We start from the raw sequence: 72,089 nt of genomic DNA on the forward strand, positions 1-72,089 counted from the left end.
GATCCAAGAACTGAACATATAGCACCTCCGTGTTCAGCACACGTTCAGCTCGATGACGTCCCTCGAACTCTTGATCCAGTAGAGGGTCGAGGGAGAGTTCCGTCAGCACGAAGGCGTGGCAAGGGTGTTGATGATGTGATCCGCGCAGGGCTTCGCCTAAGAATTACCACGCTATAACCGAAGTGGTAAACTGTGGAGGAGGGCACCGCACACGGCAAAGAGAATAACTGATGTGCTTTGGGGTGCCGACCAACCCCGTATATAAAGGAGGAGAGGGGGAGGCCGGTCGGCCCTGTAGGGCGCGCCAAGAGAGAGGAGTCCTACTAGGACTCCAAGTCCTAGTAGGATTCCCTTTGGTGGAAGGGGGAAGCAGAAAGGGAGAGGGAAAGGAGGGTCGTGCCCCCTCCCCTAGTCCTATTTGGACTCCCCATGGGGGGAGCACCACCCCCTTGTGGTCTGTCCTCTCTCTCCCCTATGGCCCATGATGGCCCATTGCTTCCCCGCGGGTTCCGGTAACCCTTCTGGCACTCTGTTTTTACCTGATACCTCTCGGAACTCTTCCGGTGTCTGAATAACATCGTCCAATATATCTTTACCTACTAATAAAGCGGCTATCGCTTCTGCCCGTCCGTCATTAAAACTGCCCCTAAAGTTGCAAGTAATTACCCACCAATGCCACCGGTAAGTGAGAAGAACGTTTTTTTTTCCGCGCTCGCCCATAGCTCAATAAGGGGAGATCCCCTCATATACAACGACCAGGCGAGCAGCGCACTGGTTGGTTCCGTGACCTACCATGCCAGAGGTCGTGGGTTCGATTCCCACAACCACCCTTTTCCTTTAAAAAATCAATTACTTTTTGAAATTTTCATATCTTTGAAACCCTAACTTTAAATCTGACATGCCATATATGAAAATTCATCAGAAAAATATGTAGATTTCAAATATGCTATTATCATTAATTTTTGAAATTACGTTCAGGGTGCAAACTTAAATAATACCTTCTTTGTATGATGAGATATTTTAGAAATGCCTATTACATATGTCCTTATAGATTGGTTGTTTTTGTGGAGCTATCCTATATGTTTGCAACCAAATTAAGTCTTGAACTGAATTATGATTGCACACACACACACACACACACATTCGCGTCGCGTCACATATATATGCGCTGGGTATATTCACTCCATCCGAAAAAACTTGTCCTTCAAAGAGATATACCTAGCACTAATTTGGTGTTAGATACATCCATTTGAGGGACAAACTTGGGACATGTTATTTTGGACGAAGGGAGTATATGAAAACACTTATGCACATGTTATCATTAAATACTAAAATGTACTTTGCTATTTCATTCTAATGCAATATTTTTTTTGCGTCACCGAGAAACAACAACAAATGCGTAAACATATATTGGCAACTAGGTAGATATTTGCGTTGTATAATGAATTCTAAACACCTTCAGTTCACTTCAAAAATCATCACACCTTTATGTTTTTGCACAACACCACTTATCATGTTGCTTGTTTTTCTAGAAAAGTTATCATGTTGCTTGTTGCGTGGCATCATGAAAGATTTCAAGGATTTGCTGATGTCGTTAAGTGTATGTATGAGGCGTGAATTTTTTTTTCTCCCGTTGCAACGCACGGGCACTTTTCCTAGTCATTATTTATGTATCGACCATTTCGAGACTCCTTGTCATATCCGTGATCTCATCCGGGTCTCCGAACAAACTTCGGTCATCAAAAACGCATAACTCATAATACAAATTGTCATCGAACGTTAAGCGTGCGAACCCTACGGGTTCGAAAACTATGTAGACATGATCGAGACACATCTCCGATCAATAACCAATAGTGGAAGCTGGATGCTCATATTGGATCCTACTTATTCTACGAAGATCTTTATTGGTCAAACCGCACAACAACATATGTTGTTCCCTTTGTCATCGGTATGTTACTTGCCCGAGATTCGATCATCGGTATCATCATACCTAGTTCAATCTTGTTACCGGCAAGTCTCTTTAATCGTTCCATAATGCTTCATCCCGCAACTAAATCATTACATTGCTTGCAAGGCTTATAGTGATGAGCATTACCGAGAGGGCCCAGAGATACCTCTCCGATACACGGAGTGACAAATCCAAATCTTGATCTATGCCAACCCAACAGACACCTTCAGAGACACCTGTAGAGCATCTTTATAATCACCCAACTATGTTGTGACGTTTGATAGCACACAAGGTGTTCCTCCGGTATTCGGGAGTTGCATAATCTCATAGTCAGAGGAACATGTATAAGTCATGAAGAAAGCAGTAGCAATAAAACTGTAACGATCATAATGCTAAGCTAACAGATGGGTCTTGTCCACCACATCATTCTCTAATGATGTGATCCCGTTCATCAAATGACAACACATGTCTATGGTCAGGAAACATAACCATCTTTGATTAACAAGCTAGTCAAGTAGAGGCATACTAGGGACACTTTGTTTTGTCTATGTATTCACACATGTACTAATTTTCCAGTTAATACAATCCTAGCATGAATAATAAAAATTTATCATGATATAAGGAAATATAAATAACAACTTTATTATTGCCTCTAGGGCATATTTCCTTCACCTCTCGTTGGAGCGGTAGTACCGCTCGTGTGCGGGCTAAGCACATAATGGTTGGAATTTTCCCCACCTATAAAAGGGGGTCTTCTTCCCCATTGAACTATCTCTTAAGCCCGTGTTCTTCCCCCATTGTTGACCTTGTTCGAGCTAGCTATCTCTCAATCCCTCCATGGGATTCTTGCTAGTTTTGGGGGGGGGGGGGAAGAGAGAGAAGATCTAGATCTACGTTTCCACCAATCACTTTCTCCTCTATGTGAGAGGAACCCCTTGGATCTAGATCTTGGAGTTCTTCGTGTTCTCTTCTTTGTTATTCCTCTCATTTCCCTCCCTAGCATTAGTTGCTTTGGTGGGATTTGGGAGAGAAGGGCTTGGGCACTCTGTGTGCCCTTGCCATTGCATTTGGTGCATTGGTTTGAGTTCTCCACGGTGGTACATGGAAGTTACAAGTTGAGAAGCTTATTACTCTTGGGTGCTTGGTACCCTTGATCTTGTTCCTCTTGGGTGCTTGGGTTCCCTAGACAGTTGCTGGTGTTCGGAGCTCAATCATTGTGGTGTAAAGCTCCGGGCAAGCATCGGGGTCCCCAATTAGGTTCTGGAGATCGCCCCGAGCAATTTGACGGGTACCGGTGACCACCCCCAACGGTTGCCAAAATGTACGGGTTTAATGACCGCCCCCAAGGGTTGCCATTTGTATGGGTTCGGTGACCGCCCTTAAGGGTCCCTTGGTGGAATCCCGACATCTTGCATTGCGCGAGGGTGTGAGGAGATTATGGTGGCCCTAGTGGCTTCTTGGGGGCATTGTGCCTCCACACCGCTCCAAACGGAGATTAGCATCCGCAAGGGTGTGAACTTCGGTATACATCGTCGTCTTCGCGTGCCTCGTTTATCTCTTACCCGAGCCCTTTACTTATGCACTGTACTTTGTGATAGCCATAGTGTTTCATGTTATATACCTTGCTATCAGTTAGTTATTTATCTTGCTTAGCATAGGTTGTTTGTGCACATAGGTGAGCCTAGTTGTTTTAGGTTTTGTGCTTCACAAATTAAACGCTAGTCTTATTCCGCATTTGTTCGAGCCTAAACCGTAATTATTTTAAAGCACCTATTCACCCCCCCCCCTCTAGGCGACATCCACAATCTTTTAAAGATCCTCACCAAGATTAGACAGGCAGCTTACCGACTGGAGTTACCGCGCGGAAGTTTGGTTCACCTGGTCTTCCATGTCTCTCAATTGAAGGAGCACATCCCTTACCACACTCCAGTTTTCAATACATTGCCAACACCAGTGGATTTGTCTGGTCCAGACATGCAACCGAAGGAGATCATTGATCGTCGCTTGGTCAAGAAAGGGAATGTCGCTCATTAGCAGGTATTGGTCAAGTGGACAAAGTTTCCTACAACGGAGGCTACATGGGAAGACTACCAAGTACTCCGCAACCGATACTCGACTGCACCAGCATGGGGATAAGCTGGCTCTCCAGGGGAGGGTACTGTCAGTACTAGCGCACTCACAGCAGTCAGGAAGCAGATGACAAGGAAGATCAGCACCAAGAAGAAAGCATAGGAAATGAGCGGGTGATTCAAATCACGTGTTGGGCTACAAGGGTTGCATGTGTAAGAGTGTCCATGGATCGGCCCGGTCATGTAAGTGAGCCATGTGTTTATAAGCAACAGTCGGCCTCTGTAGCAAGGCATCGATGAAATGAAATTATTCTGAACCTCTCATTCTCTCGTATCCTCTTTGTATCGTCTTCTACCTTCCGACAGCGGTGGGCCCAGTTCAATTCAAGGGTATTCAAATGAATGCCCATTATTTTTGCCAAGAAACCATGTATATATAGTGTAAACCTTGTGTATGTATGGGAAAAAAAGATACGAGAAAATAGGCTAGCTAAGGATTTCAACCCAAAAACAAAGGCAAGCCCACACCCCAACATAGCCCAAGCGGCCCAAACCGCTACAGCATGCAGGGCCTGCACGCACGAGCCACAAATCCATCGATAGCATAGCGCTTCATTAAAAAACATATCGCACAAGAAACCGACGCCTTCCATCCCCAATTATGTTCGCGCTTGTAACACCCCAAAAATTTAACCATGTTTTGTTTATTAAAATTTTGCCAGGAAATTAAAATTTTATTTTCTGGGTTTATCTTTTGATTTCAGAAAAAAAATCTTTGATATTGTGGAGTTTTCACCCCAGGTAAAAACTTTTCAAAGGTTGTTGGGCTTATATACCCTCTCTAGAAACATTGCTTTTATCAATGGAGTTATTTATATGATTATCTTCCCTGAGCTTTATTTATTTTTAAAAAATGATTTTTTATAAGCTTTAGAGCCTCTTTTGCACTGCAACCCTTTGATAAATTTATTTAAAAATTTCACCAAAATTTGGGGATGACAAGTGATGTTCCTAAATCACTTTTGTGCAAAAATATCCTTTAGTCATTTGGAGATTTTGAGCTCTACACTAAAATTTCCAATCTGGTCAAGATGGCACTTTTTGCACTACAACTTGTTTAAATATTCTTTAAAAAATCCCACCAAAATTTGGGGAGGTCAGTAGGAGTGTATTATTAAACTTTGTACAAAAATCCACTGATGTTCTTTGAAAAAATTGAGCAAAACATCCTCTTTTGCTCTCTGGTCCAGTTTGGCTTTTTTCTACAGCAACTCTAATCGTTGTTGCTCTAATGCCCATGATCCTTCTCCTGCTTATCAACCACCCTGCAAAACCCTTAAGTCCAGGAGAATGGACCTATTGGAGTAAGTTTGGTGCATGAAACTATGCCTTTTACTTTCTATCCAGAAATGGTTTTCCCAAAAACTTCCACTAGCAAGTTTCTGTTTTTGCCAAACTAACCTTACCACACTCTTTTTCATCTAAAGAGACTATGATCCGGAGAGTTTGGCACCCCAAGAAATGCCTAGGTGACCTTGGCATTTTGTCAAACACTTTATGTGCATGGTCAGATTTGACATAGCTTTTAGTTTGCACACTGGACCTGCTTGCTTTGCCTAACCACCATGTCCACTAAACTCCTGTCTACCACTAACCTAAGCCTGATTACTACTAGCAGCATTCGAGCTCTCTAACATGCCCTAGCATTTGGCCAAACACCTCGCGTGCGTGCTCTGGGCGTGCCCAGAGCGCACGTTATGCACGCGCGCGCGCAACCGAGCCGCCGCGTTCACTCGCCCTGCGCCCCTGGCCGTTGCTCGCCCGCAGAGCCATGCCCGTTCTCATCCACTCGCCAGAACCATCCAAGCCCCCCCTGGCGCCCTATAGCACCGCCGTCAGGTCGACCGTGGCAGCGAGCGGGCGGCCGCCGCAGTCTCTGCCATGGACGACACCGCCCGAGCCACCCCAGCGCGCTAGCTCGCCCCTGGAGCAGCTCGAGCTCATCCACTCACCCTGCCAGACCCCGCCAGCCATCGCCACGCGCCCCCTGGCTACAGAACGGCGGTTCGTCGTTCCTATCCACGGCCGCCGTTGGAACCGACTCCGGCCGCCTATATAAGAGGCCCCGAGTTCGTCCAGTCCCTCAGGCGACCTCAAGCCACCCCACCTAGCACCCCCATAGCAGGCAATCAACCAGGGAAGGTCTTCTTTCTCGTCTCCGGCCAGTCCAGCCGCCGCCGCCCTCCGGTCCATTCAGTCGCAACCAGAGCCCCCCCCCCATCCATCTAGCACCACCATCCTCCTCCCCTCGACCGTGCGGAGCCGCCCGAACCCTCAGCCGCGTCGAGGAACCACCGTATCCCAAAGCCCCAAACCTCCCGAAGCTGTCGTCCACCGCGGAGCTCACCGCCGGCGACTCCCTTCGCCCCCACCACCCTAGCTACCACCGGGAGGACCACCCCGAACTGGCGAATCCATCCCTGCCCTATGGAGCTCGCGAGGAGCCGCCAATCGCCCGCGACGATCGCCGGAGCCCCGCCTCTGTTCGGCCAGAGGAGGAAGGAGGCGGGGGTGACTGGTCAAACCTGACCAGTGGGCCCCCTGGACCCACTGCCAGTGACCCAGCACCGGTCCACGCTGGACTAAGTGAAGGCGTAAACACCAGAGTACGTCTTCGACGTGGTCTATTCCGAAACGTGTTTCTTTTTTTGTATTATTTTTAAAAACAGAATTTTACCAAACTTTGACTGGCCATATCTTTTAAAATATAACTCCAAATGAGTTGATTCTTTTTCCTACCTCTCTCAAATTTTGTCTAGTTTACTTTCAGATTTATTTGAAAAAAATTTAGACATCTTTTTTGTACTATTTTGAAACTATGTATTAATTCAAATTTTTAAATAGGATTTTTGGAGAGAGAAGAAAACTTTCAAAAGTTTTGGGAATGCACCCTCCACAACTTAAAGGCAAGCATTCTGAATCCTGGCATAATATTTTTGTGCATTGTTTGACACGATTATAACACCACCTTAATACGGAGAACTCGTTATTTTATGTGGTGATACGATCATTTGCATGAATGCATATTGGAGATTTCCTTGCTGTTGGAAATCGTCATGCTTGTGACAGTAATCGTCCTTGTATGCTTTTCATGCCTGCCGGAAGGAAGCCGGGAAAGTCTTTGTCTTGGGTAGACCTGAGCTTGTCCCTAGTTCCTCGTCGAGATGAGTGTGTCTGGTATGGCATGATGGGGTATGATGAGTGGTGATTCTGTCTGTTGGATGGAATATATTTATTATGCTAATCATGCAGGGAATACTTAAACCTCCCGAGTCGACCATAGATCGAGTGTTGTTCCAGTAACCCCCATACTTGTTTCATACTACCACTAGTCCCTGCAGCAGGTAGGGTACGGTTCAGTAAGTTGTCAACCCCTTTCTTGGCACACACCGTACAGAGAGGCCATGATGGAAGATACCGGATGCATCCGGTAGGCAGGCCACCTGGTCCGGGGGCATGGGTGTTTCCGGTTGGGACCAAGAGGGGGGCACCCCTTAGAGCGCGCGATATAAATTTGATCCCATGCTAATCGAGGTTGTAGCCTCCCCACTTAGAGTTTTGCTTGACAGGTGTCGTGGGTGATTCCAGACACCGGTAAGCTAAGCTGGTGTGTGTGAGTCAGGTGTATTTTCAATTAAAAGACCGTAGAGGAATTAGTCCCGATGGACTAAAGGAATCCGTTACTCGTGGGTAAAGAGTACACCCTCTGCAGAGATTATATCTATTCGAATAGTCGTGTCCGTGGTTAAAGACTACAGTCTGGGATGGGTCAAGTGTCGGTCTTCGAAGGAGAAACTGCTAAACCAGAACATGGATCATGACGTGTGACTTATGATGATTGTGATTATTATTATTATTATTATTATGAACTAACCGCTTTATATTATTTGAAGTATTGAGTATCCCTGGGATGGTTCTACCTCCTGGATATTCACTGTGATTGTTTTCTTATAAGCCCTTTATGTGGTGTCGCTGAGACGCCCGACTGTGGCCTGCTTGTTAATTATTTACTTTATAAGCCCTTTATGTGGTGTCGCACAGACGCCCGACTGTGGCAGGTTTGTTATTTATTTACCTTATAAGCCCTTTATGTGGTGTCGCTCAGACGCCCGACTGAGGCATGCTTGTTATTTACTATCCTTTCGAGGCGTCGCTCCAGACACCCGATCGGTGCATTTTACTTCTACTCTGTTATTGCAAATTCATGTTGTATATAAAGAACCTGCTTGCATGCCTCAGGGATTTTATTTTATGACTAACGTTGTGATCATAGAATATTTCAGAGCATGATTATCGTTTGCGATATTATACCTATGTTCATAATGTTTGCGAGTACATTCAAAGTACTCATTGGCTTGTCCCTGGCTATTGTCTTGGCCAGATTTCTTGCTTGGAGAGGAGCGTTGCAATGTCAGCCCCAGAACCCACGCAATGGTGACAACAGCCTCACGAAGATAGGAGTTAACCTGGTCAGTTGTTCCTGTGGGAAATGGAGTCCCATAGACGCTGATGAACCACAAACCGCTTCCACCATCAACCACTAGAAACCAATTGTTGTACTCACAGGCCAGAATGGTCTTGTACTACATATTTTGTATTTTGCTTGGAAATGTCTGTATCAAGTTGGTGCCTCATCAGCTAACAGTAATCCTGGGGCTGGTGAGCACAAGGACCATTCTCTGGGAAATCAATACCCGGAAAACCGGTCGTGACAGCGCTCGAAGCGGCAGGGCATGGCGGCTGGCCTGATCGCCATCGCCTGATCGCACGCGTGCATGGCAGCATAGGCACGCTGGCGGCGCGACCCAGGCATCCGACGATAGTCATCCATTGGCTCTTGTTGTCTCGATCCATCTTTAATCCATCTCAGCAGTCAACAGCAGTGGGCATTGCCACATCTAAGGCTCGCTCGATCTGGTAGATAATTTGATGTGTTCGTGTATCTTGATACATTTTTATCCTCTGATGTCAAAATTGGGCTTTGCTCTCTTGTGTCGAATCTTACCTTAGTTATGTTAAATTTATGTATGGTTGCAGGCACTATTGGTTACAGGTGTCGATGCATCACCTTTGTTTTCCATTGCCCAGTAGGTCGGCTGTGCGAGCCACGTCCAACCCCAACTGTAATATATGCATACAACTGTAAGTTAATTTGGCTAGTTGGCTTACTTTTCAAGTGTATTTGAATTTGTAATTTCTTTGCACTGAATTATAAATTGTTTAGGCATGATAATTTGAATTTTCCACATGAATTATGATGATATATTTGGTTATACGTGGCAAAAACAAGGCTTTAAGCTTTTGAAAAAATCCCTATGAAATTTTAAATACACACTCTTCAAATCCTGGGCCCACCCCAGCCTTCTGAGCACCTCTTCCTCTACCTCTGACCTAGATTCGTCCTCCTCCGCTAGACTCCGATCACCGGAGAGATACGTCCAGATCTAGGGTGTGACACGTGTGTCCAAGGACCTTGGCGCGGTGTCTCCCTCCGGCGCGCTAATACATCTCCAACGTATCTATAATTTTTTATTGTTCCATGCTATTATATTATCTGTTTTGGATGTTTAATAGGAATTTATATGGTATTTTATATTATTTTTGGGACTAACCTATTAACCGAAGGCCCAGTGCCAATTTCTGTTTTCTTTTTTTTTTTTGCCTATTTTAGAGTTTTGCAGGAATATCAAATGGAGTCCAAACGGAATGAAACCTTCGCGATTATCTTTCTTGGACCGAAAGCAAACCAGAATACTTGGAGATGAAGTTGGAGACGCAACGAGGAAGCCACGAGGCAGGAGGGCGCGCCCCCACCCTCATGGGCCCCTCGTGGCTCCCCTGACCTAGTTCCTTCGCCTATATATACTCTTATACCCTAAAAACAACCAGGAGAGCCATGAAACCACCTTTTCACCACCGCAACATTCTGTACCCGTGAGATACCATCTAGGGGCCTTTTCTGGCGTCCTCTCGGAAGGGGACTCGATCACGGAGGGCTTCTACATCAACACCATTACCTCTCCGATGAAGCGTGAGTAGTTTACCACAGACCTTCAGGTCCATAGTTATTAGCTAGATGGATTCTTCTCTCTCTTTGATTCTCAATACCATGTTCTCCTCGATGTTCTTTGAGATCTGTTCGATGTAATACTCTTTTGCGGTGTGTCTGTCGAGATCAGATGAATTATGGATTTATGATCAAGATTATCTATGAATATTATTTGGTTCTTCTCTAAATTCCTATATGCATGATTTGATATCTTTGCAAGTCTTTTTGAATTATTGGTTTAGTTTTGCCTACTAGATTGATCTTTCTTATAATGGGAGAAGTGCTTAGCTTTGGGTTCAATCTTGTGGTGTCCTTTCCTAGTGATAGTAGGGGCAGCAAGGCATGTATTGTATTGTTGCCATCGAGAATAACAAGATGGGGTTTTCATCATATTGCTTGAGTTAATTCCTCTACATCATGTCATCTTATTAATGCGTTACTCCGTTCTTTATGAATTTAATACTCTAGATGCATGTTGGATAGCGGTCGATGTGTGGAGTAATAGTAGTAGGTGCAGGCAGGAGTCGAGTCTACTTGACATGGACGTGATGCCTATGTTCATGATCATTGCCTTAGATGTCATCATAACTATGCGCTTTTCTATCAATTGATCGGCAGTAATTTGTTCACTCAACGTAATATTTACTATCTCGAGAGAAGCCACTAGTGAAACCTATGGCCCCCGGGTCTCTTTTCCATTATACTGAATCTTGTTTACATCTTGCTAGTTTTTGATCTACTATTCTGCAATCTTTACTTTCCATCTATAAACCAAAAATACCAAAAATATTTACTTTACCGTTTATCTATCTCTATCAGATCTCACTTTTTCGAGTGACCGTGAAGGGATTGACAACCCCTTTATCGTGTTGGGTGCAAGTTGTTGATTGTTTGTGCGGGTATTCAGTGACTTGTGCGTCATCTCCTACTGCATTGATACCTTGGTTCTCAAAACTGAGGGAAATACGTATGCTACTTTGCTGCATCACCCTTTTATCTTCAAGGGAAAACCAACGCAAGCTCAAGAGGTAGCAAGAACGATTTCTGGCGCCGTTGCCAGGGAGATCTATGTCAAGTCAAGCCATACCAAGTACCCATCATAAACCCTTCTCCCTTGCATTACATTATTCATCATTCGCCTCTTGTTTTCCTCTCCCCCACTTCTAAAACGATTTTCGAAAACCTTTGCCTTTTCTTCGCCCCTCTTCCGTTCATCTCTTTTTGGTTGCTTCTTGTGTGCTTGTGTGTTGGATTGATTGCTTTGTCACGATGGCTCAGGATAATACTAAATTGTGTGACTTCTCCAACACCAACAATAATGATTTTATTAGCACTCCGATTGCTCCTACTACCAATGCTGAATCTTGTGAAATTAATGCCGCTTTGTTGAATCTAAGATTAATTTTCTGGCCTTCCTAGTGAAGATGCCGCATCCCATCTAAACAATTTCGTTGATTTGTGCGATGTGCAAAAGAAGAAATATGTGGATAATGATATTGGTAAATTGAAGCTATTTTCGTTTTCGCTTAGAGATCGTGCTAAAACTTGGTTCTCATCTTTGCCTAAAAATAGTATTGATTCATGGAGTAAGTGTAAAGATGGTTTTATCTCTAAGTATTTTCCTCCCGCTAAGATCATCTCCCTTAGAAACGATATTATGAATTTTAAGCAACTTGATCATGATCATGTTGCACAATCTTGGGAGAGGATGAAATTGATGATACGTAATTGCCCTACACATGGTTTGAATTTGTGGATGATTATACAAAAAATTTAAGCCGGATTGAATTTTGCTTCTAGAAATCTTTTAGATTCGGCCACGGGAGGCACTTTTATGGAAATCACTTTAGGAGAGGCTACTAAGCTCCTAGACAATATTATGGTTAATTATTCTCAATGGCACACCGAAAGATCCACTAGTAAAAAAGTTCATACGATTGAAGAGATTAATGTTTTGAGTGGAAAGATGGATGAACTTATGAAATTATTTGCTAATAAAAGTGTTTCTTCTGATCCTAATGATATGCCTTTGTCCACTTTGATTGAGAATAATAATGAATCTATGGATGTGAATTTTGTGGGTAGGAACAATTTTGGTAACAACGTGTATAGAGGCAATTTTAATCCTAGGCCGTTTCCTAGTAATTCCTCTAATAAGTATGGTAATTCCTACAACAACTCTTATGGAAATTTTAATAAGATGCCCTTTGATTTTCACAATATTGTTAAAGAATTTATGAGTTTGCAAAAGAATTTCAATGCTTTGATTGAAGAAAATTTGCTTAAGATTGATGAGTTGGCTAGGAACGTGGATAGAATTTCTCTTGATGTTGATTCTTTGAAACTTAGATCTATTCCACCTAAGCATGATATCAATGAGTCTCTCAAGGCCATGAGAATTTCCATTGATGAGTGCAAAGAAAGAACCGCTAAGATGCGTGCTAAAAAAGATTGGTTTGTAAAAGTGTGTTCTTCTAGTTTTCATGATAATAATGATGAAGATATAAAAGTGATTGATGTGACTCCTATTAAATCTTTGTTTTCCAATATGAACCTTGATAAAGATGGGACTGGATACGAGTCAACTTTAGTTAAAAGGTGTCCCAATGATTCATAATTTTTAGATCTAGATGCAAAAATTGATAAAAGTGGGATTGAAGAGGTCAAGACTTTAAGTAGCAATGAACCCAATATTTTGGATTTCAAGGAATTTAATTATGATAATTGTTATTTAATAGATTGTATTTCCTTGTTACAATCTGTGTTAAATTCTCCTCATGCTTACAATCAAAACAAAGCTTTTACTAAACATATCGTTGATGCTATGATGCAATCTTTTGAAGAAAAGCTTGAACTAGAAGTTTCTATCCCTAGAAAACTTTATGATGAGTGGGAACCTACTATTAAGATTAAGATTAAATATTATGAATGCTATGCTTTGTGTGATTTGGGTGCTAGTGTTTCCATGATTCCAAAAACTTTGTGTGACGTGCTAGGTTTCCGTGAATTTGATGATTGCTCTTTAAATTTGCATCTCGCGGATTCCACCATTAAGAAACCGATGGGAAGGATTAATGATGTTCTTATCATTGCAAATAGGAATTATGTGCCCATAGATTTCATTTTTCTTGATATAGATTGCAATCCTACATGTCCTATTATTCTTGGTAGACCATTCCTTAGAACGATTGGTGCGATTATTGATATGAAAGAAGGAAACATTAGATTCCAATTTCCGTTAAGAAAAGGCATGGAACACTTTCCTAGGAAGAATATTAAATTGCCATATGAATCTATTATGAGAACCACTTATGGATTGCATACCAAAGATGGCAATACCTAGATCTATTCGTGTTTTTATGCCTAGCTAGGGGTGTTAAACGATAGCGCTTGTTGGGAGGCAACCCAATTTTATTTTTGTCCTTTGCTTTTTGCTCCTGTTTAGTAATAAATAATTCATATAGCATCTGGTTAGATGTGGTTTTAAGTTTTAATTAGTGTTTGTGCCAAGTAGAACCTTTGGGAAGACTTGGGTGAAAGTTAATGTGATCTTGCTGTAAAAAACATATACTTTGCGCTCACGAGAATAATTTTCTTTTTTAACAGAAGAGTGCTTTTAAGTTGATTCTTTTTGAAGAAGATTAATAGACAAATTCCTCACGTTCACCAATTTATTTCAGAATTTGTGGAGTTACATCAGTATTCGAGAGTTATAGATTACTACAGATTGTTCTGTTTTTGACAGATTCTGTTTTTCGCGTGTTATTTGCTTATTTTGATGAATCTATGAGTAGTATCGGGGGGTATGAACCATGTAGAAGTCGGAATACATTAGATATTACACCAATATAAATAAATAATGATTTCACAACAGTACCTTAAAGTGGTGATTTATTTTTTTATACTAACGGAGCTCATGAGATTTTTTGTTGAAGTTTTGTGTTGTGAAGTTTTCAAGTTTTGGGTAAGGATTTTATGGACTATGGAATAAGGACTGGCAAGAGCCTAAGCTTGGGGATTCCCAAGGCACACCAAGTTAAAATTCAAGGACAACCAAAAGCCTACGCTTGGGGATGCCCCGGAAGGCATCCCCTCTTTCATCTTCGTCTATCGGTAACTTTACTTGAGGCTATATTTTTATTCACCACATGATATGTGTTTTTCTTGGAGCGTCTTGTATGATTTGAGTCTTTGATTTTTAGTTTACCACAATCAGCCTTGATGTACACACCTTTTGGGAGATACACGCATGAATCATGATTTATTACAATACTCTATGTGCTTCACTTATATCTTTTGAGCTAGACAATATTGCTCTAGTGATTCACTTATATCTTTTTAGAGCACAGCGGTGGTTCTATTTTATAGAAATTATTGAACTCTCATGCTTCACTTATATTATTTTGGGAGTCTTTTATAACATCATGGTAATTTGCTTTGGTTATAAAATTAGTCCTAATATGATGGGAATCCAAGATGGATATAATAAAAACTTTCATATAAAGTGCATTGAATACTATGAGAAGTTTGATTCTTTATGATTGTTTTGAGATATGAAGATGGTGATATTAGAGTCATGCTAGTAGAGTAATTATGAATTTGAGAGATATTTGTGTTAAAGTTTGTGATTCCCGTAGCATGCACATATGGTGAACTGTTATGTGATGAATTTGGAGCATGATTTATTTATTGATTGTCTTCCTTATGAGTGGAGGTTGGGATCGCGCGATGGTTAACTCCTACCAACCCTTCCCCTAGGAGCATGCGTATAGTACTTTGTTTTGATGACTTGTATACTTTTGCAATAAGTATGTGAGTTCTTTATGACTAATGTTGAGTCCATGGATTATACGCACTCTCTCCCTTCCACCATTGCTAGCCTCTCTTGTGCTGGGCAACTTTCGCCGGTACCATAACACCCACCATTACCTTCCTCAAAACACCTACCATATCTACCTATTATGGCATTTCCATAGCCATTTCGAGATATATTGCCATGCAACTCTCCACCATTCCATTTATTATGACACGCTTCATCATTGTCATATTGCTTAGCATGATCATGTAGTTGACATTGTATTTGTGGCAAAGCCACCATTCATAAATTTTTCATACATGTCACTCTTAAATCATTGCACATCCCGGTACACCGCCGGAGGCATTCACATAGATCCATATTTTGTTATAAGTATTGAGTTGTAATTCTTGAGTTGTAAGTAAATAAAAGTGTGATGATCTTCATTATTATAGCATTGTCCCATGTGAGGAAAGGATGATGGAGACTATGGTTCCCCCACAAGTTGGATGAGACTCCGGACGAAAAATAATAATAATAATAAAACAGGCCATAAAAAAGAGAAGGCCCAAATAAAAAACTGAGAGAAAAAGAGAGAAGGGGCAATGTTACTATCCTTTTTCCACACTTGTGCTTCAAAGTAGCACCATGATCTTCATGATAGAGAGTCTCCTATGTTGTCACTTTCATATACTAGTGGTAATTTTCATTATAGAACTTGGCTTGTATATTCCAATGACGGGCTTCCTCAAAGTGCCCTAGGTCCTCGTGAGCAAGCAAGTTGGATGCACACCCACTTAGTTTCTTTTTGAGCTTTCATACACTTATAGCTCTAGTGCATCCGTTGCATGGCAATCCCTACTCACTTGCATTGATATCTATTGATGGGCATCTCCATGGCCCGTTGATACGCCTAGTTGATGTGAGACTATCTTCTCCTTTTTGTCTTCTCCACAACCACCATTCTATTGCACCTATAGTGCTATGTCCATGGCTCACGCTCATGTATTACGTGAAGATTGAAAAAGTTTGAAAATACTAAAGTATGAAACAATTTCTTGGTTGAACGGGGTTGTGCATGATTTAAATATTTTGTGTGATGAAGATAGAGCATAGCCAGACTATATGATTTTGTAGGGATAGCTTTCTTTGGCCATGTTATTTTGAGAAGACATGATTGCTTTGTTAGTATTACTTTTGTCTTGAATCTTTCGGATCTGAACATTCATGCCACAATAAAGAAAATTACATGGATAAATATGTTAGGTAGCATTCCACATCAAAAATTCTGTTTTTATCATTTACCTACTCGAGGACGAGCAGGAATTTAGCTTGGGGATGCTTGATACGTCTCCAACGTATCTATAATTTTTGATTGTTCCATGCTATTATATTATCTGTTTTGGATGTTTAATAGGCATTTATATGTTATTTTGTATTTTTTTGGGACTAACCTATTAATCGAGGGCCCAACGCCAGTTTATGTTTTTTTGCCTATTTTAGAGTTTTGCAGAAAAGGAATACCAAACGGAGTCCAAACGGATGAAACCTATTCGATGATCTTTCTTGGACCGAAAGCAAACCAGAAGACTTGGAGATGAAGTCGGAGACGCACCGAGGAAGCCACGAGGCAGGAGGGCGCGCCCCACCCTCGTGGGCCCCTCGTGGCTCCCCTGACCTAGTTCCTTCGCCTATATATATACTCTTATACCCTAAAAGCATCCAGGAGAGCCACGAAACCACTTTTCCATCAATGCAACCTTCTGTACCCATGAGATCCCATCTAGGGGCCTTTTCTGGCATCCTGCCGGAGGGGGACTTGATCATGGAGGGCTACTACATCAACACCATTACCTCTCTGATGAAGCATGAGTAGTTTACCACAGACCTTCGAGTCCATAGTTATTAGCTAGATGGATTATTCTCTCTCTCTCTGATTCTCAGTACCATGTTCTCCTCGATGTTCTTGGAGATCTTTTCGATGTAATACTCTTTTGCATTGTGTTTGCCGAGATCTGATGAATTGTGGATTTATGATCAAGATTATCTATGAATATTATTTGGTTCTTCTCTGAATTCTTATCTGCTTGATTTGATATCTTTGCAAGTGTCTTCGAATTATCGGTTTAGTTTGGCCTACTAGATTGATCTTTCTTGCAATGGGAGAAGTGCTTAGCTTTGTGTTTAATCTTGCGGTGTCCTTTCCCAGTGATAGTAGGGGCAGCAAGGCACATATTGTATTGTTGACATCTAGGATAACAAGATGGGGTTTTCATCATATTGCTTGAGTTAATTCCTCTACATCATGTCATCTTGCTTAATGCGTTACTCCGTTCTTTATGAACTTAATACTCTAGATGCATGCTGGATAGCGGTTGATGTGTGGAGTAATAGTAGTAGATGCAGGCAGGAGTCGGTCTACTTGACACGGACGTGATGCCTATGTTCATGATCATTGCCTTAGAAGTCATCATAATTATGCACTTTTCTATCAATTGCTTGGCAGTAATTTATTCACCCACCGTAATATTTGCTATCTTGAGAGAAGCCACTAGTGAAACCTATGGCCCCCGGGTCTCTTTTCCATTATATTGAATCTCGTTTACATCTTGCTAGTTTCCGATCTACTATTTTGCAATCTTTTCTTTCCAATCTATAAACCAAAAATACCAAAAATATTTACTTTGTCGTTTATCTATCTCTATCAGATCTCGGTTTTGCAAGTGACTGTGAAGGGATTGACAACCCCTTTATCGTGTTGGGTGCAAGTTGTTGATTGTTTGTGCAGGTATTCGATGACTTGTGCTTCGTCTCCTATTGGATTGATACCTTGGTTCTCAAAACTGAGAGAAATACTTACGCTATTTTGCTGCATCACCATTTTCTCTTCAAGGGAAAACCAATGCAAGCTCAAGAGGTAGCACGCGCGTACTGACGCGTTTGGCCCGACGCGATGTTATGGCATCTGTAGCTGACGAGCGGTGACGCCCACCCTACAGCAGTGGCAGCATGCAGCCAGCCATGGCGCTTGGGCCAGCCGTCCTCCCCGGCGTCCCCTGGCACAGCCATTCCAGCCTCCAACGCGAGGCGCGGTGCATGGCGGCGAATCATGCCGCGACCTCAGCCGTGCGACCATGGACACTGCCCGGCCTTGACCTCTCGGCGCACGGCATCCTCCCTGTCACGGCTCGCGATGGTGCCTGCTGCAGCTCGTCGCAACTGAAGCGGAGCGCCTGCGGCCATGGTGCCACTACCACCTATGGAGGATTTGGCGGCGGGCTTCAGGCGCGCGTGACGAGGCCCTGGACAAAGCGGCGGCGACGGTTACGGGGTACTTTTTCCCCATTGGAACCGCACAAGAGAGAGAACCTTATCTCTTTGCCATTTTTGCATTTAGATCCCTGAAGTTGCAGGAATTAGCAAATCAAGCCAAATCAATGGTTCAATCCAATATTTGCACAACCTTCAGTTTCAAATATTTCGCAAATATGTTCTGTTAACCGTGCTATTTACTAGAATTAATTTGTTTTAGACCCTTTTTAGTATTTGTTCCTTCAAAATTGTAACCTCTGTTGAGTAATGTGTACTCCAGAATGAGATTGTGATGTAAATAATTTCCATGTTCATGACATGTTTAAATTATTTACCTTCACTATTTGCAATTGTGATTTTTAATCTCTTGCAAAGTATATTTAGTACCTTTATAGTATTATTTATCTGATGAGTACGATGTATTCTGGAATCTTTCTAAGATGTATGTTTTCTGTATGTTCGCCACATGTCGAGATTAATACGTCTCACTAATGAAAAAAGGGCTAGCCACAACTTTCGTTGATGGCTCGCAATATTCCATCCACGCCAGCACTATTTTTCAAATAGTGCTGGCGTGCGCATAATTAGCATGCCAGATTTACATGTTTAGTGTTGGCGTAGATTTTTATAGAGACGCCACAAATCTTTTGGCCCATATGTACTAAACATTTGGAATATTATGGTGGTGTAAGTTCTGTATGTAGGCCATAGTTAATTTCTTAGTATTGTCGTTTGTTTTCTATGCACGCTAGAATCTGTTTTTCAGGGTTTTAAGTATTTCATGAGTATACTAGTCGACCTTCAAAAAAATTGATTATACTAGTCACATTTTTAGTGTTTTATCAAAATATGTACTCATCATTATTATTTTTACTGTTTTTATCAATTTAGGACTTTTATTTCTTTACTACCAGTTTAAATTTTGAGTCTATTATTTTGTTAGGTCTTTGATTAATCTTAGTCCTTTTTCATTTGGCCTATGATTAGTTATGGCATTGCTCTTTTATCCAACGCCAACAATAACCTATCTGAGTCAACTTAGTAAAAGACCTAAGTCCCCGCTCTCTCTCATTTCACACCCCTCCCGGCCTGGTCGTATACACAACTCCTCCCTCTGGACCAAAGCTGCCGCCACCGCCCTTCGCCGACATCAAGGTTAGATCCACTACTCCTCCATTCGCGGACACGCCACACGGCCGGGATCCATTGGGATTTGCTTTGTGTCATGTAGATTCCAAAGTTCGTTGCAAGGATTGCTTTGTGTAGAAATTGTAGTGATAATCCGATTGCTATTGTGTAGAATTCGATATTTATAATGCATTTTCATTAGAAATATTTTCAGTGTCTAGATTATTAGGAATAAATAAAATGAACTCCTATAAATTACTAGTGTAGAATTTATTTACTTGTGTGTCTCCCTCCGTTGGCGGATCTGAGCTAGTTTGGTAGAAATTGATAGAATCTGTTATGTGTAGAATTTATTTACTTGTGTGTCTCCCTCCGTTGGCGAATCTGAGCTAGTTTAGTAGAAATTGATATATTTAGTAGAAATGGATAGAATGTGTTATGTTTAGAAATCAGGGCAAGTCCTCATGTCCAAAAAAAATTTCAGGCTGATAATTTGTTATAACTATCATCCGGTTTCAGAAGAAAGAGAAAATAACATTGGAAATTAAAGTCTGGCACTTGTCGAGTTTTTCTATCAATTGATCCTCTATAACCAACATATCTTGTTTGCTATGCAATTTGCTGTTGTAGGTCACCACATGCTATCTAGTTTAATTAGTTCTATACATTGCAATATTTGAACTACTTTACATTGGTGTCAATATTCAGTGATATGAACTTGCATATTATCTTGATCGTATACGCATTGTGTTTGTAGGTCATGGCCAATTCCGGAGGCAACAACGAGTCGGTGTGCGATGTGGACATGGCTAACAATGAATTCTTAAGACACTTATGAGTATGTCATCAAGAGCATGCAAGGGGCAAATGACGAGCTAAAGGTAGAGATTAAAGAGGTACACAAGGAGACTGTTCGGCTCATTCAGGAGAGTAATCAGCTTAGGTACGAGAGGGATAAGCTCGTTAAGGATTGGGATAAACTAAAGGAGAGGAGACTCCTCAGGGCTGATAGGATTGACATGAAGATGGACATAGATCATTTCAGAAGAGAATGAGAGGGGGGTAGAAAGAAGCTTCGCCAATTAGGCATACTCCTTGATGAAGATTAATTTTTTAAGTAGTTAGCTAGTTCATCTTATTAGTTGATGATGATCGAGTAACCAGAGTACTTGAGTGAGCAACTTTTGTGAAGTTTAATATCAACTTGTTGAGTTCATGAACCTCTTCTGTAATGATTATCTATTGAGTTCATGACTCGAGTTTAATATCAACTTGTTGAGTGAGCATCCTAACATTCACTTGTTGAGCTCAACTCGAGTCATATTTACTATTCCTATGGGTACTCGAGTAACGTCAGGATGCTTTATTGCTTCCCGGTTTAACTCGTACCCTCGTAAATATAGAGGTATCCTTCAAAATAGTTTCCATAGTGAAACTTATGATGACAACAAAGAGGACTAACTTCTCTTTACCATATGCAACGGATATGGCAAGCACATTCTCTATGTATCATCGGAGTTGTACTACACATACTACAAAAACCGTAGCACATGTTGCGTACGAGATAGTCTTTTGCTTGACAAACTTGGCATTCCTGCCTTGGTCATCATTGACATTGGGTTGAAACCAAAACTATCAAGAATTCCAATGGTTTATGATTATTATGATGCTAAATTCTAACAATATTTGGATTTTGTGTGCATTACATGTGACACATACAGGCAAATTTTAAGGCTCGCACACCTTAAAGTGTATGCTGAACCACTCAGACTCCTTGAATGCATCAAATCGAGGTAAGTGGGTTTTCCCAACCATTGAGTAGACTGTTCAGGTATTCCATGGTTCTAAAAGACATACCTACATGATGGTCTTAAGTGTGTGCATTATTCACACGAAACCATTGGCTCGTTATCCTGACATCAATTTCAAGCAAATCGAATGGATAACATTGCAGAATTCTCCTTGAGTTCCTTCTCTATGGCCCTCAGATTGAAGTTTAGCAATTTGACCTAATATCTATACTCAAAATGGTTTGGTAGAATCCCATCCAAAGAACTGAGCTCATTGCATGATCTTTACTTTGAAATTGCAACTTACCAACTTTACGTTGGAGTCATGTAGTCTTACACGCTCATGACCAAATTGCATAATATTATTCCCCTCTATCTTTGATACGTGGAAATCTACAAGTATTTCCCATACGCAGTAATTCGGCTGCATACCGGTATCACCACCCAGCATACATCATTGGCCCCTCGACATATAGTTGGGATCTATATGAGGAATAATTGTATTATCATCAATACCTCAAGCCCTCACATGGGGAGTTATTCAAGGCCGATATGTTCATTCAATGAGGAACATTTCTGGGCATTAGGGGCGATTTCAAGTACCATAAAGAATGCCAATAAATTAGTGGAATGTTTAACAAATTTCTGCCTCAAATCCACGTACTCAAAGATCCAAACCATGACTACAGAAGATTTGCAACACATTGCAAATAACCTGCCAGATTCATTTACTGACTATAAAGGTATCACCCGATCCTACAATCCTGCAAAAATATGTCGGAAAGAGTGGAGGTACCAACTAAAACCACTCAACTCCCCGTTCAAAGCAAGAGAGGAGAAGTACAGCAATAATACATCAGGATTCAGCTTCTTGCAAGTAAGGATATTAAGGCCTCTGAATCAGTAAATGCAAGTCAACTTTATGTTGGCACACCTAATGTGTAGTATACACCCAGTGGATGGGAAACCTCCACCAACCGAGGTCATAGTGCTCACAATGACCGGGACATCGGAATACCCGACTCAATCGCATTGGGAAATCGCGAGCAGTCACCATGGGCACGATATTTCCATCAACTATATCATAGTTTCTGGAGAAATATATAACCGGAAGTCTACAATTGTCAGCATACATTTCTCAACTAGATTGTAAAAACCTTTCACATGATTCAGATCCAAAGACCATGGCCATGGCGAAGTGTGAACATCACTCGAAGTGAACTCAAGCAAAGGGTATAATCTAGGTAGAAATAATCTTGCTCAATAAAGGGAAGGTATTCACATAAGCAATAACTACACCAGTTTTCTTCTGGAAACAGAATTGAGAACAATGATGTGGTGAAACATAGAGCAAGTACTGTAGCACAAAGGTTCACGCAGATACCCAACTATTCTCCAAAGTTGGAATCTCTTTCCAATAACTTGTATAATTGGCATTACAAAATCATATGTCTACGCAGTTGATAAATGTAGTGATTACATATCTATGTAGATCACTCGATTAAGACCTAGATGGTTCTGTGAGAATCTCACTTTTGAATCGAAATGCAAAACACAACATACATTGTGTAAAATCAGCAAATCACTATACGACTTATTGTTGTCGGTACATTTGGTACAACTGACATAGTGAGTTCCTTATTCACAAGGATTACTCCTACATTGATGATTACCCATGCACGTTAAGCATGTGATCATCTAAACGACGGAATTTGAGATGAAGGACCTAGGTAAAACCTCGAGCACATTCACTCATACATTATGGTATACTACTTTGTCTATATCCAAAATATATTGGAGAAATTCATTGTGGACAAATCTTATGCATCTATAACTCGCATGGCTTCGTCCTCTAGACATAGAGAAAGATCCATTAAAACCATGAGTTGATGGAAATGTGATATTGGGACATAGATTCCATATCCTAGTGCCGTTGGACCCACCAAATATAATTGGTTGGGGCTCAAGAATATCTTTCGATGTCTTCAAGGCATAAAATATCTTGTCCTTGTTTTTCAATTTCAAAAAAATATGGACACCAATATCATTGAATAAGTCGATCAGATCCCTACTATGTCAGATCGTAGACAAGTTTTGTGTTCCTGCTAGATATGGTAGCCATCTCATGAGGGTCTTCAAAATACACCTCATGGCTACATCCACCTACTATTATCTCAAAGATAATGTTGCTTGTGTTGCCCGGAGGCAAACAGGTTACATAATAAGCAATATCGCTATATTGCCATATGTTGCAAGTCAAATCATGTGCATTTGTTCACCAAGTCTCTGTCAACTTCTACATTTCAGGAATATATTCATGGAATTGGTATGTGACAGCTTTGGAATTTGCAAGAATCAAGGGGGGTATTTTGCTGAATTGCTCTTGTTCAATGCATCATATTATAGTCTTTTTCCCTTCATGAGTTTACTTTACAGGTTATCATAAAGGTTTTTAATGAGGTAATATCAACACAAGATCATATATCATACTTTTTGTTTCCTTACCGAGGTTTTTAAGAAAGTATATACGACATGTTTATTGTTCTCCCAACTCTATGGTTCTCACATATTGAGTTAAAGGAGACGATAACTACGGGGAGTGTTAGGATTTAATTAATCCTATTAATCCCTGCTTATCCTAACAAAGGCGGTTGCCTCATGTCCCTTCGGACGCACACCTTGATGGGCTATGGATGTAATACAATCATCAATGAAGACAATTGTTCACTTTTACTTCTCCAGCTATTGTCTCTCTTGTTTACATCTAATACCAGACATGCCAAGCAAATGGCAAATCTGTAAGTGATTTGATGTCACTGCTTCAAGTACAATGGTTGCCTCTTTGGTGTGAACCTTTCAGACAGTTCTTCCATTTCGAATCGAACCAAGCATATCTAGAAAGCCACTTGCTATTCCGATCGCTCTATTGATCATGCAAGAGAGGCGATATTTGAATTCTTACTCCTTATATCACACTAGAACATATCTATTTTGAGATTTCAGAATGTACGTTAATTGATTGATGAAACCACTTGACATCTATGATGAGACAGACATACGTTGATTCATAAAGAAAAGTTTCAAGATGTGTACCAGACATCCACGAGGGCGGCTATAACACTTAATTATGTTAAAGCTCACACCTCTTATTGGATTTGTTAAGCTGAATATTGATGCAGCTTTTAGATGCCAAAGAAGCTTATCTCTTGCATTTTACTCCCTCCGTTTCGATTTACACGTTGTTGAACTATGTTTCACCACATCATTGTTCTCAATTATGTTTCGAGAAAAAAACTGGTGTACATATTGCTTATGCGAATACCTTCCCTTTATTAAGCAAGATTATTTCTACCTAGATTATACCCTTTGCTTGAGTTTAGTTTAAGCGTTGTTCACACTTCGCCATGGCCATGGTCTTTGGATCTGAATCATGTGAAAGGTTTTTACAATCTAATTTAGAAATATATGCTAACAATTGTAGACTTTTGATTATATGTTTCTCCAAAAACTATGATATAGTTGATGAAAATATCGTACCCATGGTGATTGCTCGCGATTTCTCAATGTGATTGAGTCGGGTATTCCGATGTCCCGGTCATTGTGAGCACTATGAACTCGGTTGGTGGAGATTTCCCATCCACCGGGTGTATATTACACATTAGGTGTGTCAACGTAAAGTTGACTTGCATTTACTGATTCAAAAGCCTTAATATCCTTACTTGCAAGAAGCTGAATCCTGATATATTATTACCGTAATTCTTCCCTCTTGCTTTGAACGAGAAGTTGAGTGGTTTTAGTTTCGCATGACACCTTTACAGTCAGTAAATGAATCTGTCAGGTTTCTCATGATTTAAATCTTTGAGTATGTGGATTTGAGGCAGAAATGTGACGAGCATTCCACTAATTTATTGGCATTCTTTATGGTACTTGAAATCGCCCCCTAATACCTGGAAATGTTTCTCATTGAATGAACATATCGGCCTTGAATTAACTCCCCATGTGAGGGCTTGAGGTATTGATGGTAATATAGTTATTCCTCACATAGATTCCAACTATATGTCAAGAGGCCAATGATGTATGTCAGGTGATGATACCGGTATGCAACCGAATTACTGCGTATGGGAAATACTTATAGATTTCCACGTATCGAAGATAGAGGGGAATAATATTATGTAATTTGGTAAGTTGCAATTTCAAAGTTGATAAGTTGCAATTTCAAAGTAAAGATCATACAATGAGCTCAGTTCTTTAATGGGATTCTATCAAATCATTTTGAGTCTAGATATTGTGTGAATAATGCACACTTAAAACCATCATGTAGGTATGTTTTTTAAAACCATGGAATACCTAAACAGTCTACTCAATGGTTGGTAAGACCCACGCTACCTCTATTTGATGCATTAGTGGTTCAACATACACTTGTGTGCGAGCCTTAAAATTTGCCTCTCTGTGTCACATATAGTGCACACAAAATCCAAATATTGTTAAAATTTAGCATCATGATAATCATAAACCATTGAAATTACTGATAATTTTGGTTTCACCCCAATGTCAATGATGACCAAAGCTGGAATGCCAAGTTTGTCAAGCAAAAGACTATCTCATACGCAACATGTGCTACGAGTTTTGTAGTATGTGTAATACAACTCAAATGATACATAAGAATGTGCTTGCCATAACCGTTACATATGGTAAAAAGAAGTTAGTCTTCTTTGTTGTCATCGTAAGTTTCGCTATAGTAATGGCAAGCCTTTAGAACAGGCAAATTATCTACATGATGAACAGTTGTTGTCGTTTTGGAGGTATTGCCCTTAACATAAAGGTTCACTCTTCTCGATCTGGTGGCCATAGTTGTGACACTAGTTGCCACGTACGGATGGGACAGAACGGAGGTAGGCTATTTTTGTTGAGACTAATCCTAGATGCCCATTCTGCTCCCATGTAAAGATTTCATGAAAAAATACCAAGAAATGTATCCATGACGAAGAAAATACGATCCAGGTTTTTTTGTACATAAGACTTTTATCTTTTTTACTGAGAGTACCACAAATGTCATTTTTTCACGGAAATTTGCACAGAAATACTCCCTCCGTTCCAAAATAAGTGTCTCAAGCTTAGTATTACTTTGTACTAAAACTAGTACAAAGTTGAGACACTTATTTTGAGACGGAGGGAGTAGAATGGTAAAAACCCAAGTTCGATATTCCAAAATCCCAGATTTTTTTATTTTTCTCAGTATTTTTTTGATTTAATGTTCATATAGGGGGGTGGAGCACCTGGGAGCCAAAATTCCACGGCCTGATTTACTTTCACTATATTTTCCTTCCCAAGTTCCTATTTTCATTTCAAACTGCACAATTCAATTCAAACTGCGCTTCCAGTTTCCAGTTCAGAGGCAATATAAACCATATAGCAGCAACGTGCAGAGGACTGCATGGATCCTTCCATCATCTTCAATTGACTAATGTTTTACACCATTTGGAGGTGCCACGCAAATCGTATCTGGCATAGTAATGGCAAGCCTTCAGAACAGGCAAATTATCTAATTGCCAAACATATCAAAAACCCCAATGGCGTAATAGTCCGGCCGGCACAGTAAAGCAAGCTGGAAGAGTAAGGACGCCATTGAAAGTTGGGCGCACAAATATTTGCTGGCAATTTAGTTCAAAACTGAAACAAAGGACTTGTTTTAAATAGATAATCTCAGTCACAAGTCAAACCAAATCAGTTCAACAGTAATAACTATTTTACAAAGATATTGAAACTTGGTACTCCTTGCAACAAATGCACTTTAACTACATAAAACTACAGATAAAAAAGATGTTGGCGAGGATGCCTGCCATAACCTGAGGGTCACAGAGCTAGAGCATCCTGGCAGCTAGTGATGTAGGCAACAGGGAAAAAGAGGGAACCAAACTATTTGTTGGAAACCTCGGCAAAGTTGCCTCATAAGTCATAACCACATGAACTTAACTTACACTTCAGGTAACAAATAGTATGGCAAAACACCTTATACTTTGCTAACACTTGGCGAGAAGATGTTGGCAAGGATGCCTTCCATAAACCAAATAAGGCCAATGAGCTCAAGCAACCAAGCAACTCGATGTAGGCAACAGGGAAAAAGAGGAAACCAAATTATATCTTGGAAACCTCGGCAAAGTTGCCTCACCAGGTCCCAGTGATAAATGAGACCTAGTGAGCAGAACTCAAAACATTATATGCAGAGTTTGGAACTGCAGAATACATATACTACGCAGCAGCATATTGGAAATATGTATGTTGACAAGTATGCATACCATAAACCTAAGAAGGTCAATGAGCTTGAGCAAACAAATGACAAATGATATAGGCAACAGGGAAAAAGAGGAAACCAAATTATATCTTGGTAGCCTCGGCAAAGTTGCCTCACCAAATCCCAATGATAAATGAGATCTAGTGACAAAAACTCAAATATATTGGCAGAGTTTAGAGAATACTTATTCACTACAGTGTATATGCAGTGTGGAACTACCAAGCATGTTGGCAAGTATGCATACCATAAACCTAATGAGGTCAATGAGCGCATACAGTTGACAACTGTTATAAGCAACAGGGAAAAAGAGGAAACCAAATTATATCTTGGCAGCCTCGGCAAAGTTGCTGATAACTAAAAAGAATTAAAGAAACATATTTAGAAGTGTTTGCATGGACGTCAATCCCTTAAACCATCAGGTTAATGAACATAAATAAAAACATCCAACAGCAAGCATGATTTTGGCAACAGGGAAAAGGAGGGAACCAAATTAACTGTTGGTAACCTCGGCAAAGTTGCCATGCTAACTACTGAAACCTTTGTAGTGATGTTCAAAAGCAAAGTATCTCGTATAAAAACTCAACAATGTCACTATTTGAGACAGAACAAAGTCACTGCTCATATTAACATGACTAAAAATAGACAAAGTCCATTTGTGCAATTTGATGAGAATAGAACATAAGTATGAGAAAGTACATTCAAGAAACAAAGTCAACTAGATTATTACAACCCTGAGTTGGCAAATGGTTTGTACCAATCATTATATAAGGAAAACAAACAAAAATAGATATTCAGATAAACAACATTGGAGCAAAAAGAGAGTTAAGGTACTCGAATCAGGCAGTCATATAACCACAAATGTTACAAAGATTAAACAAAGGGTTGTCAAGCCCATAAAGGGCACTACGCGGAACTGCTATCTAGAATTAAGAATAAGAAAATGTTGCATATCAATACTATTAATATGAACTAGCAATGATGCTTCATAATGGACGGGCTTACAGGTTATGAGCGGATGACTTATCACGTGAACAAGTTTGGCCTCGAGGCCTTGAAGGCCGTCTTCAGCTTCCTGTTTGGTGGCCTGACCTTCTGGTAGACCAGCGGGAACTTGATGTCCGACCTGTGAAACTGCTTAGTGTTATCACGCCTGCAGATGTTGAAGTGGACAGTGGCCGTCTTGATGATCTGGATGCAGGGGGGCCTGACACGGTGGCGGGAAGCCATCTCCGTGTACATCTGCTCGACGGCGCCATTAAGGGTGGTGTCACGGTACTCCTTGTACATGTTGTATCCAGTCCTTCTTTGGTAAGGCAACCAGAATACCAAAAATCTACAGATCGAACGAAGGTAACACTATAAGTCAGACATGCACTAGAAGCCAATGATTGAATTCTTCACCATCTAACATTAATCAGAAGTTACAGCAGACGCCTGTAGCATTTTGACCAACGAGAACAGTTGGTGGTACACTAATGCAAATAAATTAACAACGATCTCACACTCGGATATCCTTCTAATGGCATTGCCAAGTTAGTACTCCCTCCGTCCAGAAATACTTGTCATCAAAATGAATGAAAATAGATGTATCTACAACTAAAATACATCTAGATACATCCATTTCAATGACAAGTATTTCCGGACGGAGGGAGTACCATTCAACCACGGAGTAAACTAAAATGAGCGTGGAAGAAGAGCTCACCTCGTTGAAGGCGAGGATCTGGCCGTTGCTCTTCTTCACGCATTCTCGAGAGGCTTCCAGATTCGAATCGTAAATTCCTCACCAGAACTTGGACTAGGCGCGGACCTCGTTGGTGGCCCAGAGCTTCATGCGGTAGATCCTGGGATGCTCCTCGGTCGGCGTCGGCAGGCCCCTCCCGACCACCTGGTACTGGTGGAACTGCACGAGCGCGAGAGCCAAATGGTCAGTTCAGATCACACGACGAGGACTAATCGCCATGATAGCGGTGCGTACGAGCAAGAGGAACTCACCTGAACGCGACCATCCTGGCCGGAGTGGCTGAGGTCGCTGTGCGGCGGTGGGGGGCGACGGGCTTGCTGCCGTGCGATGCTCCGAGACGGCGGCGGCGCGGGGAAGGGATTAAGGGGTCGGGGGGATTTATAGATGAAGCAGAGTGCGACGAGGCCGAAGAGGCGGGTGAAGGGACGAGGCGTAAAACCCTAGTGGGCCAGGAACATTGTGGGGTGGGTGTATCATCGTAAGCCCAAAGGCCCAGCAGGTTTTTTCTTTTCTTTTCTTTTTCTCATGAGGTGATTTCTTTTCTAGAAAGGGTTTAAGGTTCAAAATGTGAAGTTACCGATGCAAAAGTGTGAAGTTGGATACTGTTTGATCAAGGGTGATGGTTCAGCGTCGGATGAAATAATGTCGTACGTATAGTAGTAATTCTCTATTGAGAGTGATATAATAAACAGGATACGCACTACCATCAGCCAGAATTTCTTACAGCACCGTGGACATTACATCAAGGCAAGCATCATGTGATCAAAGATTGATGCACCTACGAGGACAAACATTGATGCATCCATCCCAAAAGACAAGACAGGCAGCAAAGCGGCAGTCACAACTTCAGCTCGGATAACAAGCACAGACAGAAACACGCACGGACGGAGCTTCATAGAGTTGGGCATATTAACCGAGGACCGATGTACCGAACCAAAATAACCGGGGCCGAAACCGAATGGACCGAAACCGAAAATTTAGGTTCCTATTTCGGTTGTCAAATTTGCAGAACCGAAATTTATTATGTAATTTCGGTTTTAGCACCTGGATAACTGAAATAACCAAATAACCCGAACCTACAGAACACGCCTCGCTCTTCCTGTACCCACCCTGTCGATGCCCATGGCCGGCTGGGCCAGCTGGCCCATGTAGACCGAGCGCTCTAAGTTCTCAGAGTTCTTGTTGGACCCAGTTTAACAACGTACACGTTTGGTATGGCCCAAGTATTCTGTAGCAACCGGCCCATGCAAAATACGTTAATTGCACTACAGTAGTTTTTGGTTTAGTACCACCTCAGGGAGCCACAGAGAAAGGTACCGTAGGCAAGACTATAAAAGGTAGTACCAGCTAGCCATTTGTCTCATCCACTGCTTGTGACACGTACAGGCTCACTAAAAAGGAAAACAGATTCCCGTGCCTAAACTTCCGGTTTGTTCGGTCAGAACCGATCAAAGAACCGAGTCTTCGGTTCAGAAAAATATTGGTTACATACTTATGCTGGAACCGATCGGGTTGCATTTTTAGGAAACCGAATTCTTTTTAAATCTGGAAAACCGAACTGAAAGCTTCGGTTAGACCAAACGCCCAGGCCTGGCTCTGCCCAACGATACAAGTCGCAATTCGCCGGACGCCAATCTACGGGCCGGCCAAAATACCACTGGCTGACTGGCTCCTTGTGTCGGCTGCGAATGCAACACCAAGACAACTTAGAGCAATTACAATAAGGTGACATAAGCAGGAAGATCCGGCCCAAGGGGAAGCCTGTTATCCACAACCCAACCTTAGATGAGGGAGAAGTTCATGCTTGATCTTCGACCCAAGACAATTGAAGGGAGCTAAAGACTTCTTTCTTTTTCAAATTCGTTTATGTGGAGCAAAAAGAGATCATGTCATACCATTTATAGAGTAGAGAGAAAAGAAGCAGACTGATGATTAGTAGCCGGCTGCAGACGAGCCCAAAGACAATTTGTGAGGTTGTAAAGTAGGCCAACTATTAATAAGGTAGTACACATTTAAAATTTACTGCTGTACATGCCGACTATTAAGGGAGCTCCACTATTAAGTTGGCTCTAGATGACATGACAACTTATAGCCAATTGTTGGTTGTATTGTTAACCATGCTCTTACCGCGAACAGCACCACCCCCACCATATGGATGCCATCGCCAACAACACACGAACACAATAGTAACTTAATATACACACAAGCACTGAACTGCCGTTACCGGCGCAGGAAGGCCGGTGAGAAAATATTCCATGGATAAATCATGACTGTCCTAGCCTAGTTTCTTTTTAACAGCAGATGTGTAGACTAGTTACTTGTAGAAACCTTGTGGATGCCTGACCTTCCCATCTCCAATTCTCGATCAGCCCTACAAGCTTAAAACTTTTCTAACCTGAAAATAACACAGTTAATTTGGTGAGTTCACCAAGAATATTTCATCACAGTGCGTTGAATTTAAGATTGCTGTCATGTGCTTGCAAGTAGAAAGTAGTTCCGTAGATCATAAGATAAGAGTGTGTTTGGATGAGGGGTCCTTTTTAGGGTGTCATTCAAGCTAAATACTGAAGCTCCTCGAAACAATACCCATCACTCAAATATCCCCCTAAATCTTGAAAAACTTCTTGGTCTAAAAACGAACAGAATATAATATGCTCAATCCAGGAAAATGATGAAAAATCGGCAACATTTTGAATACGTTTAACATTTCCATAGTTCTGAATGACAGCAAAGTTACTAATAATAAAGCATCACTCAAATGCCAGGACATATAAACCAGCTTAGCTGAATAACAAATCAATTATCTTATCATGTTCAGCCTAACTCACTTGGGCGGGACGGGGGTGGATATACAATCACACCTCTCGGGTCCAGACCCTCATGGACAGTTTTTTTCTCTTGTTTTCGTCTTGGTTTAGGTTAGTCTTCATACGTTTTTTTTGTTGACGCATGGTAGATGCCACTGGTGTGGTAGGAACTGCTTTGCAACTTCATGACATTCTTCTTCTAATATAGAGCGACATGCATTTTGATGCGCGTCTGTTCGAGAGAGAGAAATAGAACATGCCACTTATCCTACATGTTCCTTCATTTTGTTCTAACAAGATAAGAAGCTTCCACTTTACGTTATTTCACAAAATACTACTCCCTCCAATACATATTAATTGCTGCAGCTTTAGTACAAAGTTGTACTAAAGCCGTGACAATAAATATGTATCGGGGGGAGTACTAGAGAAAGAAAGAACACACTTAAAAATTGGAGGGGCCAAAGCTTACGTTTCAAAATATATTGTCTCCTCCGTGCCCGAGTGCTCCGTCGAGCAAAGTAGAAAACGAATATACATACAACAAGACCCAGTTCAACAACTGCAGCCATTCTTAATCCTGTAAACAGGACAATTGAAATCAGGTATTAAAAACATACTGTTCCAGAAACAGCTACATCTAGCATTCTGAAGGGAAAGTACCTCTTAGCTTCTGGATAAGATCTTCTATGTCAAGTGTATGTTTACTAGAAATTATGTCAGTTCCACCTAAATGTGCGACTGACAGCTCACTAACACCATTGTCTGTCTCGGCATTATCATGTCTCTTTTTACATGTGTTCGGACAATGGATGCCACTTTCATACTCATCACTTCCATCACAGCAATCTACAAACATAGAAATAGTACCAAAATTTCTGCTATTAACAAAACAGAATCCAGTAAATACTAGGTACAAACTAGTAAAGGAAACGCATGATTTAAGGATATGATAGTCTGCAAAATCAATAGCATACCGCAAATGTTATCATTCACAAACGAAGAGAACAAGATACGAGGAAGATCTCCAATGTTTGTACAATAAAATTTGCCTTCTGGGCAAGCCGAAGTGCCTGTATGACGCAAATAATGTGAATGCCAACATTACATTAGTGAATATCTTGGGCATTGCTGTTAGCATCAAGTGACGAGGAAAAATTGTTGTGTGGCAGAGTTTTCTAAAGTGAGCATTCAGAATTACAGGAAGAGTAACAGCAAGGCCTGCCACAATTGCAGCTAGCACAACAACAACAAACACAATTGCTATCCTGTTATAGCTGGCCTAATATAGCTTATTCTGACGTAAACTGCCGGAAAATAAACTGCAAAGTACTGTCAAAGTTAAACATTTCACTCTTGCACTTAGTTTGGTGAATTGCAGTTTCAACTGGCGTAACTAAATCAGCAAGACAAAAGCTGAACTGCTTTAATGAATTATACTAGTACCTAACCACGACATTCCAATCAGACGTAATCACATCAGCAAAATCGACCAGATCTACACAGTTGGGGACTTCGCAGTCAAGTTCGGGCAAATCCAGGGCAGACAGGGAAAAACCTGGCTCGTCGGTTCCATCGGTGCAATCGCAGTATCCGTCGTTGAGCCGGCTCCTGGGGAAGGAGCCCGAGCCGTCCCTGCAAGCGATCACCTGCGGCGCGAAGTACGCCTCGTCTGCAGAAACAATTTGGTCAGGACGATAGGAGGAAACAGATGCGGAGGAGGGGCGCACAGGCATGTGGCTCGTTCACCCTGGGGAGAAACGCCGACTAGCGGTGGCACGGCGTCGGCGGTGCCGGCGAGGAGCAGGAGCAGGAGAGTGGCGGGAGCGGCGGAGGAGACCAGGCGACGACTTTGTTGTGGGGGCGTCATCTGCCGTTGGATGCGACCTTCGATTGGTCCGGATCTCAAGGAGTCAGGGCAACTCCAACTACGCATTTCGTTCGCTGTGAGCATCTCCGGCCGCGCCACCGGAACGGCCTCCCAAACGATTTTTTCGCGTCGACGTCGAAAAAACGGCACAGTCATGTCCCCAAAGGCCGGATCAAACCGAAATTGACGTCGGCGAACCCAGGCCGAACCCGGCACGCTGGGGACGCTTGGGGGCGCCGCCGAAACATTTTTGGCGCGAAAACCGACGGGCCCTCCTTGGCAGCGACTCGGCTCTTCTCGCCGCTTCGTCGTCCTCATCGCCTTGGTTCCCGCGGCGAATCAGTGCTTCGTTCCATTTCTTTTGCGGGGCTTAGGATTTCCAATCCATCCCTTTCTCAGGGGTCTGTTGGGATTTTACGGCATCCAGCTGTACAACCTCACCCTAGATTCGATTCTGCACATCTCAGGTTTCATTGCTCTCTACGAACTGTTCTTGGGCATCGAGGCCCATTTCAAACTATGTAAAAAGTTCTTTTGCCTCGTCCCCCGCCATCGAGGAGGTTCTATATTTAAATTGGGCGGCGCCGAAGTATGGCGCATAGCCGGATCCGGATACCCCGTTGGAACTCCCAAAGAGGTATATTCACAGTGGTCTTCAGAGTGATTTTATATAGATGACGTCCCACTGTCGGATCCAGTTCAGCGCGGCCTTCCTAAATTTTCCAACGCTCCCCTAAAGAAGCGCCTCAATTGGCGTCCCCGAAGTCCCAAAGAGGAGGACAATGCGAAAATAAAATGATTGGTCAACAAGGTCAGATTATTATCCCATACCGAGCTCTCGATAATCGAGGTCATGGCCATTGCAATAAAAAGATGTGTCCAGCCTCTCCAATCCCGAGTAACTCCCTTATGGTGTTACAACGGAGAATACGACGCATCCCGCTACAGATGCAAGGGTCCGGATACCATGGCCGAACTAGCTGTGATCTTGGCCGATCTGTACAAGGGCGAAAAGGAAGACTTCCTCTGCTTAAACTGCCGGGAAGGTTACTCCATGTACAACCCCATTGAATGGGTGATATTTCGATTACCTGTGATGCCTTATTGTTGTCACGGCACACTATCTAGTTGTTCTTTGTTGTTACAAAACAGTCATGGAGGAAGATGATCGAGGACGTTCACTGTCCTGCCCCACAACCAGAGGAACACAATCGTGACGAAGACCCTAGCTTCCGCGAGGATCCGGATATATACATAGAGCTTGATGATGGGGTATTTTATCAAGCGAGCCTTGACGGCTCGGAAGTGGCTATTACAGCCGACTACCCCCACCCCTATCCCTTCTCCATCGTAAGTATTCAAAGAGATTTTCTCAAAAAATAAGTCCCTACTTGCACCTTTATCAATTATATTAAACCATACTTTATAGGATCGGCGCTCGGCAGGCCGCATCCCCTCGAGGGCGGCCCCTATGCAGGGTAATCGTTCAAACCGAAAGGAGACCGGGAGCGTCGTAGAAACCTCACAGTCTTCGAAGAGGTATGTCCGTTTAATACGTGCCTGGGCACGAATTTGAATTGTTATAGTCCCTTTCTATCCTTGATTCAGGAGAAGCACGCGGCAGACTGTGGGAAAGCGCCCTGCTAGACGAATGTCGGCCAATCTGGTGCCGGACTCGTCAACTAGGACGAGGGCTGATGCAATGCCAGTTCCGCCACCTCATGAGGATTCGAATGACGTATCTGTCATGAATTCCGAGGTGGAGATTAATGAATCATTGTTGACTGAAAGAGGCCATGCGCTCTCCAGCCTTTTCCGAGTAGGAATTTGCCGCACTTAGTTCGGTGGATGCATATATCCGAGCCACTCGAGACGGACTTGCCAGAATTACCCAACTGTTCTCAAAGGACATACAGGTAAGAGTTTGTGCAGTTTTGATAGACATATGCCAGTAGCCCCCGAGACTTGAAGCGGTGAGACCAACCGATTTAAGGATCGATATAACTTGCAGGTTCTCAGGGAGTAGAATACTGCGCTATCCCAGGAGCTGAAAACAAACCATACGCAGCTGAATGCCGTCACCGCCGAACTTGCGGAAATGAAAAAGGCCTCAATAAGCACGTCCAAGGAGAAAAAACACAAGGAAGAAAAAGACAAACAATCCAAAGAGATAGAGAGCTTAAAGGCTCAGCTATCGGGCGCCCGAAAAAAAATGAAAAGTTGAAGGGCAGCATGTTCGGTATGACTTTTAAAACCACCATATAGACTCATGCTTAGTCCACAATTCGGAATGTCATAACTCTGTAACTGTAGGTCAATTAACTGGTTGACCGGAAGAAGAAGTATTCGGATTTCAAGGCGACGTGCTGAAGGAGCTGTCCGTGGTGCATGCGCAGGCATGGAAAACCATGAAGAGTATGGTCAAGGCTTTATGGCCATCCGATACCCCTCCAGAAAGTATGGAGGGTCTGGCAAGCCTGTTCAAAGGTGCCCGGTGCCACTTTGAGATATGGAAGACGTCCGCCTACCATGAAGGCGCGCGAGAGGCCTGGGCAATGGTAAAAACACGCTTCACCAAGTTAGATCCGAATCATATGGCCCGAGTGGGACCGCAGGGACCGGACGGGAAAGAAATTCCGTTGAACTTGGTATATGACCAAGTAATGATAATTGCGAAATATCCACAAGAAGACTATAGGTTAGACAGTCTTATAGATGGAATAGATAAGGAATAGGCATTTGGTTCAATGTATTAATGTACTTGACGATCATCCTGTCTCTTCAGCCGAACATGTGGAAAATTTGTCATCGCAGGCTTTCGGCTTTAACCTCCAAACCAAAATGGTGGAGTGTTTCCGGATACTATTGTGGAATGCAAAAAACATTCATTATGTCCGGAAACCAGGTAACCCAGTCATTGTGCTCGAACAGACAAAAAAATTTAGTTCGGAAGGTATGTTATATTACATATGTAAGAAACATCTTCCAAGGAGAATAGTTCCGTTAAGGGTTCCTTTCCTTGGGATGGCATGCTTTAATTGTGCGTGCCTGGGTTTTGGTCCGTATTACGGAAAAACTGTCATGTATGTTTGAAGAATTACAAGAATGTAACAATCTGTCGAATGATTGCCGACCAATTATTCTCTTAAGAATGATAGCTTTCGGCTTCACCCGTCTGAGGTACAGGTCCGGATTACCCGGTTGTAACAATCGCAGGGGTGCTCCCTTTACGCCCTAGCCGAACAATCGGGGACGTAGGGCATAAACACAGGAGCAAGGCAACTCAGCTTGGCAAAAACTTAAGTCATAGAGGTGCATATATTGGCAAAAGAGTGTAAAACGACATATAAATTGTGAGATCCAGGCTCTCAGTAATAATAAGCTTCGGTTAAAGAAGCCCACAGTCATGGTGGAGTGTATACATTTTAAGATGTGTACCCCTTAAGAGTTCGCCCTATCCGAACATATCCTAGGAAACGTATAAAAACGAGAAACCAAAAAACAAATGAAGAGGGGAAAAAAGGGGGCGAAACAGAAATAGGTTGAACTTATGCGTAGAATCTTCGGAGCCGAGTAGTGTTCCATGGATTCGGCTCTAGGCGATCGTCCGATGCATTCTGAAGGCAATAGGCTCCTCCTGTGAGAACTTCATCTATAATGAAGGGGCACTCCCATTTTGGTTTGAGCTTGACCTTCTTCTTCTCTGGGAGGCGTAAAACGAGTTCACCAACATTATAAGTCTTGGCCCGCACTTCTCTGCTTTGGTATCTTTGAGCCTGTTGTTGATAAAATACGGAACGGGCTCTTGCAATATCGCGCTCCTCCTCCTGGCCATCGAGGTCGTCCTGCCGATTGAGCTCGGCTTCTCTCTCTTCATACATGCGCACTCGAGGTGAGTCATGAATAATGTCGCAGGGCAAGACAGCCTTTGCACCGTACACCATGAAAAAGGTGTGTATTCGGTCGTGCGATTGGGCGTAGTCCGCAATCCCCATAGTACGGAATCGAGTTCCTCGACCCAGTGCTTATCTGACTCCCGTAGGGATCGCACTAGTCTGGGTTTGATGCCGCTCATTATCAGGCCATTAGCCCGTTCGACCTGACCGTTTGTTTGAGGGTGGTATACGGAGGCGTAATCGAGCTTAATGCCCAAGTTAGCGCACCAATTTTTCACCTCATCGACTGTGAAATTGGAGCCATTATCAGTGATGACGCTATGCAGGACACCATAATGGTGCACCACGCCAGATATAAAGTTGATCACTGGCCCGGCTTCAGCCGTTTTTACTGGTTTGGCCTCTATCCACTTAGTGAATTTATCCACCATAACTAGCAAATATTTCTTCTTGTGGCTTCCCCCTTTAAGGGGTCCGACTATATCTAGCCCCCAGACCGCAAAGGGCCAAGTGATGGGGATTGTTCTTAAGGCAGTGGGCGGCATATGACTTTGATTGACAAAAAGTTGACATCCCACACAGCGTTGTACAAGGGCCTGTGCATCTGCTCGAGCCGTTGACCAAAAGAAATCTGTACGGAAGGCCTTTCTTACGAGGGCCCGAGCTGCGGCATGATGGCCACCAAGACCAGCATGTATTTTAGCCAGGAGTTGTCGTCCCTCCTCTTTGGAGATGCACCTTTGAAGAACTCCAATAGTACTTTTCTTGTAGAGTTCACCTTCATGAACTTTGTGGGCTTTAGAGCGTCGAACTATGCGACGGGCCTCATTCTGGTCATCATGGAGCTCCTGTTTATTAAGGTAAGCCAGGAAGGGTTCGGTCCATGGAGCAATGATGGCCATGATTACTGTTGGGGAACGTAGTAATTTCGAAAATTTTCCTACGCACACGCAAGATCATGGTGATGCATAGCAACGAGAGGGGAGAGTGTGTCCACGTACCCTCGTAGACCGAAAGCGGAAGCGTTAGAACAACGCGGTTGATGTAGTTGTACGTCTTCATGGCCCGACCGATCAAGCACCGAAACTACGGCACCTCCGAGTTCTAGCACACGTTCAGCTCGATGACGTCCCTCGAACTCCGATCCAGCCGAGTGTCGAGGAAGAGTTCCGTCAGCACGACGGCGTGGTGACGATCTTGATGTACTACCGACGCAGGGCTTCGCCTAAGTACCACTACGATATTATCGAGGTGGATTATGGTGGAGGGGGGCACCGCACACGGCTAAGAGATCCAAAGGATCAATTGTTGTTCTTCCTAGAGGTGCCCCCCTGCCCTCGTATATAAAGGAGCAAGGGGGGAGGGGGCGGCCGGCCTAGTAGGGGTGCGCCAAGGGGAGTCCTACTCCCACCGGGAGTAGGACTCCCTCCTTCCTTGTTGGAGTAGGAGAAGGGGGAAAGAGGGGGAGAGGAGGAAGGAAAAGGGGGCCGCACCCCTTGTCCAATTCGGACCAGAGGGGGGCTGCGCGCCTCCTTCCTTTCGGCCTCTCTCCTCTATTCCCGTATGGCCCAATAAGGCCCATATACTCCCCGGCGAATTCCCGTAACTCTCCGGTACTCCGAAAAATACCCGAATCACTCGGAACCTTTCCGAACTTCGAATATAGTCATCCAATATATCGATCTTTACGTCTCGACCATTTCGAGACTCCTCGTCAAGTCCCCTATCTCATCCGGGACTCCGAACTCCTTCGGTACATCAAAACTCATAAACTCATAATATAACTGTCATCAAAACCTTAAGCGTGCGGACCCTACGGGTTTGAGAACTATGTAGACATGACCTAGAACTATTCTTGATCAATAACCAATAGCGGAACCTGGATGCTCATATTGGCTCCTACATGTTCTACGAAGATCCTTATCGGTCAAACCGCATAACAACATATGTTGTTCCCTTTGTCATCGGTATGTTTCTTGCCCGAGATTCGATCGTCGGTATCCAATACCTAGTTCAATCTCGTTACCGGCAAGTCTCTTTACTCGTTACGTAATACATCATCCCGCAACTAACTCATTAGCTACATTGCTTGCAAGGCTTATAGTGATGTGCATTACCGAGAGGGCCCAGAGATACCTCTCCGACAATCGGAGTGACAAAACCTAATCTCGAAATACGCCAACCCAATATGTACCTTTGGAGACACCTGTAGTACTCCTTTATAATCACCCAGTTACGTTGTGACGTTTGGTAGCACCCAAAGTGTTCCTCCGGTAAACGGGAGTTGCATAATCTCATAGTTACAGGAACATGTATAAGTCATGAAGAAATCAATAGCAACATACTAAATGATCAAGTGCTAGGCTAACGGAATGGGTCATGTCAATCACATCATTCTCCTAATGATGTGATCTCGTTAATCAAATGACAACTCTTTTGTCCATGGCTAGGAAACTTAACCATCTTTGATTCAACGAGCTAGTCAAGTAGAGGCATACTAGTGACACTATATTTGTCTATGTATTCACACATGTATCATGTTTCCGGTTAATACAATTCTAGCATGAATAATAAACATTTATCATGAAATAAGGAAATAAATAATAACTTTATTATTGCCTCTAGGGCATATTTCCTTCAGTCTCCCACTTGCACTAGAGTCAATAATCTAGTTCACATCGCCATGTATTTAACACCAATATTCATATCTATATATGATTAACACCCATAGTTCACATCGTCATGTGACCAACACCCAAAGGGTTTACTAGAGTCAACAATCTAGTTCACATTGCTTATGTGATTAACACCCAAAGAGTACTAAGGTGTGATCATGTTTTGCTCGTGAGAGAAGCTTAGTCAACGGGTCTGTCATATTCAGAGCCATATGTATTTTGCAAATATTATATGTCTACAATGCTCTGCACGGAGCTACTCTAGCTAATTGCTCCCACTTTCAATATGTATCCAGATTGAGACTTATAGTCATCTGGATCGGTCTAAAAGCTTGCACCAATGTAACTCTTTACGACGGGCTCTTTTATCACCTCCATAATCAAGAAATATTTCCTTAGTTCTCACTAAGGATATTTTTGACCAATGTCCAGTGATCTACTCATAGATGACTATTGTACTCCCTTGTCAAATTCAGAGCAAGGTATACAATAGGTCTGGTACATAGCATACTTTATAGAACCTATGACTGAGGCATAGGGAATGACTTTTCATTCTCTTTCTATTTTCTGCCATGGTCGAGTCTTGAGTCTTACTCAACTTCATACCTTTGCATCACAGGCAAGAACTCCTTCTTTGACTGTTCCATTTTGAATTATTTCAAAAATTTATCAAGGTGTGTACTCATTGAAAAATCTTATCAAGCGTCTTGATCTATCTATATAGATCTTGATGCTCAATGTGTAAGCAGCTTCACCGAGGTCTTGCTTTGAAAAATTCTTATTCAAGTATCCTTTCATGCTATCCAGAATTTCGATATCATTTCCAATCAACAATATGTCATCCACATATAATATTAGAAATGCTACAGAGCTCCCACTCACTTTCTTGTAAATACATGCTTCTTCAAAAGTCTGTATAAAACCATATGCTTTGATCAACTCATCAAAGCGTATATTCCAACTCCGAGATGCTTGCACCAGTCCATAGATGGATCGCTGGAGCTTGCACACTTTGTTAGCATCTTTAGGATTGACAAAAAATTTCTGGTTGCATCATATACAACTCTTCTTTAATAAATCCATTAAGGAATGCAGTTTTGACATCCATTTGCCAGATTTCATAAAATGTGGCAATTGCTAACATGATTCAAGCAGACTTAAGCTTCGATACGAGTGAGAAAATCTCATCGTATTCAACACCTTGAACTTGTTGAAAACCTTTCGCAACAAGTCGAGCTTAGTAGATAGTAACACTACTATCAGTGTCTGTCTTCCTCTTGAAGATCCATTTATTTAACATGGCTTGCTGATCATCGAGCTAGTCAATCAAAGTCCATACTTTGTTCTCATACATGGATCATATCTCAGATTTTATGGCCTCAAGCCATTTCGTGGAATCTGGGCTCATCATTGCTTCCTCATAGTTCGTAGGTTCATCATGGTCTAGTAACATGACTTCTAGAACATGATTACCGTACCACTCTGGTGCGGATCTTACTCTGGAAGACCTACGAGGTTTGGTAGCAACTTGATCTGAAGTTTTCATGATCATCATCATTAACTTTCTCACTAATTGCTGTAGGAATCACTGGAATTGATTTCTGTGATGCACTACTTTCCAATAAGGGAGAAGGTACAATTACCTCATCAAGTTCTACTTTCCTCCCACTCACTTCTTTCGAGAGAAACTTCTTCTCTAGAAAGGATCCATCTTAGCAATGAATAACTTGCCTTCGGACCTGTGATAGAAGGTGTACCCAATAGTTACCTTTGGGTATTCTATGAAGACGCACTTCTCCGATTTGGGTTCGAGCTTATCAGGTTGAAAACCTTTTTCATATAAGCATCGCAACTCCAAACTTTAAGAAACGATAGCTTAGGTTTACTGCTAAACCATAGTTCATATGGTGTCGTCTCAACGGATTTAGATGGTGCCCTTTTAACGTGAATGCAGTTGTCTCTAATGCATAACCCCAAAACGATAGTGGTAAACCGATAAGAGACATCATAGATCGCACCATATCTAGTAAAGTATGATTACGACATTCAGACACACCATTACATTGTGGTGTTCCAGATGGCGTGAGTTGCGAAACTATTTCACATTGTTTCGAATGAAGACCAAACTCATAACTCAAATATTTGTCTCCACGATCAGATCGTAGAAACTTTATTTTTCTTGTTACCATGATTTTTCCACTTCACTCTGAAATTCTTTGAACTTTTCAACTATTTTAGACTTATGTTTCATCAAGTAGATATACCCATATCTGCTCAAATCATCTTGTGAAGGTCAGAAAAATAACGATACTTGCCACGAGCATCAACACTTATTGGATTGCATACATCGGTATGTATTATTTCCAATAAGTCAGTAGCTTGTTCCATTGTTCCGGAGAACGGAGTTTTAGTCATCTTGCCCAAAAAGCACGGTTCGCAAGTATCAAATGATTCATAACCAAGTGATTCCGAAAATCCATCTTTATGGAGTTTCTTCATGCGCTTTATACCGATATGACCCAAACGGCAGTGCCACAAATAAGTTGCACTATCATTATTAACTTTTCATCTTTTGGCATCAATATTATGAATATGTGTATCACTACGATCGAGATCCAATAAACTATTTTCATTGGGTGTATGACCATTGAAGGTTTTATTCATGTAAACAGAACAACAATTATTCTCTGACTTTAAATGAATAACTGTATTACAATAAACATGATCAAATCATATCCATGCTCAACGCAAAAGCTAAATAACATTTATTTAAGTTTAACACTAATCCCAAAAGTATAGGGAGTGTGTGATGATGATCATATCAATATTGGAACTACTTCCAACACTCATCGTCACTTCCCCTTCAACTAGTCTCTGTTTATTCTGTAACTCTTGTTTCGAGTTACTAAATTTTTAGTAACCGAACAAGTATCAAATACGCAGGGGCTACTATAAACACTAGTAAGGTACACATCAATAACATGTACATCAAAATATACCCTTGTTCACTTTGCCATCCTTTTTATCCACCAAATATTTGGAGTAGTTCCACTTCCAGTGACCATTTCCTTTGCAGTAGAAGCACTCAATTTCAGGCTTAGGTCCAGCTTTGGGCTTCTTCACGGGAGTGACAACTTGTTTGCCATTCTACTTGAAGTTTCCCTTTCTTTCCCTTTGCCCTTTTCTTGAAACTAGTGGTCTTGTCAATCATCAACACTTGATGCTCTTTCTTGATTTCTACCTTCGTCGATTTTAACATCACGAAGAGCTCGGGAATCGTTTTTGTCATCCCTTGCATACTATAGTTCATCACGAAGTTCTAGTAACTTAGTGATGGTGACTAGAGAATTCTGTCAATCACTATCTTATCTGGAAGATTAACTCCCACTTGATTCAAGCGATTGAAGTACCCAGACAATCTGAGCACATGCTCACTAGTTGAGCGATTCTCATCCATCTTTTAGCTATAGAACTTGTTGGAGACTTCATATCTCTCAACTCGGGTATTTGCTTGAAATATTAACTTCAATATCTGGAAAATCTTATATGGTCCGTGACGTTCAAAACGTCTTTGAAGTCCTGATTCTAAGCCGTTAAGCATGGTGCACTAAACTATCAAGTAGTCATCATATTGAGCTAGCCAAACGTTCATAACGTCTGCATCTGCTCCTGCAATAGGTTTGTCACCTAGCGGTGCATCAAGGACATAATTCTTCTGCGCAGCAATGAGGATAAACCTTAGATCACGGATCCAATCTGCATCATTGCTACTAACATCTTTCAACACAGTTTTTCTCTAGGAACATATCAAAATAAACATATGAAAGCAACAACGCGAGCTATTGATCTACAACATAATTTGTAAAATACTACCAGGACTAAGTTCATGATAAATTTAAGTTCAATTAATCATATTACTTAAGAACTCCCACTTAGATAGACATCTCTCGTGTCATCTAAGTGATCACGTGATCCAAATCAACTAAACCATAACCGATCATCACGTGAGATGGAGTAGTTTTCAATGGTGAACATCACTATGTTGATCATATCTACTATATGATTCACGCTCGACCTTTCGGTCTCCGTGTTCCGAGGCCATATCTGCATATGCTAGGCTCGTCAAGTTTAACCTGAGTATTCTGCGTGTGCAAAACTGGCTTGCACCCATTGTAGATGGACGTAGAGCTTATCACACCCGATCATCACGTGGTGTCTGGGCACGACGAACTTTGGCAACGGTGCATACTCAGGGAGAACACTTCTTGATAATTTCTAGTGAGAGATCATCTTAAAATGCTACCGTCAATCAAAGCAAGATAAGATGCATAAAGGATAAACATCACATGCAATCAATATAAGTGATATGATATGGCCATCATCATCTTGTGCTTGTGATCTCCATCTCCAAAGCACCGTCGTGATCACCATCGTCATCGGCGCGACACCTTGATCTCCATCGTAGCATCGTTGTCGTTTACGCCGTCTATTGCTTCTACGACTATCGCTACCGCTTAGTGATAAAGTAAAGCATTACAGGGCGATTGCATTGCATACAATAAAGCGACAACCATATGGCTCCTGCCAGTTGCCGATAACTCGGTTACAAAACATGATCATCTCATACAATAAAATATAGTATCACGTCTTGACCATATCACATCACAACATGCCCTGCAAAAACAAGTTAGACGTCCTCTACTTTGTTGTTGCAAGTTTTACGTGGCTGCTACGGGCTTAGCAAGAACCGTTCTTACCTACGCATCAAAACCACAACGATAGTTTGTCAAGTTGGTGCTGTTTTAACCTTCGCAAGGACCGGGCGTAGCCACACTCGATTCAGCTAAAGTGAGAGAGACAGACACCCGCCAGCCACCTTTAAGCACGAGTGCTCGTAACGGTGAAACCAGTCTCGCGTAAGCGTACGCGTAATGTTGGTCCGGGCCGCTTCATCTCAGAATACCGCCGAACCAAAGTATGACATGCTGGTAAGCAGTATGACTTGTATCGCCCACAACTCACTTGTGTTCTACTCGTGCATATAACATCAACGCATAAAACCTAGGCTCGGATGCCACTGTTGGGGAACATAGTAATTTCAAAAAAATTCCTATGCACACGCAAGATCATGGTGATGCATAGCAACGAGAGGGGAGAGTGTGTCCACGTACCCTCGTAGACCGAAAGCGGAAGCGTTAGAACAACGCGGTTGATGTAGTCGTACGTCTTCACGGCCCGACCGATCAAGCACCGAAACTACGGCACCTCCGAGTTCTAGCACACGTTCAGCTCGATGACGTCCCTCGAACTCCGATCCAGCCGAGTGTCGAGGGAGAGTTCCGTCAGCACGACGGCGTGGTGACGATCTTGATGTACTACCGATGCAGGGCTTCGCCTAAGCACCGCTACGATATTATCAAGGTGGATTATGATGGAGGGGGGCACCGCACACGGCTAAGAGATCCAAAGGATCAATTGTTGTTCTTCCTAGAGGTGCCCCCCTGCCCCCGTATATAAAGGAGCAAGGGGGGAGGGGCGGCCGGCCTAGTAGGGGTGCGCCAAGGGGAGTCCTACTCCCACCGGGAGTAGGACTCCCTCCTTCCTTGTTGGAGTAGGAGAAGGGGGAAAGAGGGGGAGAGGAGGAAGGAAAAGGGGGCCGCACCCCTTGTCCAATTCGGACTAGAGGGGGGCTGCGCGCCTCCTTCCTTTCGGCCTCTCTCATCTATTCCCGTATGGCCCAATAAGGCCCATATACTCCCCGGCGAATTCTCGTAACTCTCCGGTACTCCGAAAAATACCCGAATCACTCGGAACCTTTCCGAACTCCGAATATAGTCGTCCAATATATCGATATTTACGTCTCGACCATTTCGAGACTCCTCGTCAAGTCCCCTATCTCATCCGGGACTCCAAACTCCTTCGGTACATCAAAACTCATAAACTCATAATATAACTGTCATTAAAACCTTAAGCGTGCGGACCCTACGGGTTCGAGAACTATGTAGACATGACCTAGAACTATTCTTGATCAATAACCAATAGCGGAACCTGGATGCTCATATTGGCTCCTACATATTCTACGAAGATCCTTATCGGTCAAACCGCATAACAACATATGTTGTTCCCTTTGTCATCGGTATGTTTCTTGCCCGAGATTCGATCGTCGGTATCCAATACCTAGTTCAATCTCGTTACCGGCAAGTCTCTTTACTCGTTACGTAATACATCATCCTGCAACTAACTCATTAGCTACATTGCTTGCAAGGCTTATAGTGATGTGCATTACCGAGAGGGCCCAGAGATACCTCTCCGACAATCGAAGTGACAAAACCTAATCTCGAAATACGCCAACCCAACATGTACCTTTGGAGACACCTGTAGTACTCCTTTATAATCACCCAGTTACGTTGTGACGTTTGGTAGCACCCAAAGTGTTCCTCCGGTAAATGGGAGTTGCATAATCTCATAGTTACAGGAACATGTATAAGTCATGAAGAAAGCAATAGCAACATACTAAATGATCAAGTGCTAGGCTAACGGAATGGGTCATGTCAATCACATCATTCTCCTAATGATGTGATCTCGTTAATCAAATGACAACTCTTTTGTCCATGGCTAGGAAACTTAACCATCTTTGATTCAACGAGCTAGTCAAGTAGAGGCATACTAGTGACACTATATTTGTCTATGTATTCACACATGTATCATGTTTCCGGTTAATACAATTCTAGCATGAATAATAAACATTTATCATGAAATAAGGAAATAAATAATAACTTTATTATTGCCTCTAGGGCATATTTCCTTCAATTACATGGGTGGAAGGTGTCATTTCAGTGCCCGAGCCCCCGATGATATCGGAATTGTGTTCAGCTGCTGGGGGTATGATCGGCTCCGGACTAGTATTTCCGCTCTTGTCCTGCCATACCACGGATGGCTTGAAGAGCCTTTCCATGGAGATGTTAGGTGGGACGAGATCGCGCTTAGCGCCCGTTCGAGAAAGGATGTATGCTGCCTGATTACTGTCTCGAGCAATGTGATGGAACTCGAGTGTCGGTGTCCTGGACTAGGGGGTACTCACCATGTCGTCTCCCGATCAGTTAGATTGGGCCGAGGACCCCGATGCTCGTATACTCATGGGCCAGTTCGGACAGCTGCCGCATACAAGGAAGATTCCACAAGACTTGGTGATCAAGACAAGGACTCCTCCCCACCGGCGTATTCGGCTAGGACTCTTGTTATCCTAGGCCTCTGGTGCATTATATAAACCGAGGTCAGGCTATTCGATAGATCATATACAATATCATAACCATAGACTAGCTTCTAGGGTTTAGCCTCTACGATCTCGTGGTAGATCAACTCTTGTAATTACTCATATCATCAAGATCAATCAAGCAGGAAGTAGGGTATTACCTCCATAGAGAGGGCCCGAACCTGGATAAACATTGTGTCCCCCGCCTCATGTTACCATTATCCTTAGACACACATTTCGAGACACCCTACCCGAGATCCGCCGGTTTTGACACCGACATTGGTGCTTTCATTGAGAGTTCTGCTGTGTGATCGGCAAAAGGATCAATGGCTCGACTGCAGATCAACTGCGACATCGACTTCTTCGTCACCGGCCCGACTGGTCACCTTGGCTTAACCAAGTACTGCGCCCTACCTCCGATCATTATGTTTGGATGAGGGCCTTCATCAACATCAACTCCGATCTCTATCATGATCATGGAGAAATTATCCTCGGAGCCCGGGGGCTCAACGTCAACATTGCCCCCGGGCGACCGTGCTGTTTTTCTGGACAGCGAACTTGTATCCGCCGCCACCACCTCCTCAAGTGTCATTTTAACGATTGCTTCGGCGGGATTGTGCGGAATTGAGTCTACAACAACCCTGGAAAATTTTGTCGAGTTCTGGTGGAGGAATCTCTGGCAATCTCCGAGATACCGGAGCCCTGTCAAATCTGGACGAGAATCTGGACGAGTTTAGGGCGTGGTCTCCAGAGCCCAGCTCGGAGGTCCTTTGGAAGATCCAACCATTCATTTGCTGCGGAATTCCCATATCTACCACCTCTCAAAATTTTGGCTCGGTCCGACCGTCCAAACTCCGGAAACCTTCCGATTAGTGCGTCACTTTTCGGATCTGTTTTCTACGTGAGAACGAATCCGACCCGAATTCATCTTTTTTATGAACGGGATTTCAGACATCCTTTTTGAAGGAAGTTTTGTATGGGGTATTGTGTTTTGTTCCCAAACACATCCCACTAATTTTAAAGTCTTTTCCAATATGATCTTCACCATCGCGCTGGTGTCAAACCAGCCCGACAACGTTGCTCTATGGTTGCCGACCTGCGCTAGACATGTCGTCACTTTGTTGAGCCGACCTCAACTTCTTCGGATCATCATCTCGGCAAGCCGAACAAGAGTTCGGCATCGCAAAAGATAAGTCATCACCAACATCGCCGCCCCACGGATTACACGGAGCGGGCACACCGGCATCGCCGCACGGTCACTTCATCAAGCGAGCATTGACCACGCCACAAGTTATGACCTGCATCGGCATGGCCGAACCATTGCTTCACCGAGCCGATGTCTATTGATAACCCACAAGTGTAGGGGATCGCAACAGCTTTCGAGGGTATGTATTCAACCCAAATTTATTGATTCGACACAAGGGGAGCCAAAGAATATTCTTGAGTATTAGCAAATGAGTTGTCAATTCAATCACACCTGGATAACTTAGTATCTGCAGCAAGGTATTTAGTAGCAAAGTAGTATGATAGTAATGGTAACGATAGCAATAGTGAAGGTAAATGTTTTTGGGTTTTTTGTAGTAGTTGTAACAGTAGCAACGGAAAAGTAAATAAGCGAAGAACAATATATGAAAAGCTCGTAGGCAATGGATCAGTGATGGATAATTATGCCGAATGCGATTCCTCATGTAATAGCTATAACATAGGGTGACACAGAACTAGCTCCAGTTCATCAATGTAATGTAGGCATGTATTCCGTAAATAGTCATACGTGCTTATGGAAAAGAACTTGCATGACATCTTTTGTCCTACCCTCCCGTGGCAGCGGGGTCCTAGCGGAAACTAAGGGATATTAAGGCCTCCTTTTAATAGAGAACCGGACCAAAGCATTAACACATAGTGAATACATGAACTCCTCAAACTACGGTCATCACCGAGAAGTATCCCGATTATTGTCACTTCGGGGTTGTCGGATCATAACACATAATAGGTGACTATAGACTTGCAAGATAGGATCAAGAACACACATATATTCATGAAAACATAATAGGTTCAGATCTGAAATCATGGCACTTAGGCCCTAGTGACAAGCATTAAGCATAGCAAAGTCATAGCAACATCAATCTCAGAACATAGTGGATACTAGGGATCAAACCCTAACAAAACTAACTTGATTACATGGTAAATCTCATCCAACCCATCACCGTCCAGCAAGCCTACGATGGAATTACTCACGCACAGCGGTGAGCATCATGAAATTGGTGATGGAGGATGGTTGATGATGACGACGGCGACGAATCCCCCTCTCTGGAGCCCCGAACGGACTCCAGATCAGCCCTCCCGAGAGAGATTAGGGCTTGGCGGCGGCTCCGTGTCGTAAAACACAATGAAACTTTCTCTCTGATTTTTTTCTCCGCGAGACGGAAGATATAGAGTTGGAGTTGAGGTCGGTGGAGGTCTAGGGGGCCCACGAGATAGGGGGGCGCGCCCTACAGGGGGGCCGCCCCCCTGTCTCGCGGACAGGCCCTGGGGCCCCTGGTGTATTTCTTTCACCCAGAAATTCTTATTAATTCCAAAAAGTGCCTCCGTGGATTTTCAGGACATTTCGAGAACTTTTCTTTTCTACACATAAAACAACATCATGGCAGTTATGCTAAAAACAACGTCAGTCCGGGTTAGTTTCATTCAAATCATGAAAGTTAGAGTCCAAAACAAGGGTAAAAGTGTTTGGAAAAGTAGATATGTTGGAGACGTATCAACTCCCCCAAGCTTAAACCTTTGCTGGTCCTCAAGCAATTCAGTTGATAAACTGAAAGTGATAAAGAAAAACTTTTACAAACTCTGTTTGCTCTTGTTGTTGTAAACATGAAAAGCCAGTATTCAAGTTTCATCAAATATTATGAACTAACCATACTCACAATAACACTTAGGTCTCACAATTACCCATATAAATAGCATAATCAGCTAGCGAGCCATAATAATAAAGCTCGGATGACAACACTTTGTCAAAACAATAATAACATGATATAACAAAATGGTATCTCGCTAGCCCTTTCTGAGACTGCAAAACATAAATGCAGAGCACCTTTAAAGATCAAGGACTGACTAAACATTGTAATTCATGGTAAAAGAGATCCAGTCAAGTCATACCCAATATAAACCAATAGTAATGAATGCAAATAACAGTGTGCTCTCCAGCGGGTGATTTTAATAAGAAGGGTGATGACTCAACATAAAAGTAAATAGATAGGCCCTTCGCAGAGGGAAGCAGGGATTTGTAGAGGTGCTAGAGCTCGATTTTAAAATAAAGATTGAATAACATTTTGAGCGGCATACTTTTGCTGTCAATGCAACAACTATGAGATGGCTGTATCTTCCATACTACATGCATTCCCACGCAGAATGGTAAAAGTTTATACTCCCCCAACCACCAACAAGCATCAATCCATGGCTTGCTCGAAACAACGAGTGCCTCCAACAAACAACAGCGCTGGGGGAGTTTTGTTTAATTATTTTGATTTGCTTTGATCTTTTTGGATCATGGGACTGGGCATCCCGGTTACCGGCCCTTTCTTGTGAATGAGGAGCGGAGTCCACTCCTCTGAGAATAACCCACCTAGCATGGAAGATATAGGCAGCCCTAGTTGTAACATGAGCTGCTCGAGCATACAAAACAGAATTTCATTTGAAGGTTTAGAGTTTGGCACATACAAACTTACTTGGAACGACAGGTAAATACCGCATATAGGAAGGTATAGTGGACTCATATGGAACAACTTTGGGGTTTAAGGAGTTTGGATGCACAAGCAGTATTCCCGCTTAGTACAGGTGAAGGCTAGCAAAAGACTAGGAAGCGACCAACTGAGAGAGCGACAACAGTCATAAACATGCATTAAAACTAATTCACACCGAGTACAAACATGAGTAGGATATAATCCACCATGAACATAAATATCGTGAAGGCCATGTTAATTTTGTTTCAACTACATGCGTGAACATGTGCCAAGTCGAGTCGGTCAATTCATTCAAAGGAGGATACCACCCCATTATACCACATCATAATCATTCTAATAGCATGTTGGCACGCAAGGTAAACCATTATAACTCAAAGCTAATCAAGCATGGCACAAGCAACTATAATCTCTAAATGTCATTGCAAATATGTTTACTTCATAATAAGCTGACTCAGGAATGATGAACTCATCATATTTACAAAAACAAGAGAGGTCGAGTTCATACCAGCTTTTCTCATCCCAATAAGTCCATCATATGTCGTCATTATTGCCTTTCACTTGCACGACCGAACGATTTGTATAATAATAAGAGTGCACGTGCATTGGACTAAGATGGAATTTGCAAGCATTCAACTCAAAAGAGAAGACAAGTAATATGGGCTCTAAATTAAATAAACAATCATGCATATGAGAGCCACTAAGCATTTTCAACATGGTCTTCTCGACCCTCAAAGGAAAGAAAATAAAATAAAACTATTTACACGGGAAAACTACCAACAAGTAAGAAGAAGAACTAGAAATCTTTTTGGGTTTTCATTTTAATTTCTACTACAAGCATGGAAATTAAACTAACTAATTTTTTTGGTTTTTCTCAAGGTTTTATCAAACACACAAGAAGAAAGCTAGAAAAAAAGATTTAAACTAACATGGATAATACAATGAAAGAGTATGAGCACCGACGACTAGTGTGTGAATATGAATGTAAAGTCGGTGAGAAATACGTACTCCCCCAAGCTTAGGTTTTTGGCCTAAGTCAGTTTAATGCCACGGATCGCGGCTACTCTCCCCGGTGTAATGAGAGGTGTAATCAGGATACCACTGGCTGGTCATCTCCGGATTCCACTGGACAGATGATGCACGATAAAGGTCCAGTTCAGGTTCCAGCTCAGGTTCAGGTTCTGGAGTAAAAGCTTGAGCTCGATGATTGTTCACCGCCTCCGGTGTGACGAGAAAATTTTCTGCAAGTAAATCAAACAACAAAGGTGCAGGCAAAATAATAATCTCAAAGTGTTTCTTATTGAATCTAAGTTTATACAAGAGCATCCTATCTTCGTTATCAACAATAAACTTGTGTGATACCATGCTCTTGTAATCTAAAATGTGAGGAGGTAATATTGTCTCCTTTTCCTCATGGTGCCTAATGGGTATCTGAAAATGTCAAGCAAGACGTGCAACATAGATACCTCCAAATATGGGGCCTTTTGTACAATTCAGGGCTAGCCGTTTAGCAACGACGGCACCCATACTAAAAGTATTGTCTCCAAGCAAAGCATGTTGAAGAATGATAGTACCAGGAACGCTCAAGTTTCCACTATTTCCACGACCAATCAAGCATCTACTAGCAAATATGGCAAAGTAGCGTAAAACAGGAAAGTGTATGCTAGAGACTTTTGCCTCGGAACCCTTCTTTGGCTCCTCTACGGCGATGGTATTAACAAAGCCCGCCACATCTTCACTATGGGGTTCCTTTAATTCTCCCACATAAGGTATCCTACATACCGCGTAAAAATGACGTAAAGACATTTCTTTGAACTCATCATATAAATGAAATGATACTGCAGGCGGTGACTTCTTAGGATAAAAATAAAAGTTTTGCACTAAAGTATTGGTGAGTAAGAGATACTGATCGATTCGGTCGTTGATGAACCTAGAGAGGCATGTAGTCTCGATTAAAGCATGAAAGTCTTCATGAATTCCAGCCTCTTTCAAGAAATCCGCGCGGGGCCATTCACACGACCGTACTTCCGCTAAGCGAGGAAGATTATACTTGGCTTTTTCCTTCTCTTTGGCTTGCTTTTCGTGGGAGCTTTGGCTAGAAGAGCCACTCAAAAGTTTCCTCAACATTTTTCTGAAAATTTCTGAAATTTTTAGTAACTTCAAAATAAAAGTGCATAAAACTAAACAAGATTGATAGCAACTACTCCTACAAGTGCCTAGAGCCTACATCATGCATTGGAATTACTTGGAACCTCATAAATTTAACATGCAAGCTCAAGAACAGGGTCACAAAGGCAGCAAGGATTTGCAATGAATAAAGCACTAGAACAAAAACTAATTGGACCAATGGAGGAGTCACATACCAAGCAACAATCTCCCAAAGCAGTTTTGTGAATGGAGCTTTGAACTAAGAGATCGAAAATCGCAGCAAAACGAGCTAGAACTTGGGCTTGAGCTGGATGGGGATTTTTTTGGGTAGAAGATGAAGTGTGTGGGTGCTGGCATAAGTGGAGGGGAGCCACTAGGGGCCCACGAGACAGGGGGCGCGCCCTATGGGGGGGGCCTCCACTCTCGTGGCCTGGTGCTTGCCTCTCCTGTAGTGTTTTCAGTGCCTAAAATCCTCAAATATTCCAGAAAAAATCATACTAAATTTGCAGGGCATTTGGAGCACTTTTATTTTCGGACTATTTTTTAATGCACGGATAAATCAGAAAACAGACGGATAATAATATTTTTGCTTTATTTAATCTAAATAATAGAAAGTAAAAAGAGGGTACAAAAGGTTGTGCCTTCTAGTTTCATCCATCTCGTGATCGTCAAAATGAACCCACTAACAAGGTTGATTAGGTCTTGTTAACAAACTCATTCCGAATAACACGGAACCAGAGAAATTTCGAATAACACTAAGTTACCTCAACGGGGATATGAAAATACCCAACAATAATAATATCATACTTTTTCTTGATAGTAGGGAGAGGAAATTCAAAACCTCCAAAAATAATAGTTGGAACTTTCTCAATAGTATTTATGCTATGAACTTGGATTTGCTTCCTCGGAAAGTGTACCGTATGCTCATTACCATTAACATGAAAGGTGATATTGCCTTTGTTGCAATCAATAACAGCTCCTGCAGTATTTAAAAAGGGTCTACCAAGAATAATAGACATACTATCGTCCTCGGGAATATCAAGAATAATGAAGTTTGTTAAGATAGTGACATTTGCAACCACAACAGGCACGTCCTCACAAATACCGACAGGTATAGCAGTTGATTTATCAGCCATTTGCAAAGATATTTCAGTAGGTGTCAACTTATTCAATTCAAGTCTACGATATAAAGAGAGAGGCACAACACTAACACCGGCTCCAAGATCACATAAAGCATTTTTAACATAATTTCTTTTAATAGAGCAAGGTATAGTGGGTACTCCGGGATCACCAAGTTTCTTAGGTATTCCACCCTTAAAGGTATAGTTGGCAAGCATGGTAGAAATCTTAGTTTCAGGTATTTTCCTCTTATTAGTGATGATATCTTTCATATATTTAGCATAAGGGTTTGTTTTAAGCATATCAGTTAAGCGCATGTGATGTGGAGCATCCCACGTTCATCCCCATGTACACTCCGACTACTCTCCGAGCCCCAAGAGGACATATGACGAGACCTCGAGCATACGCCATTGGACACAAGGTGAACTCGATCCTCTCTAAACATTCACTTCCCACACGTGAGACACGGTTGCTACTTCAAGCGCGGACCTTGTGCATACTCAGGTACACCCGAGGAGACCATGGAGAACCCAAGGACCAAGGTCGAGCGTGCGCAGAAGCATGGAAGAGGAGAAGGAAGAAGAGCCAGCTGCTACAGGCCCCGGACATCCGGCCGCAGCCCGGACATCCGGCCAGGCCCGGACATCCGGCCTATCGCCCGGAAATCCGGCCCCCTTCTATCCAGGAAGCTCCAGAATCAGCCAAGCCAGCCCGGACATCCGGTCCCCAGGCACGGACATCCGACCCCTCGCGAGCCACCGGACATCCGGCCCCTTCTCTCGGAAATCCGGCCCCTCCATCACCGAATGCATCTGGAAGACCCAGGCCAGCCAGGACATCTGGCCTCCCAGCCCGGACATCCGGCCCGTCGCGAAGCCCCGGACACCCGGCCCCCAGCCCGGACATCGGGCACCTGCCTGTGCGCAGAGAACGGGCCAAGGGCCCATGTATCCCTCTCACTTACCCCTTAGTGGACTAGCACTATATATACTCCCCCACCTCCTCCTAGTTAGGGTTAGCTTTGTGATAGCTCGTTTGAGATAGAGCATAGCTCATCCATACCGGATCTACTCCACGTGAGGAACCGTGCCTCTTCGGAGAAGATCCACCATGGATTCAAGACCACTTTATGGGAAGATCCCTCGTGGATTCAAGACCTCCTCTCAGAGATGAGCTACCGCCACTTGTATCGTCCGTTGTTGACCTTGTATCTCGTGCTACTCGTGCTTCGATGATCTAGACCTTGTGTGATCGATCTCTTGTTGGTTGAGTGTTTCTCTCGTTTTCCCCCGTGATTCTCTTTGTTTTCTTCCGCTCGTTCTTCGTGTCTCCCCGTAGGATCCACTCCAAACGTGAAATATCGGCCCCTAGGGTTCCGCCCTATATCATCTTGGTATCATGAGCCACGTTGATCACGTTTTTGGAGCCCCTACCCCGTGTTTTCTAGCTTGATTTTGTTGATTTCGTCCTAAATGCGAAAATCCCCACCAAAAATAGCCCCCAATTTTTTTTGTGATTTGTTGGTTTGATGATGTTTTGTTGATTTTGATCCGTATATTTGCTTGGTTTCAAGTGGATCTAGCATTTCCCCAAGTTTCCCCACCTTCCATCCACGAAATCTCCGCAATTTTGCCCCCGAAATCATCAATTTCCGCCCCCAAAATCGAGTTCCTCGAGTTCATCCTCGGATTGGGAGCCCGGACATCCGGCCCGACCAGCGGACATCCGGCCTGCCCGGACATCTGGCCATTGGCCCAGACATCCGGCCCCTGGAGCGCATTTCGCGCACGGTTCTAGACTTTCAGCCACCGGAAATCCGGCCAAACCACCGGATATCCGGTCCCTGGCATTTCAGCCTCCACCGTTTCACTGTTTTGACCATAACTAATTCATCCGGAGTCCGATTTTGACATTCTTTAGCTCGTTTTGAAGCTCTTGACATCCCCCTTCCCACAAAAATACCACCAACATCATTTGGCTCCATCAAATATTTGAAAATTTGGCAAGTTTGCCTAGGCCCTCCACCATATCATCCGCATAGCCACCACCGACTTCCGCAACCTAACCCAATTTGTTCCCTATAGCATTAGTGGTTGTTTGAGTTGTGATTCGAGTCTTCTAAGGTGTTTCGGCTACTTAGGGACGATTGCTTCTTCATCAACCACCACTACCACTTCCGCATAGACGTTCCCACCATACATTTCCACCCCAACTTAACCCAATTTTGTTTGAGTTGTGTCTTTTGTCTCCAAGGTGTTTCGGCTACTTAGGGACGGCAACTTCAACTCCGACACATGTATAGCCCATCATTCCACTTCCGCATTGCCAAGTGCAAACCACCACCGCTTTCTGCTACCACCATTTTGACATTTGACGTTTGAGATTTTGAGTTCGCGCTTTTTCCGTTTCCTAAGGTGTTTCGGCTACTTAGGGACAAGACTCCATCATCTTGGTTTCTACATCAAGAACACCGCCACTCATCATCTCCAAGGACGGTAACCTCCATATCATCTTGGTGTCGTGGCATCCCTCCATTGTATATTCCCCTTGCCATTGCATTGTTAACCCCTAGCCCATTTTGCGTTACTAGCCTATTGAGACTAGCCATTTGAGTATTGCCGGCAACGTTACTTGTGCACATTAGTGATCATACTTCCCATAGCATACATACCATATCATCGTGGTGCATATATTCGCATCATATCTTGTGTCACAAGTTTGTTCCCGCATATACACAATTGCTATCTTGGTTTGTGCATTGTGCAAAGTGGCCATACAAAAAAAAAGAGAATAAGCTTTTAAGCAAAAGAAAGAGAGCAAAGAAGCTTGTAAGCAAGTGCCATAGCATCATACCACATTGCATATAAGATTGTCATATCCGATCATCTTGGATCATCTTGGATCATCTTGAGAGAAACACCGGGAACCATACATACATAGCATACTTGGGATAGAAGTTTATCCATTTTGCATCTTATAGGTTGTGCACAAGTGTCGTATTCGCCTATTGAGCAATCGTGCTAGCGTCTCTCTTGAGTTGTGCAACACGGGCGTTTTCCGTGGATTCCACATTTTGTGCTCATTCCTTGGTTGCACGACCCCATTTATCTATCCGTGTGTGTGTTTCCGTGTGCCATTCTTTGCTATTGGTCCATTTGTTTCACTTGCGAATTTGTGAATCTCTTTCAACATTATTGACTCTTGCTAACATTTTGCATTAAATTTTTGTGCCACTATCCTCACCGAGCTCCACCGTAAGCTTTACTTGTGTAGGTTTGAGAACCAACAAGGATTGATACCAATAGTGCTATTTCATTGTCCGCATTTGAGTGAACTTGATTCATTGTCAACATCGGTCAAGGTACATTGGTATAAGTTCTTCTCTTTCTCCCACTCATATTTGCTCGAGTCTTGTGATGGATAGGCAAGGCATTTCCTCTCTGGTCCTCGACAACAACGACGGCGTGAACAACTACATCACCAAAGCATCACTCTTCGATCTACAACAACAAATACAAGGCGCACAATCAAGATTGCGAGAGCACATCGAGAAGAAGCTTTCCACACATAAAGGGGAGCAAGATGCAAGGATGGAGGAAATTCGGGCCTTGATCAAGTCTTCTTCCACTTCGTCATCTTCAAGGTGGCGACATTCAAGCCACAAGTCTTCGGAGCACGAAAAAGATGCAAGTGCAAATCGTCCTCGTCCACATCTACATGGCGACCACCATCACGTTCGTGATCCACATTGTCATGAAGGGCAAGTCACCTCCAAGCATCATGTGCACGACGACGACGAACGGCATCTTCTACTACTTCCCACGGGTACGCCTACATCGACTTCATCAAGTCCAAGGAGACCACCTACGAGCGAGGGCGACACTTCCATCTTCGGAAGCCCCTCAAGGAAGATGGACGAGCATGGGAAACTCCCTTCGGTCATGGAGACGAGCTACGAGGTGCCACATCATATGGACCTCCAACACCAAGACGGTGACAAGAATGTCGAGCAAGGGCCATCCCCTTCGACTACGGCGACGAGCGCGAACCTCTTCAACAACATGAAGATGGCGCCCACATTGGACTCATACTCCGAGTCAAGCTACATGACCGCGCATGGAGACATTTGCACCAACATCTCTCCGACACCCACATATGTTGAGATGCCCCATTTGTCATGTGAGGAGAGCCACCACCCCATGAGAGAGATGAGTGACTCCACCATATGTGACATTGAGAGCATTTCCTATGAGAGGATGAGTGTGACCACCACTAGCCCCACACATGAGAGCATGCCACACATCCTATGTGAGGTTAAGCGCCATTTGAGTGACTCCACCAACCATATGAGTGAGAGCACCCTTGAGGGAGTGAGTGAGCCACAACACTTAGAGAGTGAGGTAGTTGACACGACATGTGAGGCCACTATGATTTCTAACGACTTAACCTCTACTCCTAGTGTGTTTTCTTCTTTGGTGCTAGGTCACCTAAATGACGACATGCCTACCCTCGACGAGTCCATCCCTCTAATGGGAAAACCGATGGCCATGGTGGATAATGATGCACCCCCCACATGGTTCCATAAAGATAAAGTTGACAACGATTGGATCTTCAACACCTCACCTACAACACATGAGCGACGCTCCAAAGGTAACATAGGTGATGGTGCTTCTCTTGTCCCACTAGTGGACCATCTTGACATTGATTGCTCCCATGATGTTGACCCACCTATTTCCATGCTTCATGCTAGTGAGACTTCTTCATGCCTTGACTTACCTATTTATGATGAATATGATGATGAGCATGTTGAGTTGCCTAGTTGTGATGCTATGCTCCATAGGATATCATGTGAAAATTCTATTGGTCACATCATGTTTGACAATCCATTGAATTTGTCATATGCTATGAGTGAGATCTCCCATATTGCCTCATTTCAATCTCAACATAGTAACTATGCATGCCCCATTAAAATCAATCCCATTTGCACTTATGGCATAGATGACGAGATGATGGTCACTGGCTTTTGTTTTTCATGTGATGATATTGCCATGCTTCCTTTACATAATTTGCGAAATTCATCCACTATGCCATGCCATGATCACATTGAACCGAATATGCATTGTTTTGGATGTTGTCAATATTCTCCATGTGATGTTTCCATAAATGCTCATGAGGAGACCCCCATAGTTTCCTCATACATATTAGGAGATCTTGATGCATTCCATACTTTGCATGATTCCCATGATAGTGTACACCATACGCATTCCATGAATAACAATGCTCTAGATATTGCCCGTGATGCATTACACAATTTGTGTCTCCATTATGCTATACATAATAACAAACCTCTCATGATGGATGACATATTTCTATATCACGCATCTCATTTATTTGAGCATTGGATATTTTGTGCTAACCGACATATGCCCGTGCGCATCATGATGGATGATGTGTACATATACCATGCACACACAATTTTCTCTTTGTCTTTGTTTTATGTAGGTACTCATGTATACTCGTCAACCTCTCAATCCCAAGAGTTGACGAAACGAGCTCTTGAGAGAAATGATGACTTGGGATCCCGTGGACTATCCTTACCACTATTCCCTTCGCGCAAGGATTACGCGCATCTCTTCTACATGGCTCTCACACGACTATGGGCTATTTACCACTTGTCACCTTATGCTCATTTTCCCATGTTCACTTTGCATGTTATGCTTGCTCCTATGCCTTTGCCATGCAATTGTGACCCTTGCTTGCATCTACCCATGATTCACCATTATTATACTCCTATGTGTATTTGCATGCTTGGTGGAGATCCTTGTTTCTATTGCCATGTTTATCATGTGCCCCATGCTATCGCTGCTTGTTGTGTTGGGATTGTCATGATGCCCCATTGCTCTTTACATATGGCCTCTCGCCAATACATTCATGCCATTCTACTCATATCTTGCTCTCATGCTTGTGATATGTCATGTGCATTATTCATGCCCACTATTTGCACACATGACATGCTTGCTATGATTCCTCCTAGTATGTTGCATCTTCGCACTACTAGCTTGCTTGACTTGATTGCTATGATTGCTTGCTTGGTTGCATCACCCATGTTCCACTCTTACTCGCTTTCTTGGGTTGATGACATATATGTTCATGCCTCTCACATGTTATATCTTGATCATTGTCTCAGGTGCCCATTAGTTGCCTCTATCATATCCACTTGCATTGAGTGCAACCATACTATGATTATTAACCTTGGAGACTTTGACACTTTACTTGTGATGCATGCTTGTTTGATTGAGCCTCTTGTATTTGGTTGTTCTCGCATCATATGCCTCCATACTATGAAATGCTCCCTTGTACTTTCTTATGATGAGCATGATGCATACACTTGTTGGGTATCTTACCACACGAATGATAGGTTTTGCACTTCCGCTAACCTCATTTGTTTTTCCGAGTGTTTGTCATGTTCTTTCTTTTTGAAGGATTCACAAGGCATTACCGTCATGAGACATATTGGTTATGTGAAGGCATACACGATGTGCGACACCAACATTTTCGACATCCTCATAAAGGTGAACTCCTTCCCTTTGAGCCATCCTCAAGTTTGCATATTGGATGGGTCACTCTTTCATTGTTGTTTACTTCTTGTTGTGTACATGTTACATCTATTGGATGGAGGAGCGACATTGGAGATTGGCTCTATGGACCTTCACATTAAGGAGCGCTCTCATTTCTTGGATGCACCTTCGGACTTCCACTCATGCCTCGACATCGAGCATTGGTACACCAACACCTCCATACTTGTTGATTGTGCTCATACATGTCATGCTCGATGGACATATCATACTCACCACAAGTTTGCACCCCATACATGGATTGACTCACATTATGACTGCCTTGTTGCATCTTGTATTACCATGTCATCCATGATATTTGAGATTGTGCATTTCCTTAGCAAATTTGTTGTGATCTACCTTGATGGCATTTTCATACATAATGATCATATTGTCCACCATCAATTGCATGATGACATTCACATATTGAGCATCCATTGCTATGTTCATGCTTTTGATGCACCATCCCATTATGACATCATTTTGCACTGTGGTTGCAGTGCTCACATTCATAACACATTTGTGTGCACAATGATTGCATTTGCTCCCATGAATGCTTTGCATACCATTCTAGATCATCTTGATAAGCTTCATGCGCTTTATCATGAACTATCTTGCCGTGCAGACTCATTCTTGCATGATGGACACTTTGTGTGCGCTAACCAATGTATTTCCGAGTGTTGCTTGTGTTTGCTCTTTTTGCATGTCTATCACTCCGGCGACACCTTGGACTAGTTGGATTGCGCAATGCCTTCATCAATGTCCAACTACAAGTCCGTCCATGACAACCGTTTCCATGGTGATGAGGATCACGATCCGAGGTCGAATCTTTCCCAAGGGGGGGGGGGGAGATGATGCGGAGCATCCCACGTTCATCCCCATGTACACTCCGACTACTCTCCGAGCCCCAAGAGGACATATGACGAGACCTCGAGCATACGCCATTGGACACAAGGTGAACTCGATCCTCTCTAAACATTCACTTTCCACACGTGAGACATGGTTGCTACTTCAAGCGCGGACCTTGTGCATACTCAGGTACACCCGAGGAGACCATGGAGAACCCAAGGACCAAGGCCGAGCATGCGCAGAAGCATGGAAGAGGAGAAGGAAGAAGAGCCAGCTGCTACAGGCCCCGGACATCCGGCCGCAGCCCGGACATCCGGCCAGGCCCGGACATCCGGCCAGGCCCGGACATCCGGCCAGGCTCGGACATCCGGCCCATCACTCGGAAATCCGGCCCCCTTCTATCCAGGAAGCTTCAGAACCAGCCAAGCCAGCCCGGACATCCGGTCCACAGGCCCGGACATCCGGCCCCTCGCGAGCCACCGAACATCCGGCCCCTTCTCCCGGAAATCCGTCCCCTCCATCACCGAATGCATCTGGAAGACCCAGGCCAGCCAGGACATCCGGCCTCCCAGCCCAGACATCCGGCCCGTCGCGAAGCCCCGGACATCTGGCCCCCAGCCCGGACATCCGGCACCTGCCTGTGTGCAGAGAACGATCCAATGGCCCATGTACCCCTCTCACTTACCCCTTCGTGGACTAGCACTATATATACTCCCCCACCTCCTCCTAGTTAGGGTTAGCTTTGTGATAGCTCATTTGAGATAGAGCATAGCTCATCCATACCGGATCTACTCCACGTGAGGGACCGTGCCTCTTAGGAGAAGATCCACCATGGATTCAAGACCCCTTTACGGGAAGATCCCTCGTGGATTCAAGACCTCCTGTCGGAGATGAGCTACCGCCACTTGTATCGTCCGTTGTTGACCTTGTATCTCATGCTACTCGTGCTTCGATGATCTAGACCTTGTGTGATTGACCTCTTGTCGGTTGAGTGTTTCTCTCGTTTTCCCCCATGATTCTCTTTGTTTTCTTCCGCTCGTTCTTCGTGTCTCCCCATAGGATCCACTCCAAACGTGAAGGATCGGCCCCTAGGGTTCCGCCCTACATCAGCATGCGTAAGAAAATAGGTCTAATCATTTCAGCAAAACGCTCAAAGTCCTCATCATCCTTTGACTTGGATGGTTTAGGAGGAAAGGGCATGGGTTTCTGAACCCATGGTTCTCTTTCTTTACCGTGCTTCCTAGCAACAAAATCTCTCTTATCATAATGTTGGTTTCTTGATTGTGGGTTATCAAGATCAACAACAGGTTCAGTTTCTATATCATTGCTATCACTAGGTTGAGCATCTACATGAACATCATTATTAGCAGTATCATCAGGTTCATGTTCATCTTCGGATTGTGTTTCAGCATCAGAGATAGAAGTAGTATTAGGATTCTCAGGTTTTCTACATTAGGTTCACTAGAAGTTTGCAAGGTCCTATCATTCTTCTTTTTCTTCTTCTTAGAAGAACTAGGAACATCTAGATTATTATTCTGAGAATCTTGTTCAATCCTTTTAGGGTGGCCTTTAGGATACAAAGGTTCCTGAGTCATTCTACCAGTTCTAGTAGCCACTCTAACAGCAAAGTCATTTTTCTTATTTAATTCAGCAAACAATTCATTCTGAGCCTTAAGTACTTGTTCAGCTTGAGTAGCAATCATGGAAGCATGTTTACTAGTGAGTTTAAGTTCACCTTTAACTCTAGCTACATAATCATTCAAGCGTACTATCGTATAAGCATTATTCTTCAATTGTCTACCAATGTAATCATTGAAATTTGCTTGTCTATTCATGAAATCATCCAATTCATGTAAGCATGGGCTATGAAAGTTAGTAGATGGGATTTCATCTTTATCATATCTATAGAGAGAATTTACCTTTACTACCTGTGTCGAGTTATCAAGACAATGGGGTTCTTCAACAGGCGGTATATTAAGACCATGTATTTCTTCGATGGGAGGTAAATTCTTAACATCTTTAGCTTTAATACCTTTTTCTTTCATTGATTTCTTTGCCTCTTGCATATCTTCAGGACTGAGAAATAAAACACCTCTCTTCTTCGGAGTGGGTTTAGGAATAGGCTCAGGAGTTGGCTCAATTGGTTCAGGAATTTCTTCAGGAATTGGCTCAGGGAGAGTCCAATTATTTTCATTAGTCAACATATTATTCAATAATATTTCAGCATCGTCGACTATTCTTTCCCTGAAAACACAACCAACACAACTATCCAAGTAGTCCTTGGAAGCATCGGTTAGTCCATTATAGAAGATATCAAGTATTTCATTTTTCTTAAGTGGATGATCAGGCAAAGCATTAAGTAACCGGAGAAGCCTCCCCCAAGCTTGTGGGAGACTCTCTTCTTTGATTTGCACAAAATTATATATTTCCTGCAAGGCAGCTTGTTTCTTATGAGCAAGGAAATATTTAGCAGAGAAGTAATAAATCATATCCTGGGGACTACGCACACAACCAGGAGCAAGAGAATTATACCAAGTCTTAGCATCGCTCTTTAATGAGAACACAAATATCTTAAGGATATAAAAATAGTGAGACTTCTCATCATGAGTAAATAGGGTAGCTATATCATTTAACTTGGTAAGATGTGCCACAACAGTTTCAGATTCAAGGCAATAAAAAGGATCAGATTCAACTAAGGTAATAATCTCAGCATCAACAGAGAATTCATAATCCTTATCAGTAACACAGATAGGTGAAGTAGCAAAAGCAGGGTCATGTTTCATTCTAGCATTCAGAGACTACTGCTTCCATTTAGCTAATAGTTTCTTAAGATAATTTCTATCATTGTAAGCAAAGATAGCTTCAGCAGCTTCTTTATTCATAACATAACCCTCAGGAACAACAGGCAATACATAATCATTGGGAGAATTGTCATCATCACTATCATCAATAATAGCATCTTCAATATTTTCATTCCCCCTAACTCTAGCAAGTTGTTCACCAAGAAATTCACCTAATGGCAAAGTAGTATCACACACACAAGTAGTTTCATCATGCATAGCAGAAGTGGCATCATCAATAACATGCGACATATCAGAATTCATAGCAGTAGCAGGTTTAGGTGTCGCAAGCCTACTAATAACGGAAGGAGAATCTAGTGCAGAGCTAGATGGCAGTTCCTTACCTCCCCTCGTAGTTGAGGGCAAAATCTTGGTTTTAGCGTCTTTCAAGTTCTTCATAGTGATCAACAGATATAAATCCCAAGTGACTCAGAGAATAGAGCTATGCTCCCTGGCAACAGTGCCAGCAATTAGTCTTGATAACCCACAAGTGTAGGGGATCGCAACAACTTTCGAGGGTAAAGTATTCAACCCAAATTTATTGATTCGACACAAGGGGAGCCAAAGAATATTCTTGAGTGTTAGCAGTTGAGTTGTCAATTCAACCACACCTGGATAACTTAGTATCTGCAGCAAGGTATTTAGTAGCAAAGTAGTATGATAGTAATGGTAACGATAGCAACAGTGAAGGTAAATGTTTTGGGGTTTTTTGTAGTAGTTGTAACAGTAGCAACGGAAAAGTAAATAAGCGAAGAACAATATATGAAAAGCTCGTAGGCAATGGATCAATGATGGATAATTATGCCAGATGTGATTCCTCATGTAATAGCTATAACATAGGGTGACACAGAACTAGCTCCAGTTCATCAATATAATGTAGGCATGTATTCCGTAAATAGTCATATGTGCTTATGGAAAAGAACTTGCATGACATCTTTTGTCCTACCCTCCCGTGGCAGCGGGGTCCTAGCGGAAACTAAGGGATATTAAGGCCTCCTTTTAATAGAGAACTGGACCAAAGCATTAACACATAGTGAATACATGAACTCCTCAAACTACGGTCATCACCGAGAAGTATCCCGATTATTGTGACTTCGGGGTTGTCGGATCATAACACATAATAGGTGACTATAGACTTGCAAGATAGGATCAAGAACACACATATATTCATGAAAACATAATAGGTTCAGATCTGAAATCATGGCACTCGGGCCCTAGTGACAAGCATTAAGCATAGCAAAGTCATAGCAACATCAATCTCAGAACATAGTGGATACTAGGGATCAAACCCTACCAAAACTAACTTGATTACATGGTAAATCTCATCCAACCCATCACCGTCCAGCAAGCCTACGATGGAATTACTCACGCACGGCGGTGAGCATCATGAAATTGGTGATGGAGGATGGTTGATGATGACGACGGCGATGAATCCCCCTCTCCGGAGCCCCGAACGGACTCCAGATCAGCCCTCCCGAGAGAGATTAGGGCTTGGCGGCGGCTCCGTGTCGTAAAACGCGATGAAACTTTCTCTCTAGTTTTTTTCTCCGTGAGACGGAAGATATAGAGTTGGAGTTGAGGTCGGTGGAGGTCCAGGGGGCCCACGAGATAGGGGGGCGCGCCCTACAGGGGGGCGCGCCCCCTGTCTCGTGGACAGGCCCTGGGGCCCCTGGTGTATTTTTTTCGTCCAGAAATTCTTATTAATTCCAAAAGTACCTCCGTGGATTTTCAGGACATTCCGAGAACTTTTCTTTTCTACACATAAAACAACATCATGGCGGTTCTGCTGAAAACAGCGTCAGTCCGGGTTAGTTTCATTCAAACCATGCAAGTTAGAGTCCAAACAAGGGCAAAAGTGTTTGGAAAAGTAGATACATTGGAGACGTATCATCTATCAAGCCGAACTACTTCAACACCTCAGCTGACATGGCAGCTGCAACATCTCCTCACCGACCTGCTCCATCTCCTCGTCTGGACTGGGGGCTTCGTCATCCCTTCATCGACCTACTCCGGAGACTTCGGCGTGGTCAACCGACTAACTTCGTCATGTTAGCTGGACCGGGGGCTTTGCCTCGGCAAGCCAACCTTTGCCAGCATCGCCATGCCGTTGCTCCATCACTCACCAGGCAATGGGTGTGCGGATCAAGTCCCAATTTTGGGAGTAACCTTTTTTCAGATTGCTACAACAAATAAACCAGGTGCCATTAATCCTAGTAACTATTTTGCTTGGGTTTATTTTTTTGAAAAATTATTACTCTAGTTTGTTCCATCATCTGTACACAGGTCTGTCAAATGATGGCTGCATTAATGATGGTTGCGCGATGGTTCGGTCCGTTTCCCGTCTGTAGTTCGGCGAACGCCGCATCTGGAGCCCGGACCGCCCTGCAAATTCAGGCTTCATCATGCCTTCACTGCATCACGCCGACGCCCTGCATCGACATTGCCTTCGACACCAGGCCACATCTCTTTGAATAAATTATTTTTGCGTAAAGCAATTATGCAAGGATTATATATACATATATATTATTATTATTTCTTGGACCATACTATTTTATGTGTGCATGCAGTCGATTTTGACTGCGCGGTCACTACTCCGGAGTGCCGAACTCCTTTCCCGGACACCTCGGGCCATGGGGCTGGGACCTCGGTCATGCCGAGGACTGCGAACCTTGTCAGATCTGTCACATATCAATGGGCGTCTTCGTCCCACCACAAGCCCGAATCGCATCATCAACACGGAGCACATTAACCAGCTAAGTCACTTTCATGCTCAAAGACTTTTTGTTTTGAATTTTGTTTGGTTCGAACAAGCATTATACTTTTTTGGCAAAAAGTTGTTTGTGACCAAATTCCTTGTCAAAACTTTGTTTGTGACACACAAATTCAAATACCCCGTTTACTTGGGGGCTTCCTTTATGAAGCATTTCCTATTGCATATGATTATACTTATACGGCTTCGTTCCTTGTTTGTGTATTATGCCACGGTATGCACCATATTGACCTAAGTGTTCTGCAAGCTGGGTTGCCTCGCTCCTGTGCTTACCCCTACGTTCCCAATTGTTCGGCTAGGGAGTAAAGGGAGCACCTCTGCGATTGTCACGACCAGGTCATCCGAGCTCGGACCTTAGACTGGGTGAAGCCAAAAGCTAGTGCTCTTATTGTTTTCAATCATGGTCGGCACACAACGGAACTCATGAGTACAAAAAATCTATTACACAAGAGGTACTATTTTCTTCGAAGATGCTTCTTACACTTCGTTAGTAATATAGCATAAGTTCCCTGAGCACGCTTTGTCTGTTACAGCCTTATGGCCTGATTGCATGGTTGTCGGAAACACTGTCGATATTCTCGACAGGTGGAGTACATAACACTTTTCGGTCCTTGATCAAAGAGGGAGAAGCAGACGGCCGATTAAGATGCGTTTAAAGTTCGGGTGAACACAGATATGATATAAGTACTTCGGTACACACAATCATTATAACATAAAATTATTTTCCCCAAGTCACTTGGGGGCTCTTAAAATTTACATGATTTGTTTTATAGTAAATGTGCAACGCCGGACACCTTTAGAGATTCGGCAAAAAACATTCTCGGATATTGTTATATATGTATCGGTTTCAAATTGTGTCTTCGGTCAATAGTTGGGTTGCCCGGCTCCTGCGCTTGCCTCCTACGTTCCGCTTTGTTCGGCTAGGTGTGCAAAGGGAGAACCATTGTGATTGTGCTTCCAGCTCGCATGGTTAAGCACCTTAGTGGAGAAAGCCGAAAACTAACTATCACAATAAGCGTAAACCGGTTAGCGATCCGATGATTATGTTAAATGACAGACCGTTCATAACATTGGCCGAAGTGTTTACGGCTTGACCTCGACTGTCATCGAATACTAACCGGGGGCTCGTAGCTAGCTTCCCCAGTTTAAAGCTCCTATGACTAAGTGAAATTTATAAAGTCCGGATATCTGATTGCCTCGTTTCCGCTAACATAACTGCCTTCGGGCGCCGAGACGTCGGCTAAGGGTTGTCTTGTTATTGCGGAAACACCCTGCATAGTATCTACAAAGGGGTAGAAGCCGACGATGGGCTACTTTCAACTGATAAGCGGGCGCAACGGAGTCAAAATAAACATATCATCGGCATTTGTATTTAATATACAAGGGCCGCCTTCCGTAATCATCGTTATAAAGCCATAAATATGCATCAATTTGACTTAAGATTTTTTACCAAGCTGGGTTGCCTGGCTCCTATGCTTACCCCTACGTTCCTGATTGTTCGGCTAGGCGGTAAAGGGGGCACCTCTGTGATTGTTACTACCGGGTCATCCGAGTTAGTACCTTAGACTGGGTGAAGCCGAAAGCTAGCAATCTTGAAGGATCACATTGGTCGGCAACGACGGAAGTGAAAATTTTGGTTCATTAATACCATAGAATTCAGGAACTTTCTCTGAACTGAATCCTCAATATTTTCCTCCCACATTGATCGGAGGTGAGATTTCATGATCATGATAAGCATGACGACCCAAAGAAAGGAACCGATAGCGGGACTATTTTCTTTGGAAGATGTTTCTTACGTTAAAAAGTAATATAACATATCTCTCTGCGTACATTTGTTTATAAAACCATATGGCCGGATTGCCTTGTTTGCCATAAATCTTTGCCCTCATAAAGGCTTTGTAAAGTAGGACAAACACTCCTCGGCTGCTGGACGAAGAGGTTGAAGCCATGGTCGGTCAAAAAAGTTTTGTACAATGCGGATCCGAGCATTAATGATATCGAGTACTTGGATATATAGAATCATTACACATAATTTGTGATTTTACTTCGGAGATCGATGAAGGAAATATGCCCTAGAGGCAATAATAAAGTTATTATTTATTTCCTCATATCATGATAAATGTTTATTATTCATGCTAGAATTGTATTAACCGGAAATATGATACATGTGTGAATACATAGACAAACATATAGTCACTAGTATGCCTCTACTTGACTAGCTCATTAATCAAAGATGGTTATGTTTCCTAACCATTGACATGTGTTGTCATTTGATTAATGGGATCACATCATTAGGAGAATGAGGTGATTGACATGACCCATCCCGTTAGCTTAGCACTTGATCGTTTAGTATTCTGCTATTGCTTCCTTCATGACTTATACATGTTCCTGTAACTATGAGAATTGTGTAACTCCCGTTTACCGGAGGAACACTTTGGGTACTACCAAACGTCACAACGTAACTGGGTGATTATAAAGGAGTACTACAGGTGTCTCCGAAGGTACATGTTGAGTTAGCATAATTCGAGATTAGGTTTTGTCACTCCGATTGTCGGAGAGGTATCTCTGGGCCCTCTCGGCAATGCTCATCACCTAAGCCTTGCAAGCATGTAACTAATGAGTTAGTTATAAGATGAAGTATTACAGAAAGAGTAAAGAGACTTGTCGATAACGAGATTGAACTAGGTATTGGATACCGACGATCGAATCTCGGACAAGTAACATACCGATGACAAAGGGAACAACGTATGTTGTTATGCGGTTTGACCGATAAAGATCTTCGTAGAATATGTAGGAACCAATATGGGCATCCAGGTCCCGCTATTGGTTATTGACCAGAGATGTGTCTCAGTCATGTCTACATCGTTCTCGAACCGTAGGGTCCGCACGCTTAAGGTTTCGATGACAGTTATATTATGAGTTTATGTATTTTGATGTACCGAAGGTTGTTCGGAGTCTCGGATATGATTACGGACATGACGAGGAGTCTCGAAATGGTCGAGACATAAAGATTGATATATTGGACGGATATATTTGGACACCGGAAAGGTTCCGGAGAAGTTTGGAGCCCCGGGAGGTTACCGGAACCCCCCGGGAGGTATATGGGCCTTATTGGGCCCATGTAGGAGGAAGAGAGAAGGAGCAAGGGAGGGGGGCGCGCCCCCCAAGCCCAATCCGAATTGGGGAGGGGGGCCGGCCCCCCCTTTCCTTTCTCCTTCCCCCTCTTCCTATTACTACTACTAGTACTACTTCCTAATACTAGTACTCTTTCCTTCCCCCTCCAAATAAGATAAGGAAAAGAGAGGGAAACCTACTTGGAGTAGGTTTCCCCCTCCTCATGGCGCGCCCCCTAGGGCCGGCCACCTCCTCCCTCCCTCCTTTATATACGGGGGTAGGGGGGCACCCTAGAACACACAAGTTGATCATTGATCGTTCCTTAGCCGTGTGCGGTGCCCCCCTCCACGATATTACACCTCGGTCATATTGTAGCGGTGCTTAGGCGAAGCCCTGCAACTGGAGAACCTCAAGATCGTCACCACGCCATTGTGCTGACGGAACTCCCCCTTGGCGCCTCTGCTGGATCGGAGATCGAGGGTGCGTCATCGAGCTGTACGCGTGTCAAGAACTCAGAGGTGCCGGAGTAACGGTACTTGGATCGGTTGAACCGGAGGACGTACGACTACTTCCTCTATGTTGCGTCAACGCTTCCGCTTTGGTCTACGAGGGTACGTAGACAACACTCTCCCCTCGTTGCTATATCATCACCATGATCTTGCGTGTGCGTAGGAAAATTTTGAAATTACTACGTTCCCCAACAATCGATCCTTCATTCGACCACCCGTGCCCACATTAAGGCTCGGGGGCTACTGGGCTTCATGCTTATCATTTACAAATATTAAAGGGGTACATCGATCCCCTGATCTGGTGTTGCCACCCGACCAGTGTCTCGGGGGCTACTGCATTGCCTATTCAATGCAGTAAATTCAAAGTGCTCACTGGTCGGATTGACCGAACTATGGGCAAACGCGTCTTCGGATAACAATAGATACCATCTGGACCTATCTGGCGTCAAGCTAATATATTGTGGCAACTTCTCAAGACCCTCTCTCAAGGGCCCGTTCGCTGATCACTATTATCTCTAATATATTACACTCTGTTTCTATTCCTACTTATGCTGCCGAGCTAGGAATTGATCCTTAGGCCAATTTCGCGCATCGACCTGAGTCTCACGGGCTACTAGGAACAACGGTTTCATGTTTTCCTTTAGGTGCATCTCGGGTTTCAGACTGACACACACTTTGAGGGCTACTGGATATAGTCCGGCGTTGGAGCTCGGA

At 43.0% G+C, this 72,089-nt stretch overlaps 1 protein-coding gene and 1 long non-coding RNA gene across 2 annotated transcripts; both read right to left on the bottom strand.

Annotated features, from left to right (window-relative positions):
• Positions 1 to 29,276: 29,276 nt before the first annotated feature.
• Positions 29,277 to 29,554, bottom strand: LOC119277006. Its single transcript, XR_005136886.1, has 2 exons — positions 29,436 to 29,554; positions 29,277 to 29,343 (listed from the first exon to the last, which is right to left on the bottom strand). It is a non-coding gene; the product is annotated as an uncharacterized LOC119277006 (long non-coding RNA).
• Positions 29,555 to 31,095: 1,541 nt separating this feature from the next.
• LOC119277005 (glucosidase 2 subunit beta-like) lies at positions 31,096 to 33,883 on the bottom strand. Its single transcript, XM_037558201.1, has 6 exons — positions 33,738 to 33,883; positions 33,547 to 33,660; positions 32,966 to 33,061; positions 32,652 to 32,837; positions 32,461 to 32,568; positions 31,096 to 31,579 (listed from the first exon to the last, which is right to left on the bottom strand). Exons 1-6 carry the CDS (start codon positions 33,856 to 33,858, stop codon positions 31,575 to 31,577), a joined length of 630 nt encoding a protein of 209 aa, XP_037414098.1. The 5' UTR covers positions 33,859 to 33,883; the 3' UTR covers positions 31,096 to 31,574.
• Between the last annotated feature and the right edge of the window lie 38,206 nt (positions 33,884 to 72,089).

This window comes from Triticum dicoccoides, chromosome 3B (assembly GCF_002162155.2).
Source record: "Triticum dicoccoides isolate Atlit2015 ecotype Zavitan chromosome 3B, WEW_v2.0, whole genome shotgun sequence".
In the NCBI taxonomy this organism is placed as follows: domain Eukaryota; kingdom Viridiplantae; phylum Streptophyta; class Magnoliopsida; order Poales; family Poaceae; genus Triticum; species Triticum dicoccoides.

Excerpts from the sequence above, each read along its gene's own strand:
- LOC119277005 (XM_037558201.1), bottom strand. The coding sequence starts at position 33,858 with ATGACGCCCCCACAACAAAGTCGTCGCCTGGTCTCCTCCGCCGCTCCC. Across the intron at positions 32,838-32,965 it reads TGTGAATGATAACATTTGCG|ATTGCTGTGATGGAAGTGAT; the intron begins GTATGCTATTGA and ends CTATGTTTGTAG. Across the intron at positions 32,569-32,651 it reads TCTTATCCAGAAGCTAAGAG|GATTAAGAATGGCTGCAGTT; the intron begins GTACTTTCCCTT and ends TCCTGTTTACAG.